Below are 63451 nucleotides of genomic sequence, written 5' to 3'. Positions count from 1 at the left end.
CCTTACGAAACTGAAATCAGTGTCACCTTGTTTAAAGCTCACCCAGGGGTTGGGGTGTGTGGCTTATGCCTATAATCCCAGTGCCTTGAGAGGCCGAGGCAGGGGAATAGCTCGAGGCCAGTTCAAGTTCAAGACCAGCCTGGGCAACATAGTGAGACCCCATCACTAAAAAAAAAAAAAAAAAAATTACAAAAATTGGCCGGGTGCAGTGGCTCACATCTCATCCCAGCACTTTGGGAGACCGAGGCAGGTGGTTCACCTGAGGTCAGGAGTTCGAGACCAGTCTGGGCAATATGGCGAAACCCCATCTTTACTAAAAATACAAAAATTAGCCAGGCATAGTTGCACACGCCTGTAGTTCCAACTACTCAGGAGGCTGAGGCAGGAGAATCGCTTGAACCTGGGAGGCAGAGGTTGCAGTAAGCCAAGGTCGCACCACTGCACTCCAGCCTGGGAGACAGAGCAAGACATCATCTCAAAAAAAAAAAAAAAAAAAAAAAAAACGGTAAGTATGGTGGCATGCACCTTGTAGTCCCAGCTACTCAGGAGGCTGAGGAGGGAGGATCGCTTGAGCCCCGGAGTTGGAGGTTACAGTGAGCTATGACCACACCACTACATTCCAGCCTGGATGACAGAGCAAGACCCTTTCTCAAAAAAAAAAAAAAAAAAAAAAAACCCTCCCCAGGTCTTCCTTGAGCTTAGGGATACAACTTTCGCCCCTCACCGTGGGGCACAAGTGTCTACACACTGCAGCCACGGCCCCGCCCACCCCTTCCTCTTTCTCTGGCCGCCCTCCCTGTCTCACTCCAATGCTCTCCTTCATTACTCCTTCACTCCACACTCATCACTGAGAAGGCCCCAGGGCCTTTGCACTTGTCACACCCTAGTCTTGCAGTCTCCTGAAATGTGCAAAGCCCACTCGTCCATCATGTCATGATTATCCAGGGCTATCTCTGCAGAGGCCTCTCCCAGTCATGCCCTTCTCTCTTCCTAGCTCATCTTCATTGCCAACCCTGTCCCCCCTCAGCCCAGAAGCTCCATGAGGACAGGGACTTCTGTGGTGTGCTTGTGTGTGGCCTGAACCCATTGAATTAATGAAGGATGCCCACATGCCTCTGGGGTGAGCACAAGGGAGCTGACATCCTCTTCCCTTAAGAAACCAGCTTCCAGGGTTGATCCTGCAGCCTCTGCAGCCTAAGGGGCAGCTCCCCAGGCAACCCCCAAATCCCACTGAGGAGAAGGCAGGCATTGCAAACTCAATGGGTTTGGGAACCCCCAGCCACAAACTCCCTTCCCACCTGACCAGGCTAGAGGACTGCCCTGGTTTTCCCTGGCTTAGCTGCCATCAACATCTCTGTCGTCTCTATCCTTGAACTTCTGAGCACCCACTCAGGAGGAGGACCCTGAATCCTGATAGTAAAACTCAAAGTTGCCCCCTGCCAGGGATGCTTGATAAACGGCCGCTTTGGGAAACTTGCATTCTTTCCACGAAACTTTGCAGTTTCTGCCCAAAACTGCAAAATTCGGAAACAGTGACAGTCAATGGCAATGAAGAGCAGATCCTGCCTGGGAACCCATCCTGTGCCTGGCTTTCTTCTGAGCCCTTAATGGGTCACGGATAAGAGGGAGCTGCCTGGGCCCGAACACCAGCACCACTCAAGGCCCACGGTGATACAGGAGCTAGAAAGAAATTATTTAGGCAGATAGTGAGGGCACCAGAGTCCCTGGCGGAATTTCTTTTCTAACAAAAAGCAGCCCAAGAAACTATTTTTTCTAACAAAGAGCAGTCTGAGAAATCGAGCTGCAAACAGATAAGCGAACTGCAAGCTTGCATGGGGGTGATGCCAGCAGTTGCGTCAACAGAAAAGAGCTGCCTGGGAACCAGGCAAGTCCAACGTGGAGGCTCCATCTTCCCTTTATTTTCTGTATTACCATGCATACAGTAAAGGGATGAGCAACATGGCCACAGCTCAAGTAGAGGACCCGCTTGCATGATAAAAGACTAGGGTAGGGGTGGCCAGAAATTCACACTGGATGCAAATGGCACACCTAGTCCTAACCAGGTTTTCGCACCCTATGCAAATGGAACACCTAGTCCAAGCAATCTTTCACACCCTATGTAAATCAAACATCGCCTCCTCACCAGGCATCTATAAAACCCCCTGCATTTCACTGTGCATCCGTCAATGCATTTTTTCAGGACCTCTCTCTGCAGGAGGGAGCGTCTTCTCTTTCTTTCCGTCTGTTAAACTTTTGCTCTTAACCTCATTCTTGTGTGTCCACGTCCTTGTTCTCCGTGGCCATGAGATGACAAATCTCGGGTATCTACCCCAGATGAGGTCATTTCAATGGCACAACCTTGGGCACATACCCTTACCAACTGAACCTCAGTTTCCTCTCTTGCAAAATAGGGGTGATCATAGTTTCTACCTCATAGGATGGCTATGAAGAGCCAGGGAGATGGTGGATCCTAGAGGAGGCATAGGTACATAATGAGTATAGAGACAGAATAGGCTGTATCAGCATCATCCCTATCCTCATCACTGTCATCATCATCATCATTATTATTTTCAAGTTTTTATTATCAAAATTATCATTATTATTTTGAAACAGGGTCTTCCGGCCGGGCACGGTGGCTCATGCCTGATGAGCCTGGCCAACATGGTGAAACCCCGTCTCTACTAAAAATACAAAAATTAGCCAGAAATCACTTGAACCGGGAAGGCGGAGGTTGCAGTGAGCCTAGATTGTGCCACTGCATTCCAGCCTGGGCAACAAGCAAGACTCCATCTCAAAAAAAAAAAAAAAAAAAAAAAAAAAAAAACAGAAAGAAAAAAGGGTCTTGCTCTGTTGCCCAGGCTGGAGTGCAGTGGTGGGATCATGGCTCACTGCAGCCTCAACCTCCCAGGCTCAAGCGATCCTCCTGCCTTAGCCTCCTAAGTAGCTGGTACTATAGGTGCATACCACCACACCCAACTAATTGTTTTACTTTTTTGTAGAGATGGTGTCTCACTACCCAGGCTGGTCTTGAACTGACCTCAAGTGATCCTCCCACCTCAGCCTCCCAAAGTGCTGGGATTACAGGTGTGAGCCACCACACCCACCCTGTTATTACTATGACCAATGACCACCATTGTTCACCTTGTTCCCCAAGAAAAGTGCAGTGGTGCAATCACTGCAACTTCTGCCTCCCGGGTTCAAGCAATTCTCATGCCTCAGCCTCCCGAGTAGTTGGGATTACAGGTCCCGCCACCACGCCTGGCTAATTTTTGTACTTTTAGTAGAGACAGAGTTTCACCATGTTGGCCAGGCTAGTCTCAAACTCCTGACTTAAGTTGATCCTCCCACCTCGGCCTCCCAAAGTGCTAGAATTACAGGTGTGAGCCACCATGTCCAGCCAGTTCTGGACATTTCATATCAATGGAATCATGCACTAGGTGGCCTTTGTGTCTGGCTTCTCTCACTCAGCATCATGTTTTTGGGGCTCATCCACCTTGTAGCATGGAGCAGTGCTTTGTTCCTTTTTGTGACTGAATCATATTTCATGGTGTGGATGATGAACCACGTTTTGTTTATCCGTTCATTCATTGATGGACATTTGGGCTGTTTCCACCATTTGGACACCATAGCTGTCATCCTCTGTGCCTCAGACGTGCCAAGTTCATTCCTACCACAGGGACTTTGCCCTTGCTGTTTTTTCTTTTTTTTTTCTCTCTTTTTTTTTTTTTTGAGACGGAGTCTTGCTCTGTCGCCGGGGCTGGAGTGCAGTGGCCGGATCTCAGCTCACTGCAAGCTCCGCCTCCCGGGTTTATGCCATTCTCCTGCCTCAGCCTCCTGAGTAGCTGGGACTACAGGCGCCCACCACCTCGCCCGGCTAGTTTTTTGTATTTTTAGTAGAGACGGGGTTTCACCGTGTTAGCCAGGATGGTCTCGATCTCCTGACCTCGTGATCTGCCCGTCTCGGCCTCCCAAAGTGCTGGGATTACAGGCTTGAGCCACCGCGCCCGGCCGCCCTTGCTGTTTTTTGTTTGCTCGTTTGTTTGAGATGGAGTCTTGCTCTGTCGCCCAGGCTGGAGTGCAGTGGCAAAATCTCAGCTCACTGCAACCTCTACCTCCTGGGGTCACGCCATTCTCCTGCCTCAGCCTCCTGAGTAGCTGGGACTACAGGCATGTACCACCACGCCCAGTTAATTTTTGTATTTTAGTAGAGACAGGGTTTCACCATGTTGGCCAGGCTGGTCTCGATCCCTTGACCTCATGATCCGCCAGCCTTGGCCTCCCAAAGTGCTGGGATTACAGGTTTGAGCCACTGAACCCAGCCTACTCTTGCTGTTTTCTTTTCTGCCTGACTGTCCTGCATGTGAACTTGTTCAACATCTGTCTCCACAGGGACAGAAGGGTGGGGACCATGCCGATCTTGCCTTTTTTTTTTTTTTTTTTTTTTTTTTGAGACACAGTCTCACTCTGTGGCCCAGGCTGCAGTGCAGTAGCATGATCTCAGCTCACTGCAACCTCCACCTCCCAGTTCAAGCAATTTTCCTGCCTCAGCCTCCCAAGTATCTAGGATTATAGGCATGAGCCACCACGCCCAGCTAATTTTTGTATTTTTAGTAAAGACGGGGTTTCCCCCATGTTGGCCAGGCTGGTCTTGAACTCCTGACCTCAGGTGATTTGCCCACCTTGGCCCCCCAAAGAGCTGGGATTACAGGCATGAGCCACTGCACCCGGCCCGATCTTGCCTTCTGCTTCATTCTCAGCATCTAGCATGGTGCCCATCCAGAGCTGGGGCTCAGTCAGTGTTTGTGAGATCAATGAATGAATAGAATGAAGTCATTGTAGGAAGCTAAAACCATAAAATTACATCAAGCCCAGGGCTGGGCACAGTGGCTCATGCCTGTAATCCCAACACTGGGAGGCCGGGGTGTGAGGATTGCTTGAGCCCAGGTGTTCTAAACCATCCTGGGCAACACAGCAAGACTGTGTCTCTACAAAATAAAAATTGAAAAATTAGCTGGGCATGGTGGTGTGAGCCTGTGATTGCAGCTACTTGGGAGGCTGAGGCGGGAGGATCGCTTGAGCCCAGGAGTTTGAGGTTGTAGTGAGCTATGACAGCACAGTGCACTTCAGCCTGGGCGACAGAGTAAGACCCTGTCTCTAAAAAGAATTGCATCAAGCCTAGTGTTGGCAGAGCCTAAGGGCTTCCCACTCCCTGACATGTATGGGCCCAGCATTTTCCCAGCACTGAGATGGCATTGCAGCCACCTCCCCCAGGAGCCACCCCACGTGAGTCTGTGATTGGCCCACTTACCAGCTGCGGCCTCTGCTGAGAAGCCCAGATCTGTCTCCCTGGAGAACCTGATTATCAGAGAGAGGCTGCCTTGGCATTCTAGCCCCGTTATCTCCCCACCAGAGCACCTCCGTTTTCCCCTCCACACCCTTCCTTCCTCTGGGGGCCGCATGTCCGCTTGCTGGCCGAGGCCCGCGGACACTGAGGGGTGTGGGGGTGATTCTGTTGCGACATCTGAAAGGAAAACGTTAGTTTGTGGGAGACCACATCACCCAAGCAGGTCAGGGGAAGCGAGGTTGGGCCGTTTGTGGTAAGGTCTTACGGGGCTGTGCTGGAGCTAGGCCAACATACCCTCATGTTCCTGGAAACTAAACCCCGATGGTCAGACTTTCCCAGGAGGATCAGAGAAGTGAAGTGAAGTGAAGTGAAGTGAAGGCCAGGCCCGGTGGCTCATGTCTGTAATGCCAGCACTTTGGGAAGTCCAGGCAGGTGGATTGCTTGAGGCCAGGAGTTTGAGGCTGCAGTGAGCTGTAATTGCACCACTGCACTCCAGCTTGGGCAACAGAGCAAGATGCTGTCTCAAAAAAAATAAAAAATAAAAATAAAAATAAATTAAATCAATAAATATTTCAGGCCTATAATCCCAGCACTTTGGGAGGCCAAGGTGGGCAGACCACTTGAGGTCAGGAGTTCAAGACCAACCTGGCCAACCTGGCGAACCCTGTCTCTACTAAAAATATAAAAATTAGCCAGGAGTGTTGGTGCACGCTTATAATCTCAGCTACTCGGGAGACTGAGGCAGGAGAATCACTTGAACCTGGGAGGTGGAGGTTGCAGTGAGCTGAGATCATACCACTGCACTCCAGCCGGGGCTACAGAACAAGACATCATCTCAAAAATAAAAAGGCCAGAGGCAGTGGCTGACGCCTGTAATCCCAACACTTTGAGAGGCTGAGGCGGGAGGATCACATGAACAAGACCAACCTGGCAACATGACAAAATCCCATCTCTTCAAAAATCCAAAAATTAGCCAGGTGGTGGTGCGCCTGTAGTCCCAGCTACCCAGGAGGCTGAGATGGGAGGATCGCTTGAACCCAGGAAGTAGAGGTTGTGGTGAGCTGAGATTGCACCACTGCACTCCAGCCTGAGCAACAGAGTGAGGGGACCCTATCTCAAAAAAAAAAAAAAAAAAAAAAGAAGAAGAAGAAGAGGAAAAAGAGATTAACCACAGAGAGGTGAAGTGAGTTGCCCAAGGCAGCTCAGCCCATGAGGTCTGAGGCCCAAGCCAGAGTCTCACCTAGCCAAACACAAAGGCCTTGCTTGAATTAAGTCACAACAGAGAGTCCTGATTCTCTCACTCCCAACTCATCTCCATGCGCTGTGCTGGAGGGTTGCCTCTCCTATCATCTTCACATGATTAAGGAGGGCTATTATGCCCATTGCACACATGTAGAACTGAGGCTCAGAGAGGCTGAGCAACTCACCTGAGGACACACAGCAGGTGAGTGAGAAGCAGGGCTCCATGTGTCTCCTGCTTAGACCTTGTTGACCACAGAGGGCAGACAAGGTGCTGTTGCTGCCGAGGAAGAGCAGGGGCATGAGAGAGGCACCCAGGGTAACCCTGGGGTTATCTAGCCCCAGCTGGGCCAGGGCAATAGGACCCTGGGGAGGCCCCAGCAGGATCTGGGCCCTTTCTGCCTGAAAGGAGAGGAGGAAGTAGATTTGCTTGTCTGCCTGGGGTGTTAGCACACGGCCAGGGCTGGCCAATCTGTTAGGCACACAGGGCCTGCACCCAGCACCCAAGTGCTATCTAGGACTTCCCAAAGGGCTTCAGCTTATTTAAAATCAGAAGAAAGAAAACTGAACATCCTAGTAATAAATATACAATAAGGAATCCAGCCTGGACCACATCGGTCTTAATGCCCACGCAATTTTTTTTTTTTTTTTTTTTGAGACAGAGTCTCGATCTGTCTCCCGGGCTGGAGTGCAGTGGCCGGATCTCAGCTCACTGCAAGCTCCGCCTCCCGGGTTTACGCCATTCTCCTGCCTCAGCCTCCCGAGTAGCTGGGACTACAGGCGCCTGCCACCTCGCCCGGCTAGTTTTGTGTGTGTGTGTGTGTGTGTGTATTTTTTAGTAGAGACGGGGTTTCACCGTGTTAGCCAGGATGGTCTCGATCTCCTGACCTTGTGATCCGCCCGTCTCGGCCTCCCAAAGTGCTGGGATTACAGGCTTGAGCCACCGCGCCCAGCCATGCCCACACAATTGTAAAATAGAATTTTAAGCTGGCACGGCGGCCCACACCTGTAATCCCAGCACTTAGGGAGGCTGAGGCGGGTGGATCACCTGAGGTCAGGAGTTTGAGACCAGCCTGGCCAACATAGTGAAATCTTGTCTCTACTAAAAATACAAAAATTAGCCAGGTGTGTTGGTGGGCACCTGTAATCCCAGCTACTCGGGAGGCTGAGGCAGGAGAATCGCTTGAACCAAGCTGGGTGGATCACTTGAGCCCCAGGAGTTTGAGACCAGCCTGGGCAACACAGCAAGACCCCATCTCTAAAAAAATATTTTTTTAATTAGCTAGGTGTGGAGGTGCGTGCCTGTAGTCCCAGCTACTTGGGAGGCTGAGGCGGGAGGATCACTTGAGTCCAGTAGTTCAAGGCTGCAGTGACTTATGACCACACCACTGCACTCCAGCCTGGGTGACAGAGTGAAACCCTGTCTCTAAAATAAGTTAATCAATTAATAAAAATATTTTTAAATATTTTGTAATGGAGGAAGTCCTGGTGTGGACCTAAGCGTGCCATGAGACCCCAGGTTGTCCAGGCTCAGTTCAGTTTCTAGGCCTTTGTGCCTGCTCTTCCCTCCCCCAGCCTGGGCAACATAGCAAGACCCCATCTCTACAAAAAATACACTCTTTCTGCACCACACACTCCCCAGATCAAGGTGATTCCTACTTACCCTCAAATTCCCCTTCCTCCAGGTCAGTTAGGCCACCTCTGGGGCTTTGTGCAATTGCTGTTCCCACTTCCTGTTTCCCCTTTGGGTTTTTTTGGTTTGTTTGGGGTTTTTTGTTTCTTGTTTTTGTTTTTGTTTTTTTCGTTTATTTGGTTTGGTTTGGTTTGGTTTGAGACGGAGTTTCACTGTTGTTGCCTGGGCTGGAGTGCAGTGGTGTGATCTTGGCTTACCGCAACCTTGTCTCCCAGGTTTAAGCGATTCTCCTGCCTCAGCCTCCCTAGTAGCTGGGATTACAGGCATGTGCCACCATGCCCGGCTAATTTTGTATTTTTAGTAGAGACGGGGTTTCTCCATGTTGGTCAGGCTGGCCGTGAACTCCTGACCTCAGGTGATCCGCCCGCCTTGGCCTTCCTAAGTGCTGGGATTACAGGCATGAGCCACCACGCCTGGCTGTTTTTTGTTTGTTTGTTTGTTTGTTTGTTTGGCACAGAGTTTCCCTTTGTCACCCAGGCTAAAGTGCAGTGGCATGATCTCGGCGCACTGCAGCCTCTGCCTCCCTGGTCCAAGCGATTCTCTTGCATCAGCCTCCTGATAGCTGGGATTACAGGCACCCGCCACCACGCCTAATTTTTGTATTTTTAGTAGAGACCGGGTTTCACCATGTTGGCCAGGCTGTACTCAAACTCCTGGCCTCAAATGATCCACCCGCCTCGGTCTCCCAAAGTGCTGGGATTATAGGCATGAGCCACCACCCCTGGCCTCTGTTCCCCGTTTGTTGCTTTTGTTTTTGTTTTGAGAAGGAGTCTCGGCCGGGCGCGGTGGCTCAAGCCTGTAATCCCAGCACTTTGGGAGGCCGAGACGGGCGGATCACGAGGTCAGGAGATCGAGACCATCCTGGCTAACACGGTGAAACCCCGTCTCTACTAAAAAGTACAAAAAACTAGCCGGGCGAGGTGGCGGGCGCCTATAGTCCCAGCTACTCGGGAGGCTGAGGCAGGAGAATGGCGTGAACCCGGGAGGCAGAGCTTGCAGTGAGCTGAGATCCGGCCACTGCACTCCAGCTTGGGCGACAGAGCGAGACTCCATCTCAAAAAAAAAAAAAAAAAAAAGAGAAGGAGTCTCACTCTGTTGCCCAGGCTGGAGCGCAATGGCATGATCTCAGCTCACTGCAACCTCTGCCTCCCGGGTTCAAGCGATTCTTTTGCCTCAGCCTCCTGAGTAGCTGGGGTTACAGGCACGCACCACCACACCTGGCTGATTTTTGTATTTTAATAGAGACGGGGTTTTGCCATGTTGGCCAGGCTGGTCTCAAACTCCTGACCTCAAGTGATCTGCCTACCTCAGCCTGTCAAAGTGCTGGGATTGCAGGCGTGAGCCACTGCACCCGTCCTCTGTTCCCCCTTTGTAATGATGTCTCACTCCTCTTCACTGCTTGATAGATTATAGATGCCAGGAGTAGGGGGGGCCTGCACCTGTCTCCGTGTCACCCCTGTGTCGTCCAAAGAGCTGGCACACAGTAGGTGCTCAATAACAACTTGTTGGGGGCAAGGCGGGAGCAAGCTGTCTCTGCACCTGTGGCACCAGATGCTTTGGTGGACTGCAGACAGGGTGACTTGGCCTGTCCTTGTTCCGCCCCCAGGGCTCACCTGCTTGAAGAAACAGGAACTGCCTCGGGGCAGCCAGCCCCGCCCCATTGACGTGCAGACCTTGAATCGAAACCCAGGCTCCTGCAGGCACTGGCACAGCTACAGCGAGGGCCTCGGTCATCCAAGGATTTCCCAGGTACGTGATCCAAGAACCTCAGCCCTCCTCTCAGCCCTTGAGGAGACAGAGCATGGGAGCTGGGCTAGGCCAGAAGGAGGGACAGGGCTGGTGGGGCCCGGGGTGGCAGGAGGGGATTATCTGAGGGCATGGGTGAGAGCTTCATGGAGGAGGGGGTATTTGTGTGGTGACCACTGGAAAATGGAGCTGGAGTTGGGGAAAGGGGTCTTAGCAGGACAACAGCATGAGCACAGCTGTGGAGAGGCGAGAGAGAGAGCAAGGATGTCTTTAGGTCTGGAATGTGGGTAGCGAGGAAGTAGAGGAGGCCCCCAGACGAGGGTCAGGAGTTTGAATATGAGCGTGAGGTCTTTCATCACTAGATATCTGTTCATCAGCAAAGACCCTTGCAGCCTCCTCTGTGCCAGGCCAGCGCAGAGCAAAAAGCAACAACTCAAGAACCTAGCCCTAAGCCCTGATCCCTAGGAGACCCTCAGGCTGGTGGAGACAGAGCAAGATAAAGACACTCTAGCTCCATGGAGTCATGGCTGGACCAGAGAGAGGAACAGCAGGGGAACGCTGGGGACAGAGAGGGGTGCCAGGGCTTTGTCTGGAGGGAGATGCAGGAAAGCTGCCTGGAGGAGGGGACATTTTTACTGGATTTTGAAAGATAAATAGGAGTTCTTCCAAGTAAAAAAAAAAAAAAAGAATAAGCCTATAAACATTACCCCATGTTAGGTCACAACTGGATTCATGAATATTATATCTCTCTCTCTCTCTATATATATATACAGTGCCAGCTAAACTTTCCTAGGTAAATATCATTATCCCCAAATTAAAAACAGAAATACAGGCACAGAGAGCGGTTAAGTGAATTATCTGAGGTCACACAGCGGCTAAGTGGGGGAGCTAGGGTTTGAACCCAGGCCATCTGAGTCGGGTCGAATTCCAGGCTCTTTTTTTTTTTTTTTTTTTTTGAGACGGAGTCTCGCTCTGTCGCCCAGGCTGGAGTGCAGTGGCTCCATCTCGGCTCACTGCAAGCTCCACCTCCTGGGTTCACCCCATTCTCCTGCCTCAGCCTCCCTAATAGCTGGGACTACAGGCACCCGCCACCACGCCTGGCTAGTTTTTTTTATTTTTAGTAGAGACAGGGTTTCACCGTGTTACCCAGGATGATCTTGATCTCCTGACCTCGTGATCTGCCCGCCTCAGCCTCCCAAAGCGCCGGGATTACAGGCATGAGCCACCACGCCCGGCTCAGGCTCTTTTTTTGTTGGTGGTGGTGATGGGGTTTTTTGGGTTTTTATTTTTTTTTTTGTGAGACGGAGTTTTGCTGTGTTGCTCAGGCTGGAGTGCAGTGGTGCGATCTCGGCTCACTGCAACCTCTGCCTCCCGGGTTCAAGTGACTCTCTTGTCTCAGCCTCCCAAGTAGCTGAGACTACAGGCACTTGCCACCGTAATTTTTGTATTTTTATTATTTATTTATTTAGAGATGGAGTCTTGCTCTGTTGCCCAGGCTGGAGTGCAGTGGCTCGATCTCAGCTCACTGCAACCTCCGCCTCCCAGGTTCATGCAATTCTCCTGCCTCAGCCTCCTGAGTAGCTGGGATTACAGGCATGAGCCACCTTGCCCAGATAATGTTTATATTTTTATTAGAGATGGGGTTTCACCATGTTGGCCAGGCTAGTCTCAAACTCCTGGCCTCAGGTGATCCACCTGCCTTAGGCTCCAACAGTGCCGGCATTACAGGTGTGAGTCTCTGCACCCAACCTCCAATTCCAGGCTCTTAATCGCTTTGTCACCCTGCTTTATTAAACATTTCTTAATACAGTTGTTTAATTTTGGTTGCCCCAGAATTCCTCCGGGCCATACCCCAGAGGTTATGCTTGACATCCAGCTGGAGAAAGTCAATATTGACTGCCATTGGTCAACACGCCCTGCCTCCTCATAGAAACAGCCCAGTAAAAAGATCTTTTGAGATATTGAAACATTAGATGGGGCCAGTGGGTGGAGGGAGTGAGCTCCAGTTTAAGGACAGAATTTAGGGTGAGCAGCCGGGCGCAGTGGCTCACGCCTGTAATCCCAGCACTTTGGGAGGCCAAGGGGGGTGGATCACTTGAGGTCAGGAGTTGGAGACCAGCCTGGCCAACATGGTGAAACTCCATCTCTGCTAAAAATACAAAAATGAGCCAGGCGTGGTGGCACATGCCTGTAATCCCAGCTATTCAAGAGGCTAAGGCAGGAGAATCACTTGAACCTGGGAGGCGGAAGTTGCAGTGAGTTGAGATGGCGCCAGCTGCACTCCAGCCTGGGCGACAGAAGGAGACTCCATCTCAAAAAAAAAAAAAAAAAGAATTAAGGGTGAGCAAGAGGGGTCCCAAAGGAACTATCTAGCAAGATACAATCCTTTGGCTTGTTTTATACTCACTTAATACTGTTCTGCAAAACGGTGCTGCTTTCTTTCTCCAGCTCTGTCATTGGTACACAAAGTCCTGTGGTACTGCTTGCTTAACATTGTCAAGAAAGTGTGTGAATTAATGATGTATCTGACATATCGTAGGTGTGCCATGAGTGGCTACAATGTGTGGTGACGTTGGTGGCAGAAGTGACTGTCCGCAGCCACATTTCTCTAGTGTTTAATGAAACCAAGGCAGCCAGGCACAGTGGCTGGTGCCTGTAATCCCAGTATGTTGGGAGGCTGAGGTGTTAGGACTGCTTGAGCCAAGGAGTTCGAGGCCAGCTTGGACAACAGAGCAAGACCCTGTCTCTACAAAAAATTTTTTCAAAATTAGCCAGGCATGGTAATGCATGCCTGTAGTCCCAACTACTTGGGAGGTTGAGGTGGGAGGATTGCTTGAACCTGAGAGGTTGAGGCTGCAATGAGTGTGAGCTGTGATGGCGGCATTGCACACTCTAGCCTAGGAACAGAGGGAAACCCTGTGAGACAGAGAGAGAGAGAGAGAGAGAAAGAGGCACCACCATTGGGTCAGCTGTTTCTTTCATTCACTTGCCATTTTGCCATTTCCTCATTCCTCCGGGGGCATTGATATTTACTTAATATTTAAATACTCTATTCTTTTTTTCTTTTTTGTTGAGACGGTGTCTCACTCTGTCCCTCAGGCTGGAGTGCAGTGGCGTGATCTCGGCTCACTTCAACCTCCGCCTCCTGGGTTCTAGCGATTCTCCTGCCTCAACCTCCTGAGTAGCTGGGATTACAGGCACCCACCACCATGTCTGGCTAATTTTTTGTATTTTTCGTAGAGACAGCTCTCACCATGTTGGCCAGGCTGATCTCAAACTCCTGACCTCAGGTGAGCCACCTGCCTCAGCCTCCCAAAGTGCTGGGATTACAGGCGTGAACCACCACACCCAGCTCTAAATACTCTATTCTTAAATTTTGAAACATTTATTTATAAAAGGAACTTTCTAGTCCTTGCAATAATGGCATAAGAGCCTGGGCACAATGGCTCATGCCTGTAATCCTAGCACTTTGGAAAACTGACACAGGCGGATTGCTTGAGTCCAGGAGTTTGAGACCAATGTGGGCAGCAAGGTGAAAACCCCATCTCTACAAAAATACAAAAATTAGCCAGGCATGGTGGCACATGCCTGTGGTCCCAGCCACTTGAGGGACTGAGGTGGGAGAATCACTTGAGGGAAGAAGGTCGAGGCTGCAGTGAACCAAGATGGAACCACTGCACTCCAGCCTGGGTGACAGAGTGAGACCCTGTCTCAAAAAAAAAGAAAAAAACACAATGGCATAAGAAGAATAAAAGGAAAAGTCCTTGAAGGACTTTGAGGATAAGCCAATGAATGAATGTGTGAAAACTATCAGGCACATAGTAGGTGCCCAAAAAACACAAGCCAGTTTTTTTGTTTTTTTGGTTTTTTTTGAGATGGAGTCTCACTCTGTTGCCCAGGTTGGAGTGCAGTGGTGCAATCTCAGCTCACTGCAGCCTCTGTCTCCCGGGTTCAAGCGATTCTTCCACCTCAACCTCAAGTGATTCTTGTGCCTCAGCCTCCCAAGTAGTTGGGATTATAGGCACGTGCTGCTGTGCCCAGCTAATTTTTGCATTTTTGTGGTGACAGGGTTTCACCACGTGGCCCAGGCTGGTCTTGAACTCCTGACCTCAGGTGATCCATCTGCCTCGGCCTCCCAAAGTGCTAGGATTACAGGTATGAGCCACCACGCCAGGCCACACAAGCCAGTTTTTTTGTTGTTTTTGAAACGTAGTCTGGCTCTGTTCCCCAGACTGGAGTACAGTGGCACAACCACGGCTCACTGCAGCCACATCCTTCCGAGCTCCAGGGATCCTCCCACCTCAGCCTCCCGAGTAGCTGGGACCACAGGCCTGCACCACCACACCCAGCTAATTTTTAAATTTATTTTATTTATTTATTTACTTATTTATGTTTTTGAGAAGGAGTCTCACTCTGTCGCCCAGGCTGGAGTACAGTGGCGCCATCTTGGCTCGCTGCAACCTCTGCCCCACCAGGTTCAAGTGATTCTCCTGCCTCAGCCTTTGGAGTAGCTGGGATTACAGGTGCCCACCACCACGCCTAGCTAATTTTTGTATTGTTAGTAGAGATGGATTTCACCATGTTGGCCAGGCTGGTCTCAAACTCCTGACCTCAGGTGATCCACCCACCTTGGCTTCCCAAAGTGCTGAGATTACAGGCGTGAGCTACTGCACCTGGCCAAATTTTAAAATTTTTTGTAGAGATGGGGGTCTCGGCCGGGCGCGGTGGCTCAAGCCTGTAATCCCAGCACTTTGGGAGGCCGAGACGGGCGGATCACGAGGTCAGGAGATCGAGACCATCCTGGCTAATACGGTGAAACCCCGTCTCTACTAAAAAAAAAAAAATACAAAAAAAACTAGCCGGGCGCGGTGGCGGGCGCCTGTAGTCCCAGCTGCTCGGGAGGCTGAGGCAGGAGAATGGCGTAAACCCGGAAGGCGGAGCTTGCAGTGAGCTGAGATCCGGCCACTGCACTACAGCCCAGGGCGACAGAGCGAGACTCCGTCTCAAAAAAAAAAAAAAAAAAAAAAAAGAGATGGGGGTCTCACTATGTTTCCCAGGCTGATCTAAAACTCCTGGGCTCAAGCAATCCTCCCACCTTGGCCTCCCAAAGTGCTGGGATTACCCATGTGAGCCATGACACCTGGCCACAAGCCAGTTTTAAGTCCGTTGCTCTGTCCACCCTGCAGAACTTCTCAAAGGAGGAGGCACCATAAGCTTCAAGAACAGAGCAGAGATAAGAGGTGCATCAGCTTGATTCTTGTCTTCCCTCCCTTCTCTACCCAGGTGACCTTCCCCCAACCCCAGGAAGCTATGACAGAGGCCAGGAAGCCGCCCCCACTGCTACCCCCACGGCTGGACTGGTTCGTGCACACCCAGGTGGGCCAGCTGGCCCAAGACGGGGTCCCCGAGTGGTTCCATGGTGCAATCTCAAGAGAGTGAGGACACACCCACACCCTCCACCCTGCCCTCCCCACGCTTTCCTTGTCTGTCCCTACCCTGGGCAGCTTTTAACTGCAGAATTCTGGACTTGGCTCAGCTCAGTGTGGCAAGAGTGTAAAATGAGCTCCAGGCTCCCAGGCTTGAATCCTGCCACCTGTGTGGGCTCACTGTGTGACCTGGGGCAAGTTACTCTCTCTCAGCTTTCTCTATACAAGTGGCCAACAGGCCAGCACTGCCAGGGACCTGGCGGCACCCCACAGCTCGCCCAGGCCAGGCAGGATGCAGCCTCAGAATCTTTCTTTCTTTCTTTCTTTTTGAGACACGGTCTCACTCTGTCACCCAGGCTGGAGTGCAGAGGCGCAATCTTGGCTCCCTGCAACCTCTGCCTCCCGGGTTCAAGCGATTCTTCCACCTCAACCTCCCGAGTAGCTGGGATTACAGGCACGTGCCACCAAGCCTGGCTAATTTTTGTGTTTATAGTAGAGATAGGGTTTCACCATGTTGGCCAGGCTGGTCTCAAACTCCTGGCCTCAAGTGATCCACCCGCCTCGGCCTCCCAAAATGCTGGGGTTACAGGCGTGAGCCACCGTGTCCGGCTAGAATCTTTCTGAACACTATACCCCAAGCAGCTGCTCTCAACCCATGAAGGTACAACCAATGTGCCTTTTCTTTTTTTTTTCTTTTTCTTTCTTTCTTTTTTTTTTTTTTTTTTTGATAGAGTTCTGCTCCTGTTGCCCAGGCTGGAGTGCAGTGGCGCGATCTCAGCTCACTGTAGCCTCCACCTCCTGAGTTCAAGCAATCCTCCTGCCTCATGAGTAGCTGGGACTACAGGCATGCACCACCATGCCCGGCTAATATTTGTATTTTTAGTAGAGACGGGGTTTCACCATGGTGGCCAGGCTAGTCTCGAACTCCTGACCTCAAGTGATCCGCCCACCTCGGCCTCCCAAAGTGCTGGGATTACAGGCGTGAGCCACTGTGCCTGGCCCTAATGTGCCCTTTCTACCTCAGACTGTGAGCTCTGAGGATGTGTGCCCAGCTCTAACTAAATGGAGGAACAAATATTTATTGCCACCCTCTGCATGCAGGAACTTGAGAAAATTCTGTGAAGGCCACAGAGAGGAAGTAGTGTTGGTCACGGTTTCTGAGCTCTGGGGCCTTGCTGTCTAACAAAAATATAACATGTGTTGCACACTGCAATTTTAAACAAAATTTAGTAGCTATATTAAAAGAAGCAGCTGGGTGCGGTGGCACTTATCTTTAATCCCAGCTACTCGGAAGGCTGAAGCAGGAGGATCGCTTGAGCCCAGGAGTTCAAGGCTGGTCTGGACAACATAGTGAGACTCCATCTCTAAAAGGAATTTTAGGCCGGGCACGGTGGCTCATACTTGTAATTCCAGCACTTTGGGAGGCTGAGGCAGGCAGATCACCTGAGGTCAGGAGTTCAAGACCAGCCTGGACAACATGGTGAAACTCTGTGTCTACTAAAAATACAAAATTAGCCAAGCATGGTGGTGCATGTCTGTAACCCCAGCTACTCAGGGGGCTGAGGCAGGAGAATCACTTGAATCCAGGAGGCGGAGGTTGCAGTGAGCTGAGATCGTGCCATTGCACTGCAGCCTGAGCAACAAGAGCAAAACTCCGTCTCAAAAAAAAAAAAAAAATTAACCAGGCATAGTGGCGCGTACCTGTAATCCCATCTATTCGGGTGACTGAGGCAGAAGACTTGCTGGAACCCTGGAGGCAGAGGCTGCAGTAAGCCAATATCGTGCCACTGCACTCCAGCCTGGGTGACAGAGCAAGACTCCAACTCAAAAAAAAAAAAAAAACTAAAAAAATTAGCTGGGTGTGTGGCACATGCCTGTGGTTCTGTGTACTGAGGAGGCTGAGGTGAGAGGATCTCTTGAGCCCAGGAAATCAAGGTTTCAGTGAGCTATGATTGCACCTCTGCACTCCAGCCTGAGTGATAGAGCAAGACCCTGTCTCAAAAACAAAAAAACGATTCATCAAACAGCATATATTCCTTTTGTGCTGTTTTGGAAATCAGTACAAAAGGCCAGTGACCTCTGTATTGAATAATGCAGGACCAGCTTGTCCCACGGAAGGCCGCCTTCCTCTCTGTGAACTCCAGATAATAATGGTAATAATCTAGAAAATAGACCAAGAGCAGTGGCTCATGCCTGTAATCCCAGCACTTTGGGAGGCCGAGGCGGGCGGATCACCAGAGGTCACGAGTTCGAGACCAGCCTGGCCAACATGGTGAAACCCCACCTCTACTAAAAATACAAAAAATTAGCTGGGCATGGTTGCGGGTACTTGTAATCCCAGTTACTCGGGAGGCTGAGGCAGGAGAATAGCTTGAACCGGAGAGGCACAGGTTGCAGTGAGCCAAGATCGCATCATTGCACTCCAGCCTAGGCAACAAGAGCAAAACTCCATCTCAAAAAAAAAAAAAAAAAGAGCGAGAGAGAATAATAATAATAATAACAGCAAATATTTTGGGAGTACTTACCAGGTAGCAGCTGTCATGCTTATGTTGCAGGTTCTTTCTCTTCTCACAGCAGCCTTGGAGTGGGGTTTACTTTCCCCTTGAGGAAGCTGACAGAGAGAGACGATTGCCTGAGGTCACACAGCTGATGGACAGTAGAGCTGGGTTTTGCACTCGAATGCATCTGAGTATACGGGTCCTTCTTTGTTACTTGTGACACCTTGATCCACCCAAAGGTGCCTTAATCGGGGCATTCCAGGCATTGGGAAGGGGCTGTGGGAGATGGGAGGAGGTCTGGCCTGAGATCAAGGTCATCAGATGCTTCCTAGCTCCTTGGGGGGAACATCCCTAATCCCTGAATAGCCCAAGGTGTACAACAACTGAAAAACAAACAAACAAACAAAAAAATCCGATGGGTTTGGGGTGTTTGTTCATTTAGAAAACAGGCCAGGCGTGGTGGCTCATGCCTGTAATCCCAGCACTTTGGGAGGCTGAGGCAGGTGGATCACTTGAGGAAAGGAGTTTGAGACCAGCCTGGCCAACATGGTGAAACCCTGTCTCTACTAAAAATAAAAAAAAATAGGCTGGGCGCGGTGGCTCAAGCCTGTAATCCCAGCACTTTGGGAGGCCGAGACGGGCGGATCACGAGGTCAGGAGATCGAGACCATCCTGGCTAACACTGTGAAACCCCGTCTCTACTAAAAAATACAAAAAACTAGCCGGGCGAGGTGGCGGGTGCCTGTAGTCCCAGCTACTCGGGAGGCTGAGGCAGGAGAATGGCGTGAACCCGGGAGGCGGAGCTTGAAGTGAGCTGAGATCCGGCCACTGCACTCCAGCCCCGGCGACAGAGTGAGACTCCGTCTCAAAAAAAAAAAAAAAAAAAAAAAAAAAAAAAAAGAAAAAATAGCTGGGCATGGTGGCGGGTGCCTGTAATCCCAGCTACTTGGGAGGCTGAGGCAAGAAGAATCACTTGAACCCAGGAGGTTGAGGCTGCAGCAAGCCAAGATCGCACCATTGCACTCAGCCTGGGCAACAGAGCGAGACTCTTGTCTCAAAAAATTAAAAAAAAAAAAAAAAAAAGGAAAAAAGAGGCCGGGCACAGTGGCTCACACCTGTAATCCCAGCACTTTGGGAGGCCGAGGTGGGCGGATCACGAGATCAGGAGATCGAGACTGTCCTGGCTAACACGGTGAAACCCCGTCTCTACTAAAATATACAAAAAAACTAGCCAGGCGTGGTGGCGGGCACCTGTAGTCCCAGCTACTTGGGAGGCTGAGGCAGGAGAATGGCGTGAACCTGGGAGGCAGAGCTCGCAGTGAGCCGAGATCGCGCCACGGCACTGCAGCCTGGGCAACAGAGTGAGACTCTGTCTGAAAAAAAAAAAAGGAAAAAAAGAAAATGAAAACTACCAGCCTTCTCCATGAATGACCCCATGGCCCCAGGAGTTTAACTGGTATGTGGGGTGGCTGGACTGTGTCATTTTCTTTCTGTGTATGCCCTTCCAGGGATGCTGAGGACTTGCTGGAGTCACAGCCACTGGGATCCTTTCTCATCAGGGTCAGTCACAGCCACGTGGGCTACACACTCTCCTACAAGTAAGGCCTGGGCCGGGGGTCAGGGCAGGGGCAGGTGGGCTCTGGGGTTTCCTTGGAGGGGGCAAGGGGTGCTTCATGTCATAGCTTCTCAGAAAGCAGCAGTAACTGAGGCTGTGGGTCTGAGAACGGGAGCCGCTAGGGACCCAAGATTGGCAGCTTCTCTCCCTCCACCCCTCACAATCTAATTAGTGATTCCCTGACTGTGTGTTAGGGAAACCCAGGGAAGCCCAGCTCCTTAAGACCTGAAAGCCAAACAAATCCAGAGGATTCCAGGCCAAAGGAAGAAAAACCCAATGGCTCAATTACAGAGTTACCCACAGTGGGAAAAACTTATCCAAGGCTCAGCTCTGCCATTACATGCTGTGTGACCTTAGACAAGTTACTCAACCTCTCTGTGCCTTCAGTAAAGGAGTGTCACACTTTAATTCAGAGTGTTCATGTGAGGATTAACTGAGATACAGTCAGCACATAGCCATTAATATACATTAATTGGTTAACTGAGCATTTATTCAGCACTTGCTGTGTGCCAGGCACACAGCCTTAGGTTGGAGCTTTCTTTTTGCTTTCCTTTTTGAGACAGAGTCTCGCGCTGTCACCCAGGCTGGAGTACAGTGGCATGATCTCAGCTCACTGCAACTTCCACCTCCTGGGTTCAAGCGATTCTCCTGCCTCGGCCTCCCCAGTAGGTGGGATTACAGGCACCTGCCACTGTTGCTCTCGGTTCCTATGGGAGTGAATGAAGGGGGCAGACGTAGAAATTAAGACAAAGACAAAAAATCTGTTTTAAAAGTAGGGGTCAGGGGACTCCTTGCTTCTAGTGAGCAAAGGCAGCTTTGAGCTTCCACAGCCCTTCGTATTTATTAGATAGAAAGAGCAGGAAGGGAGAGGTAACAGTTGGTCAGCTGCTTGATTTTTCACAGGTACACATAATTGCTTTCTTTGTACAACAGGCATCAGACGTGCCTATAGTTAACCACACGGAACACTGTGCTTGGGGCGTGACTGCCCTCAGCACTCCTTCTGGCAGCAAACACAGTTGTCAGTTTTCCAACATCCTGCTTTCATGAGAACAGTTTTCCGTTTACTCAGATAGTCTCCAGTGGTATACTGAGTTGGTCACGACCCCCATTTTCTCCGCCTGTAACATGCCACCACACCTGGCTAATTTTTGTATTTTTAGGAGAGACCAGGTTTCACCATGTTGGCCAGGCTGGTCTGCAACTCCTGGCCTCGAGTAATCCGCCTGCCTCAGCCTCCCAAAGTGTTGGGATTACAGGCGTGAGCCACCATGCCCAGCTTTCATTATCATTTCTATTGATCACTTACCCCTAGCCAGGCAATAAGTTAAGCTTTTGTCTGTAGTAGCATGTTTTATCTGAGGTCAGCCTTTGTACTCCTGTGTTATAAATGGGGGAAACTGAGGCACAGCAAGGTTAGTAACCTGCTGGGTGTTGCATGGCTAGTCAGTGAAGAAGCCTGCATAGGAACCTGGGGTAGTCTGGCTGTAGCAGTGATGCTGCCAGCCCAAGGGCTGGGCGGGGGGACTTGGGGCAGGGATGAGGGGGAGTAGGATGTCCCAGCCCCCTCAGTGTCTCCGCAGAGCCCAAAGCAGCTGCTGCCATTTCATGGTGAAGCTCTTGGATGATGGGACTGTCATAATCCCCGGGCAGAAGGTGGCCCACACCTCACTGGACGCCCTGGTCACCTTCCACCAGCACAATCCAATTGAGCCGCGCAGGGAGCTGCTGACACAGCCCTGCAGGCAGGTGAGGGCGGGGGCCCACAAGGTTCACAGCCATCTCCTTGGGGCCAAGCCCCCCAGACCCCTTTGTTTCCCACGCCCCCATCAGCTTCTCTTGATTCTGTCACTCTCATGGTCCCCAGCCCCTCCGGCCCCACCCCTCATAGTCCCTCTGTCCCCCACAGCCATCTCCCTTGTGGTTCCTGCTTCCCCATGGCTCCGCCCTCCAGACCCATGTCAACAGGCTGATTTTTTATAAGGGTTCATGTGCCAGGTATCATCTTGGCTCATCTGAAGGAATGGCATCTTTCCTTAGAAGGCTCAGTGGGCGTGGTCTGGCTCCCAGTAAACTGCTATGGGTGGAGCATCTTTCCTTAAAAGGCTCAGTGGGTGGCCGGGCTCCCAATAAACTGCTGTGGGCAGGGCATGTTTCCTTAGAGGACCCAGTGGGCGTGGCCTAGCCCCTAAGAAACTGCTGTAGCAGGGGTATCTTTCCTTAGAAGGCTCAGTGGGTGTGGCCCAGCTCCCAATAAACTGTTATGGGCAGGACATCTTTCCTTATAGGGCTCAGTGGGCCTGGCCTAGCTCCCAAGAAAGTGTGGTGGGTGGGGCATCTTTCCTTATAAGGCTCAGTGGGTGTGGCCTAGCTCGCAAGAAACTGCTATGGGCGGGGCATCTTTCTTTAGAAGGCTCAGTGGGTGTGTCCCAACCCCTAAGAAATGGCTGTGGGTGGCGCATATTTTCTCATAAAGCTTAGTGGGCGTGGCCTAGGTACTAAGAAACTGTTATTCAAGGGATGGTCCCTGAGACCTGCCTTCCAGGGTCCGTGCCGGACCTTTCCCCCTCCCTCGTGCTGAGCTACAGGCCCCTTCCGTCCTGCAGAAGGATCCGGCAAATGTGGATTACGAGGATCTCTTCCTCTACTCCAACGCAGTGGCGGAGGAAGCTGCCTGCCCGGTGTCTGCACCTGAGGAGGTATGTATATGACAGGAGGCAGGCACCTCTCACCTGGCTGAGGGGCAGGAGCAGAGGCCATCAACAGCTGCCAGAGGAGGCTCCTTCTAGAATGAGAAGGAGATCCTACAGCTTGGTGCTTTAAACCTTTCCAGTGATTTTCCAACACAGAGATTAAAATTCAAACTAAAATCTCAGTTCGTCTTTCTGCCTACCCAGCGCCAGCCCCGCTGCCATACCGTCTGTTGTTCAGACACACCAAGCTAGCCTCGGGGTCTCTGCATGTGCCAGTCCCACCTCAGGTCCTTTGCACAAACTGTGTGCCCTGCCCCTAGATTTCCCATGTCTTCATTCATTTCTCCTTCAAGTGCCTCCTTCCCCAGGCTCCAGACCTAAAGCAACACCTGCCTTCTCCTTCACATTACCCTGTTTATTCAGTGCAGCGGACTTCCCAAAAATGTTTCCCCAAATCCTATTTACTTATGGGTGTACATGCTCCCTGACTGCTTCCCCCATCAGACTGTTAGCTCTGAGAGACTGGAGACTCCATCTGGCTTGTTTGCCTTTGCTTCTCCCACCCCTCTGAGAGGACCTGCCATATTGAAGGTGCTTAACTAAGGAACCTGTGGAGTGGATGAATGAATGTATCACAGCATCTCGGGGTTTGGGAGACCTTTAGGCACCCCTAGGTGGAAGCCTAAGTGCTCTCCAAGCCCCCTACCCAGCAGGGGAAGTTATGACAGTGGTACAAATGAAACAGGCTGTTGCGATGAACATCAGTGGAAGTGGGGGGTGCAAGTGGGGGAAGGCAGTCAGGGAAGGCTTCCTAGAGGAGGTGGCATATAGCTGATATCTGCAAGGTGAGGAGGAGCCAGTCATACACACAGACACAGGGAGGATATTCCAGGCAGAGGGAATGGCACTTGCAAAAGTCCTGGGGCTTGGTGTGTTTGGAAAACAGAACAACAAAACCCAGCATATAGATGGAGTGGGGTTAGTGAGAGAGTGTCAAAAGTTGAAGCCCCGGGGTCAGCAGGAGCCAATAGTTCAGGGCCTTGGGGCCAAGGTGAGGAGCTGGGATTCTATTCCAGTTGCACCAGGGAGGAGCCATAGGAGAGTGTACGCATGGGAGGACTTTTTTTTTTTGAGACGGAGTCTTGCCTTGTGGACCAGGCTAGAGTGCAATGGGGCACAGTCTAGGCTCGCTGCAACCTCCGCCTCCTGGGTTCAAGCGATTCTCCCGCCTCAGCCTCCCGAGTAGCTGGGACTACAGGTACGTGCTAATTTTGGTATTTTTAGTAGAGACAGGGTTTCACCACGTTGGCCAGACTGGTCTCAAACCCCTGACCTCACGATCTACCCACCTCGGCCTCCCAAAGTGCTGGAATTATAGGCGTGAGCTACCACACCTGGCCGGGACTGGTGGTTTTAAATGTTTCCTGTGGCTACTGGCTGCAGAAGGGGCTATCCGGGGTACTGGTGGAGATGGAAAGAAGGAGGAAGTGAGGTGGGGATGGGGGACAGTGTCAAGGTGGGAGGGATGAAAGTGAGAGCCCAGGTGTGGAGAGAAACATGGATATTTGGTCTGCGGAGTGGCTCACACCTGTAATCCCAGTGCTTTGGGAGGATGAGGCGAGAGGATTGCTTGAGGCCAGGACTTTGAGACCAGCCTGGGCAACATAGCAAGACCCTGTCTCCACAAAATATTAAAAAATTAGCCAGGCATGGTGGCACACGCCTGTAGTCAGCTACTCGAGGGCCTGAGGTGGGAGGATTGCTGGAGCCTGGGAGGTCGAGGCTGCAGTGAGCCATGACTGCACAACTGCACTCCAGCCTGGGTGACAGAGCAAGACCCTGTCAAAAACAAAAAAAAATTTTTAGAGACGGGGTCTCACTACACTGCCCAGGCTGGTCCCAAACTCCTGGCCTCAAGCAATCCTCCTGCCTCAGCCTCCCAAAGCACTAGGATTACAGGCGTGAGCTATCACACCTGGCCCCACATTTTTGTAGAGATAGTTATTTCATAAACTTTGAAAATCAGATAAAATTCACATTTCCATGTTTATAAATAAAGCTATATTAGAAGCCGGACACGCTCATCGGTTGATATGTGGTCTCTGGCATCCCCTATACCAGCAGAGCTAAGTAATTGAGACAGATGGTACAGCCTGCAAAGCTGAAATATTTACTCTCTGACTCTTTGTAAAGGAAGTTTGCCAGGCCAGGCGCGGTGGCTCGCGCCTGTAATCCCAGCACTTTGGGAGGCCGAGGTGGGTGGATCACCTGAGATCAGGAGTTCAAGACCACCGGGGCCAACATAGAGAAACCATGTCTCTACTAAAAATACAAAAATTAGCCAGGCGTGGTGGTGTACTTGTAGTCCCAGCTACTCGGGAGGCAGGAGAATCGCTTGAACCCAGGAGGTGGAGGTTGCAGTGAGCTGAGATTGCACCACTGCACTCCAGACGGGGCGACACAGTGAAACTCCATCTCAAAAAAAAAAAAAAAGGAGAAGAACAAGTTTGCCAACCCCTGGGGAGATAGTGAAGCCATTTACTGAGACAAGAAAGACAGGGCATGGGATCAGGTTTGGGGGTTCACACGGGGACTGTTTCTCAGCCCCAGGGTGTCTGGGTGGAACCCAGGCTCCAATTTCTGGGACAGATGCGGTACGTTGGTGGGCGAGCTGCCCCAGGCCTCACCCAGTCTTGTTTTCAGGCCTCCCCAAAGCCAGTCCTGCGTCACCAATCAAAGGAAAGGAAGCCGCCATCAGAGATGAACAGAGTAAACACCGAGGAAGCCACTTCCTCCTGCCCCCCAAAAGCCCCTCTTGGAGAGACCCGCCAGAAACTCTGGAGGAGCTTGAAAATGCTCCCCCAGAGAGGCCAGAGGGTCCGGCAGCAGCTGAAAAGCCACCTCGCCACTGTGAGCTTGCCGTCACTCTTGGATGTCCGGAGAGCCACGGTGATCTCAGGCCCTGGGACCGGAAAAGGCAGCCAAGATCACTCAGGAGATCCCTCTTCAGGGGACAGAGTCCACCCGGATCCCTGTGTGGTCACATCTCTCAAAAGCCCCTCACAGTCCCAGGCACCAAAAGACAGAAAGATCCCCACCAGGAAGGCCGAGAGGTCCGCCAGCTACAGTGAGGTGACCCCAGGGGACAGGAGTTGGCACCAAATGGTAATGAGAGCTCTATCCTCCCAGGAGTCCACACCAGAGCACCAGGGCTTGGCAGAGCCTGAGAACGACCAGCTCCCGGAGGAGTACCAACAACCGCCACCCTTTGCCCCTGGGTACTGCTAGAGAACAGGTCCACCCCGGCTCTGTACTCTTGCTACCAGGGGCTGCCACACTCCTGAATGTCCTAACATTTCTTCCATGGCCCCACACCATGGCATCCGGGAGTCTTCGGGAACCCGGGAAACGGAATGAAGATGTTTTTGGGGTCTGTTCCTGCAGTCACCCGTGGGGGGAGCTGGTTATTTTAGCAATAATCATCAGAGTGACGCTGATGGTTCGGGGTGCCTCCTGTGCATCAGCCCCCGTGCCAGACCCTCTATTCATTATTTTACACCTGAGAGCAGGCCCCTCAGGTAGCGTCACCCTCCATGTTTTGAAGAAGAGACTGAGGTTCAGAGAGGATAAGAGGTGTGACCAAGGCCACAGAGCTATGGCGGTCAGCACCAGGATTTGAAGCCAGGTGAATCTGAGCCCTTTTTCCACAGCATCTGTTTGTTCCGTTGTCTAAAAGCACACTCCTGGCCGGGCGCAGTGGCTCATGCCTGTAGTCCCAGCACTTTGAGGGGCCAAGACAGGCAGATTGCTTGAGGCCAGGAGTTCGAGACCAGCCTGGCCAACATGGTGAAACCCCATCTATATTAAAAAATTCAAAAATTACCTGGACGTGATGGCACATGCCTATAATCCCAGCTACTTGGGAGCCTGAGGCAGGAGAATCACTTGAACCCAGGAGGCAGTGGTTGCAGTGAGCCAAGATCGCATCACTGCAGTGCAGCCTGGATGACAGGGTGAGACTCCATCTCAATAAATAAATAAATAAATAAATAAATAAATAAATAAATAAATAAATATGAAATACAAAAATAAAAGCACGCTGCAGGGTCTCTCACCAACCGGAGCTGCGTCCAGGCTCAATTCCAAGTGTGTCCCCAGTGGCACCCGTGGCTGTTCATGCCTTCCTCCTGGGGTTTTCATGCAGATGAAGGAGATGAGATGTGTTGAGGGCTTGGTGTGCAGTAGGTGCTTGGACATCATCAGTGTAGGTTTCAGGAGAAGCACATGAGCCTCTTACCTTTAAAAAGGGAAGAGACAGCCAGGCGCGGTGGCTCACACCTTTAATCCCAGCACTTTGGGAGGCCGAGGCGGGTGGATCATGAGGTCAGGAGATCGAGACCATCCTGGCTAACACAGTGAAACCCCGTCTCTACTAAAAATACAAAAAGTTAGCCGGGTGTGGTGGCGGGCGCCTGTAGTCCCAGCTACTAGGGAGGCTGAGGCAGGAGGATGGCGTGAACTCGCGAGGCGGAGCTTGCAGTGAGCCAAGATTGCACCACTGCACTCCAGCCTGGGCGACAGAACGAAGACTCCGTCTCAAAAAAAAATTAAAAAAGGGAAGAGGTAGCCATGTGTGGTGGCTCATGCCTGTAATCCCCCAGCACTTCAGAAGGCTGAGGTGGGAGTATCGCTCAAGCCCAGGATTTCAAGACCAGCCTGGGCAATATGACAAGGCCTCATATCTACAAAAATTCAAAAACTGAGCCAGATGTAGTGGCACACGCCTGTAGTCTCAGCTATTTGGGAGGCTGAGACGGGAGGATCATCTGAGCCCAGGAGTTCAAGGCTGCAGTGAGTCATGATCACCCCACTTCAGCCTGAGCAACAGAGAGAGACCTTGTCTCAAAAAAGAAAAGAAAAGAAAAAAAGCTGACCGGGTGCAGTGGCTCACACCTGTAATCCCAGCACTTTGGGGGGACAAGGCAGGTGGATCACCTGAGGTCAGGAGTTCAAGACCAGCCTGGCCAACATGGTGAAACCCCATCTCTACTAAAAACTACAAAAATTGGCCAGGCGTGGTGGCTCACGCCTGTAATCCCAGCTACTAAGGAGGCTGAGGCAGGAGAATCGCTTGAACCTGGGAGGCAGAGGTTGCAGTGAGCCGAGACCAAGCCACTGCACTCCAGCCTGGGTGACAGAGCAAGACTCTATCTAAAAAAAAAAAAAAAGGCTGGGGACGGAGAAGGCGTCACAGGGCCATGATGGTGGAGGGAATCCTAAGTTGTGGGGCTGTGTGACCTTTGGCAAGTCTAGACATCTCTGGGCCTACTTTCTTACTTGGAGAATGAGAAGAGCAGTCCCTCTTCAGGATGAACCAGCCGAATGCATGTAAAGCCTGGGGCTTTGGTGCACAGTAGGTGCTTTTCTTTTTTTTTTCTTTTTCTTTTTCTTTTTTTTTTTTTTTTTGAGACAGAGTCTTAGTCTGTTGCCCAGGCTGAAGTGCAGTGGTTCGATCTCGGTTCACTGCAACCTCTGCCTCCTGGTTCAATCGATTCTCCTGCCTCAGCCTCCTGAGTAGTTGGGACTACAGGCATGCACCACCACATCCAGTTAATTTTTGTATTTTTGGTAGAGACAGGGTTTCGCCATGCTGCCCATGCTGGTCTCGAATTCCGAGCTCAGGGGATCTGCCTGTCTCAGCCTCCTGAAGTGCTGGGATTACAGGCATGAGCCACTGTGCCTGGCTTTTTTTTTTTTTTTTTTTTTTTTTGGCAGAGTCTCGCTCTGTTGCCCAGGCTGGAGTACAGTAGCATGATCTCCAGTCACTACAACTTCCCTCTCCTGGGCTCAAGCAATCCTCCCACCTCAGCCTCCCAAATAGCTGGGACTACAGGCGTGCACCACCACACCCAGCTAATTTTTGTATTTTTGCTAGAGATGGGACTTCGCCATGTTACCAAGGCTGGTCTCGAATTCCTGAGCTCAGACAATCTGCCCGCCTCGGCCTCCCAAAATGCTGGGGTTACAGGCTTGAGTCATCGTGCCCGGCCCAGTAGCTGCTTAATTTATTAGGGTTTTAGGATGGGAGTGAGCTCTCTAGACATGACATACCGTACAATGGAGGTGTCTGGGAAGGTCCCTAGGGGCTGGTCTTGGCTGCAGGAGTGACTACTCCTTGGACTGACTGGGGCATAGATGGAGGCCCTGGGGCAACCCGAGGTGGAGGGGGTGTGGGGCTCCCCAAATGTACAAGGTTCAGACATCTGGGATCCGGTATGAGGTGCACCTGAGTTCAAGCCTGCCCCTGCAAATGACTTGTGGGGTGGCCTTAGGCAAGTCACTCTGCTCCCTCCAAATGAGGGCATGATCCTCAGCCTACCCTGCAGGGATGTCATGGGGGGGGGGTCAAAGTCACGCTAGGGGCCAGATGCATCATAAACTGTAAAGTGCAGTAGCCACCTCAGTGAATGACATTCCCATCCCTCCCAGTCAGAGGACTTCTCTTGGCAGCTCTAATGAATCAGCCCGGGAGTAAAAGTTTCAGTCCCTTTGATGACTCAGGGCAGTCAAAGGTAAGGTTTGGCCTTCGGGGTGGGAACCCTGGGGCAGGACAGCATGGGCCCGATCTCCCCACCTCATCCCCGCCACAGACACCCACAACAAGGCATTTCCAGCCTTCACAGTGAGGACGATCTAGGAGTCACCCCTTCCTTGCACAAACAGGGAGATCGTGGCTCAGAGAGGGTGTGGCCACACTCAGGGTCACACAGCAAAGTCAAAGATAAGATTCTAGACTGCCTCCCTCCTGTCTTCCAGTTTTAAGGTGGAAAAATGTGTCCTCCCAGCAGGTGTGACTCAGCAACTCGTGTTTATTCTCAGAAACCAGAGTCCACAGCGGGTGAGGGGTCACCCCGCTCTCCTATAGCCCAGCTTCTCTGTGGTGCCATCAGATTCGGATGTGGAAGGTGCTGTGTGCAGAGAGAAAAGGAGTCAATGCCTTCAAGAAGTGGACAACCCCTTTTCCTCCTCCCCTTCAACACGCTCACGGCAATTCCCTGGGCCAGGCAGGAAGGATGCCGTGTGGACCCCTCAAACAACCCTAGGCCGGGGGACCCCCACAGAGGTTGAGAGCACGTGCGTTTACTTTTTTAATTTTTTGTTGTTTTTGAGACGGAGTCTGGCTCTGTTGCCCAGGCTGGAGTGCAGTGGTGTGATCTCGGCTCACTGCCACCTCTGCCTCCTGGATTCAAGTGATTCTCATGCCTCAGCCTCCCGGGTAGCTGGGATTACAGGTGCATGCCACCACGCCCAGTTAATTTTTCTATTTTCAGTAGAGACGGGGTTTCACCATGTTGGCCAGGCTGGTCTTGAACTCCTGATCTCAAGTGATCTGCCCACCTCGGCCTCCCAAAGTGTTGGGATTACAGGTGTGAGCCACTGTGCCCAGCCTTTTTTCTTTTTCTTTTTATTTTCCTTTTTTTTTTTTAAATTTTTTTTGGGGGGATGGGGGGGGAGACAGAGTCTCACTGTGTCGCCCAGGCTGGAGTACGGTGGTGCGATCTCGGCTCACTGCAGCCTCCAATCCCCAGGGTTCAAGCGATTCTCCTGCCTCAGCCTCCCAAGTAGCTGGGATTATAGGCGCCGGCCACCACGCCTGGCTAATTTTTTGTATTTTTAGTAGAAACGGGGTTTCACCACGTTGGCCAGGCTGGCCTCGAACTCCTGACCTCAGGTGATCCGCCCGTTTTGGCCTCCCAAAGTGCTGGAATTACATGAGTCACCATGCCCGGCCTTTTTTTTTTATTTTTTGAGACAGGATCTCACTCTGTCACCCAGGCTGGAGTGCAGCGCCTCAATCACTGCTCACTGCAGCCTCCACCTCCTTGGGCTCAGGCGATTCTCCCACTTCAGCCTCCCGAGTAGTTGGGACCACAGGCGTGCACCACCATTGACAGCTAATTTTTGTTGTTGTTGTTGCTTTTTGTAGAGATGGGGTTTCACCATGTTGTCCAGGCTGGTCTTGAACTCCTGTGCTCAAGCGATCCACCCACCTTAGCCTCCCAAAGTGCTAGGATTACAGGCATGAACCACCACACCCTGCCATATGATATAAAGTTTCAAATAGCTAGAAGGAGGATACTGAATGTTCTCAACACAAAGAAATAATACACATTTGAGATGATGGATATGCTAATGACCCTGATCTGTTCATCATACATTATATGTATTGAAACCACTAAGTGGCCTGGTGCAGTGACTCACCCCTGTCATCTCAGGACTTTGGGAGGCCAAGGCAGGAGGATCAGTTGAGGCCAGGAGTTTGAGAACAGCCTGGGCAACAAAGCAAGACCTTGTCTCCACAAAAAAAAAAAAAAAAGTTTTTAATTAGCTAGGCATGGTGGTGTGTGCCTGTAGTCCCAGCTCCTCCAGAGGCTGAGTTGGGAGGATTACTCTTGAGCCCAAGAGGTAGAGGCTGCAGTGAGCTGTGATTGTGCCACTGCACTCCAGCCTGGGCAACAGAGTGAGACCCTATCTCAACATTTTCAGCACTGTCTCAGGTTATAGATAAAAACAAAAACAGGCCAGGCATGATGGCTCACACCTGTAATCCCAGCACTTTGGGAGGCCGAGGTGGGCAGATCACCTGAGGTCAGGAGTTCAAGACCAGCCTGACCAACATGGCAAAACCCCATCTCTACTAAAAAACACAAAAATTAACCGGGCTGGTGGTGGGCGCCTGTAATCCCAGATACTCGGGAGGCTGAGGCAGGGAGAATTGCTTGAACCTGGGAGGTGGAGGTTGCTGTGAGCCAAGATAGCACCACTGCACTCCATCCTGGGTGACAGAGCGAGACTCTGTCTCAAAAAAAAAAATAATAATTAATTAATTATTTTATTTTTTTTTTTTTGAGACAGAGTCTCGCTCTGTCTCCCAGGCTGGAGTGCAGTGGCCGGATCTCAGCTCACCGCAAGCTCCGCCTCCCGGGTTCACGCCATTCTCCTGCCTCAGCCTCCGGAGTAGCTGGGACTACAGGCGCCCGCCACCTCGCCCGGCTAGATTTTTGTATTTTTTTAGTAGAGACGGGGTTTCACCGTGTTAGCCAGGATGGTCTCGATCTCCTGACCTCGTGATCCGCCCGTCTCGGCCTCCCAAAGTGCTGGGATTACAGGCTTGAGCCACCGCGCCCGGCCAATTAATTAATTAATTAATTAAAATAAACAAAATTAGCCAGGCACAGTGGCACGTACGTGTAGTCCCAGCTACTTTTTTTTTTTTTTTTTTTTTTTTTGAGACAGAGTCTCACTCAAGCTGGAGTACAGTGGCGCAATCTTGGCTCACTGCAACCTCCACCTGCCAGGTTTGGGTTCAAGTGATTCTCCTGCCTCAGCCTCCCAAGTAGCTGGGACTAGAGGTGTGCCCCAGCATGCCCAGGCTAATTTTTGTATTTTTAGTAGAGACTACTACCTCAGCCCCCTAAAATGCTGGGATTACAGATGTGAGCCACTGGGCTCGGCCCTGTAGTCCCAGCTACTTGGGAAGTTGAGGCGGGAGGATCTCTTGAGCCTAGGAGTTGGAGTCTGCAGTGAGCTGACTGCACCATGCATTGCAGTCTGGGTCACAGAGTGAGACCCTGTCTCAAAACAAACAGGCCGGGCAAGGTGGCTCATGTTTGTACTCCCAGCAGTCTGGGAGGCCAGAGTGGGTGGATCACTTGAGGTCAGGAGTTCAAGACCAGCCTGGCCAACATGTCAAAACCCTGTCTTCACTAAAAATTCAAAAATTAGCTGGGTGTGGTGTCACATGCCTGTAATCCCAGCTACTCGGGAGGCTGAGGCAGGAGAATCACTTGAACCCAGGAGGCGGAGGTTGCAGTGAGCTGAGATCGCACCACTGCACTCCAGCCTGGGCAACAGAGCAAGACTCCATCTCAAAACAAACAAAAAATCAAACAAAAAGAAACATCACTGTGTACCCTATGAATATGTACAATCATTATTTGTCAATTCAAAAAATAAAAAATGAAGTGAAATTCAAAAATTATAAAATAGTAATAGCAGCAACAGCAATTTATTAAACACCCATTGTATGCCAGGAGCTGTGCTGAATTTTCTCCATATATTAATTTGGGGTTCAGCAAACCTTTTTCTGTAAATGGCCAAATAGTTGATGTTTTCAACTTTACACCATGACGCAACTCTGTTGTTGAAGCACACAAGCAGCCATAGACAAAATGTACACAAACAGGTGTGGCTGTGTCCCAGTGAAACTTTATTGATGGGCCAGGCGCGGTGGTTCACGCCTATAATCCCAGCACTTTAGGAGGTGGAGGCAGGCAGATCACGAGGTCAGGAGATTGAGGCCATCCTGGCTAACACGATGAAACCCCGTCTCTACTAAAAATACAAAAATAAATTAACTGGGCGTGGTGGCAGGTGCCTGTAGTCCCAGTTACTTGGGAGGCTGAGGCGGCAGAATGGCGTGAACCCGGGAGGTGGAGCTTGCAGTGAGCCGAGAGGGCGCCACTGCACTCCAGCCTGGGCTACAAAGCGAGCCTCCGTCTCAAAAAAAAAAAAAAAAAAACTTTATTGATGGACACAGAAATTTGAATTTCGTACCACTGTCATGTGTCATGGAATTATCTTTTTAAAAATTTTTCTTAAAAAAATTAAATGTATTTATTTATTTTTGAGACAGAATCTCACTCTGTGACCCAGGCTGGAGTGCATGGCACAATTAGAGTTCACTGCAGCCTTGACCTCCTTGGCTCAAGCAATCCTCCAGCCTCAGCCTCCCAAGTAGCTGGGACTACAGGCATGCACCACCACACCTGGCTATTTATTTATTTATTTATTTGTAGATATGGGCTCTCCTTATGTTCCCCAGGTTGACCTCAAGCTCCTGGGCTCAAGAGGTCCTCCCCACTTAGCCTCCCAAAGTGCTGGGATTAAAGGCATGAACCACCCCACCTGGTTGGAATATTATTATTCTTTTATTGTTTTTCAATCTTTTGAAAATATAAAAGCCATCCTTAGCTCACAAGAGGTACAAAACCAGGCTTTGGGTCACAGTGGCCTATTGGCCATACTTTGCCCTGCAGTGGGGGCTGATTTTCCCCAAAGGCTGCCAAGTACAGTTGCACAGTCTGTTCACTGCAAACTCTTCAGGCAATAAGGGCTGAAGTCCAGCCACATTCTGGTTGCTGAAAGAGGTGTATCCACCCGCAGGAGGTGCCCAGGGAGTCCCTAATTATCCCCATTTTATAGATGCAAGGACTGAGATCAGGGAAATCGACAAAGTTCCCCAAGGTCACAAAAGAATGCATAGAGGAATTTTCGGAAACAGAGTCTGTGAACTGCCTCCGTAACAGCCCCTTCAGATGTGCAAGTGGACTGTGGGCGGTGGTGGAGAGCATCACCTGAGGAAGTCTGGTGCCCGGAGGATCATGTTCTGGAAGTCTTCCAGGGACAGCCGACCATCATGGTCTCCATCAGCCTCATCCAGCACCTTCTCACACACCAGGCTCACCTCCTCGGCGCTCAGCTCCCCCCGAGTCAGTTTGGTCACCGTCTGCTCCAGGTCCCACGCACAAATGTAGTCGTCGTCGTTAAAATCTGCAGAGCAGGATGGATGGGGAGTGACAGCAGGTGGCAGGCGGGCTGGGCCGGCTGTGGGCACATACTGTGCCCATGTTACAAGGTTGGGCACGGTGGCTCACACCTGTAATCCCAGCACTTAGAGAGGCTGAGGCGAGTGGAACACCTGAGGTCAGGAGTTTGAGACCAGCCTGGCCAACATGGTGAAACCCTGTCTCTACTAAAAATACAAAAATTACCCAGGTGTGGTGGCATGCACCTGTAATCCCAGCTACTCAGGAGGCTGAGGCAGAAGAATCACTTGAGCCCGGGAGGTGGAGGTTGCAGTGAGGTGAGACCTCACCACTGCATTCCAGCCTGGGCAGCAAGAGCGAAACTCCGTCTCAAAAAAAAAAAAAAAAAAAAAAAAAAAAAAAAAAAAAAAAAGAGGAACTGAGGCCCTGGGAGGGCACCCAAGACCCTGGTGTAAAATCTGGAACTTGCCTTAAAATTGGGCAGGGACTTGCTGGGAGTTCATTCATTCATTCAACAAGTACTTATGTAATGACTTTTTCATTCATACTTTTTTTTTTTCTTTGAGATGGAGTCTCACTGTCGCCCACGCTGGAGTGCAGTGGCACAATCTTGGCTCAGCAACCTCCACCTCCCGGGTTCAAGTGATTCTCTTGCCTCAGCCTCCCAAATAACTGGGATTACAGGTGCCTGCCACCACACCTGGCTAAATTTTGTATTTTTAGTAGAGAGGGGATTCCCCATGTTGGCCAGGCTGGTCTCAAATTCCTGACCTCAGGTAATCCACCCACCTCAGCCTCCCAAAGTGCTGGGGTTACAGGTGGGAGCCACCGCACCCCACCTGATTCATTCATTTTTACAAGTATTGAGTGCCTGCTGGGTGCTAGGCACTGTAATAACTTTTTTATTCACTCATACAAGTATTTATTGAGCATCCGCTATGTGTCAGGCATCACAGTAACTGACTTTCATTCATTCACTCACTCAACAAGTATTTATTGAGTGCAATTTTCATTCATTCACTCACTTAACAAGTATTGATTGAGTACCTACTGTGTCCTGGCACTGTGATAATAATTTTTCATTTGCTCATTCAAAAAATAGTTATTGGCCCGGCGCAGTTGCTCATGCCTGTAATCCCAGCACTTTGGGAGGTTGAGATGGGTGGATCACCTGAGGTCAGGAGTTCCAGGCCAGCCTGGCCAACATGGTGAAACCCCATCTCTACTAAAAGTACAAAAATTAGCAGGGGGTGGTGCGGGTGCCTGTAATCCCAGCTACTAGGTAGGCTGAGGCAGGAGAATCGCTTGAACCTGGGAGGCAGAGGTCGCAGTGATCTGAGATTGCGCCATTGCACTCCAGCCTGGGCGACAAAAGCAAGACTGTCTCGGTAAAAAAATAAAAAAATAAATAAAAATAGTTATTGAGTGCCTACTGTGTGCCAGACACTGTGATAGCTCTTTCATTCATTTATTCAAGTATTTATTGAACACCTACTATGTATCGAGCACCATGATAACTGTTTTTCATTCATTCACTCACTCAACAAGTATTTATTGAGTGTCTGTTGTGTGCCAGGCACTCTGATAACTTTTTCATTCATTCATTCATTCATGCAACAAGTATTTATTGAGCACCTACTATGTGTTGGGCAACATGATAACTATTTTTCATGTACTCACTCAAAAAGTATTATGGTGGCAGGGCACGGTGGCTCATGCCTGTAAGCCCGCCACTTTGGGAAGCTGGGGTGGGTGGATCACTTGAGATCAAGAGTTCAAGACCAGCCTGGCCAACATGGTAAACCCCATCTCTACTAAAAATATAAAAAATTTGGCTGGGTGCAGTGGCTCATGCCTGTAATCTCAGCATTTTGGGAGGCCGAGGTGGGTGGATCACCTGAGGTCAGGAGTTCGAGACCAGTCTGGCCAACATGGTGAAACCCCATCTCTACTAAAAATACAAAAAATGAGTCAGGCGTGGTGGCAGGCGCCTGTAATCAATCTCAGCTACTCAGGAGACTGAGGTAGGAGAATTGCTTGAACCTGGAAGACGGAGGTTGCAGTGAGCTGAGATCGCGTCACTGCACTCCAGTCTGGGGGATAGAGCAAGACTTTGTCTCAAAAAAACAAAAGCAAAAAACAAAACAAAACAAAACAAAAAACCAAGTATTTATTGAGTGCACACAAGGTGCCAGGCACTAAGATTCTTTCATTCAGTCATTCAACAAATATTTACTGAGCCAGGCTCAGAAGACAGATGGTGAGCAAAACAGATACTGTCAGTACCTTTGAGTCTTCTCAGGGACAAAGTCAATAAGAAGTGAACAGGTCAAGGAACAAGAAATTAAGCAGCATTGCCTGGTGCTAGAAGAGAAATAGGATGGTGGGATGGGGGGATGAATGGGGAGAGGCCTACTTTCGACCTAGACTTCAAGGAAAGAAGGAGCCAGGGGATCTGGACGCGGTGGCTCATGCCTGTAATCCCAGCACTTTAGGAGGCCGAGGCGGGCGGATCACCCAAGGTCAAGAGTTCAAGACCAGCCTGGCCAACACAGCAAAACCCCATCTCTGCTAAAAATACAAAAATTAGCCGGGTGTGATGGCATGTGCCTGTAATCCCAGCTACTCAGAAGGCTGAGGCATGAGAATCACTCGAACCTCGGAGGCAGAGGTTGCAGTGAGTCAAGATTGAGTCACTGCACTCTAGCCTGGGCAAAAAAAGCGAAATTCCATCTCAAAAAAATAAAAAATAAAAATAACTAAGTAAATAAGGAACCAGGTGAAAGGTGTTCTAGGCAGAGGGTTCAGCAGAGGCAAAGGCCCAGAGGCCGAAGACTGTGTTTCAGGAACAACAAGGCCCGTGTGGGCTGGAATAGAGTTAGCAAATACATGAGCTGGGGAGGCATTGGAGTGGGGTGGAGGACAGGGTCACGCAGGGCCTCAAAACCTCTGGGGAGACATTTGTGATGTGGGTGCCACTCACCCAGTTCGCACTCCCCATCCCATCTCCATGCTCCCCAACCTCAGGGCCATGCACGCACCGTAAATTTTAAAAGCATAGTAAGCCTTGAGGTCTCGGGGAGCCATTTCGCTCATCACAGAAAACATGTCCAAAAAGTTATCCAGGGTCATGTGGCCATCCCCATCCTCCGAGAAGACCTGGGCGATCCTCTGGCGGAATGGGTTGTCCTGGGGAGAGAAAGGAAGCTGGGAGGCCGTCCTCCGACCCCCAGGGTCTCTGGGGTTCCATGTGGTCTCACTCTCAGCACCCACTTTCCGGGAGTCTCCAAGCACTCTCCATCAAGACCCACTCCCTCCCATGGTCCCTGGACAGGACTTTGGACAACTCCACTCTCTGCCCCTGTGGTCTGAGCAACCTTGACCCCACTTCCAGCTCTTGGAGCAGCCATGTGACCCAGGCAGGGCCAATCAGAGAGTTCCATTCTCCTGGCAACAGTGATTGGCTCTAGGATGGGCATGTGACTCAAGCTAGCCAATCAGAGACTGCCCTGGGACATTTTTCTGAAAAATTGGGAGGGAGAGGACCTCGTTACTGCTGCTTGCAAAGTTCACAGAAGCTAAAGCTGAGTGGCTGAGAGGTCCTTTCACAACCTCAAGAGGAGAGGCTGCCTTAGACTGAAACCTCTTCCTGGAAGGAGCCAAGAGATGGGGGGAGATTCCTGAGCACATCATCAGAGGCCCTGGTTCCAGCCATACCTGACACTGTCCCTGCCTCTGGATTTTTTTGTTGTTGTTCAGGGGCAATCCATTCTGATCCAATCCATTCTGTCCCTCTCAAATAAGGTTTTTGTCACTTGCAATAAAATCAGCCCTACTCACAGTCAGTTACTCAACCCACAAGTTCCCCTTGGATGCACAAACCATGTGTCAAACATCCTGGTGAAAAAAACCTGCATGTAGCAGCTCCTGTTACAAGAAGAACTAACGTTCTCTGAGTACTTGACACAAAACACACCCTGTACTGAGTTTGTAACCTGTATTATCTCGTTTCATCCTCCCAATTCTGAGTTTTTTGAGACAGAGTCACACTCTGTCGCCCAGGCTGGAGTACTGTGGCTAGATCTCTGCTCACTACAACCTCCACCTCCTGAGTTCAAGCAATTCTCCCGCCTCAGTCTCTCTAGTAGCTGAGATTACAGGCATGTGCTACCACATCCAGCTAATTTTTGTATTTTTAGTAGAGACAGGGTTTCACCATGTTGGCCAGGCTGGTCTCGAACTCCTGACCTCAGGTGATCCACTTGCCTCAGCCTCCCAAAGTGCTGGGATTACAGGCTTGAGCCACCACGCCAGTCAACTCTGGGTTTTAACCCTGTCTCTGTGACATTGTAGCTGTGTGACCATGAACAAGTGTCTTAACCTCTCTGAGCCTCAGTTTTCTTATCTGTAAAATGGGGATAACTGCAGCACCGACCTCAGAGGAATGCAATGAGAGACATCTCTACTATTTTTTCCCCTGTCTGTCCCATGGCCTGGGCGTACCTTCAGCTCAGGCATGCTGCCAATGAGCTCATAGGGCACCTTCACGTCGGGGCAGGTGGTATAGTCGAGGGGCACGAGCTGCGGGGCCAGGTCCTGGTAGCGATAGAAGAGCCTGATGTGGGGAGGAAAAAGCTGGGAAAGGCTGGGAGCAGGGAGCAGGCAAGAGGCTTGTCTCTTCTTTGTTTTTTGAGACGGAGTCTCGGTCTGTCGCCCAGTCTGGAGTGCAGTGGCGCAATCTCAGCTCACTGTAACCCCTGTCTCCCAGGTTCAAGCAATTCTCCTGCCTCAGCCTCCCGAGTAGCTGGGACTACAGGCACACCCCACCACGCCCGGCTAATTCTTTTGTATTTTTAGTAGAAGCAGGGTTTCAGCATGTTGGTCAGGCTGGTCTCAAACTCCTGACCTCAGATGATCCACCTGCTTCGGCCTCCCAAAGTGCTGGGATTACAGGCGTGAGCCACTGCGCCCGGCCGAGTCCCTTCTCTTTCACATTCACAGCTGCTCACTGCACACCGAGGGATACTGTGTCCCCAAGAACCCTCAGCCCTGGGCCTGGACCTCAAGCATACAGAGCCCGACACAGGCACCCCTACCTCCCTGGGGGCAGGGCCAAGGTGCAGAGAGGGCCACAGGACAAAGGGAGACTGGACTGGGGGAAAGCAAGCTAGGGAGAAGGGGGTTCCTGGAAAAGGGGACATTGGTGCTGGGCTTTGAAGCATGAGTAGGAGTTTATAAGGCAGATGGAGCTGGGAGAAGGGAGGGTGCTTATGACCAGATCACAGCAAGCATTCAGAGAATCCTATATAATCCACACATCTCTGGATATTGTCATGCTATCAGCAAGACCCTGCCTCCAAAGATACCTTCACTTTCATACCTCCCCTTCCTCTCTTCATAATGGGAGGAAGGGGCCGGGTGCAGCGGTTCACACCTATAATCCCAGCACTTTGGGAGGCTGAGGTGGGCGGATCACCAGAGGTCAGGAATTCGAGACCAGCCTGGCCAATATGGTGAAGCTCCATCTCTACTAAAAATACAAAAAAGTAGCTGGGCATGGCGGCAGGCACCTGTAATCCCAGTTACTTGGGAGGCTGAGGCAGGAGAATCATTTGAACCCAGGAGGAGGAGGTTGCAGTGAGCCGAGATCATGCCACTGCACTCCAGCCTGGGCAACAAGAATGAGACTCCATTTCAAAAAAAAAAAAAGGGGGGGACGGTTTCCTCAAATGGGTCAGAGCAGAGACAAACAGCTAATATTCACATTTTTCTAAAGGGCAGACAAAAGGCATTTTGCAAATAACTGAATACCACACACACTATCTAGATTGTAAGGCCAGTTCTCCACTCAGATGCCCTCACCTGGTGACACCATACCTTCATTAGGGCATGCTGAGCAGCAGCCTTGCAGAGACCATCCTTGGTGGGTCTGAGGTTCCCAAGCTGCTAGGGACTCTCGCTGAGAGAGACATGAGTCCCTGGGTCATATGATGACTAGGAACTCAATGAAGGTAGGGTGGGGAGACCTAGAACTTCCCTCCTGACCACTCAGTTCCCTGTCGGGGTCCCCTCAGGGAATACCCTGGGTTTAGGTTTCCATATGGCTCTGAGCAAGTTCCTCTCCCGCTCTGTGCCTTGGTTATTCTATCTGTTAAGCAAGAAGCTTGGGACAGATGAAAAATGTCAGGCTTCAACCGCCTTGGGGACTCCGTGCACCTACCCTTCAGCCTGGGGTCAGCCCCGCCCTGTCTGAGCCTCAGTTTCCCCATCGGTAATTTGATCGTGATGGCCAAGGTGACCCTGCAAGCTGTCCTCACCCAGACAATGGGACTCACGAGTAAAAGGTGTGGCCATCAATAATGGATGTCCTGTTACTACACAATTGGGGCCTTGGCCCCGATCACACTGCAGCCGAACCCTGCCCAGCTTGGGTTTCACAGCTCCAAGTTCGTGGGCCGGGGCCCCTGGACAACGGCCCCACAGGCCGAGTGATGATGTGGGATTCTCATCTGTGCCCATCGTGCTCGGTCACGCCAGGGACCTGCAGCAGCCTTGGGCCACCTCCCCACACCCTCACCGTAATGCCAAGCCCGCAACCCAGAGTGGGCTCTGGACTTTGCACCTGGCTCCCAGCCTCAAGTCCCAGTCTCAGGAGAATCTTTATCTTTCATTTTGTTTTTTTGAGACAGAGTCTCGCTCTGTCACCCAGGCTGGAGTGCAGTGGCGTGATCTCGGCTCACTGCAACCTCTGTCTCCCAGGTTCAAGCGATTCTCCTGCCTCAGCCTCCTGAGTAGCGGGGATTACAGGCGTCCGCCACCTCGCCCAGCTGATTTTTGTATTATTAGTAGAGACGGGGTTTCGCCATGTTGGCCAGGCTGATCTTAAACTCCTGACCTCAGGTGATCCACCTGCCTTGTCTTCCCAAAGTACTGTGATTACAGGCATGAGCCACCGTGTCCAGCCTCAGGAGAATCTTTCTAACAAGCTGATGCTCTCTGCCCTGCTCTTGCATGCTCCATGGCTCCCTGCCACCCTTGGGAGAAAGCCCAAGCTCATCAGCCTACAGACTGGGACAATATGACAAGATGTGACTTCTCAGCTTTTCCATCTCTGCCTCCGTCCACTGACCACACCTGCTCTCCTTCCCCATTTGAGTCCCATCAAATTGGAAATACCAGTTGGGCATGGTGGCTCACACCTGTAATCCAAGCACTTTGGAAGGCTGAGGCAGCTGGATTGCTTGAGCCTAGGGGTTTAAGACCAGCCTGGGCAACATAGTGAGACTCCCATCTCTACGAAAAAATACAAAAATGAGGTGCACATGGCGGCTCGCACCAGTGGTCCCAGCTACTCGAGAGGCTGAGGTGGCGGGATCACCTGATCTTCGCAGATTGAGGCTGCAATGAGCCGCGATTGCACTACTGCACTCCAGCCTAGGCAATAGAGACCTATCTCAAACAAAAAAGAAAAGAAGGGAGGGAGCGGAGGGAAGGGGGAGGGGAAAGAAAGAGGAAAAGAAAGAGAGGAGAGAGAGAAGAAAAAGAAAGAAGAAAGAAAGGAAGGAAGGAAGGAAGGAAGGAAGAAAAGAAGAAAGAAAGAAAGAAAGAAGGAGAAAAAGAAAGAAAGAAAGAAAGAAAGAAAGAAAGAGAAAGAAAGAAAGAAAGAAAGGAAGGAAGGAAAGAGGAAGGAAAAGGAAGGAAGGAAGGAAGGAAGGAGGAAGAAAAAGAAAGAGAGAAAGAAGAGAAGAAAGAAGGAGGGAGAAAAAGAAAGAAAAGAAAGGAAAGGAGGAAGGAAAGGAAGGAAGGAGGAAGAAGGAAGGAGTTCCTGTCCATCCCTTCCCTCCACTCCTCATCCCGTGACTGCCTTTCTTTTGCCATTCTTAGTCCTTTCTCTTCGTAGGGGGAGGGAAGGATGAGGAAGGAGGGAAGGAGGGAAGGAGGGAAGAAGGACCCCCCCCCACACACACACCCCAAATTGCAAATATCCTCCAGCAATGAACAGAAAGTTGTTTTTCCACATCTTTTCTCTCTACCTCCCTGGACTGACCTCATGATCTCCTTCCTTGTGAAAAACGTGCAGTCCTGTGGAGAGAGGTGTTGTCTTAACCCAAACCCTGCCTCTGGGGCCTCCTCCCACGGCCTCCTCCCTCCACCCCACACTCACACAGATGGCCCAATGCTGCCACACACAGAGCCGAACCAGGAACCCAGGCAGACGGTACACCCAGATGAAGGGATTCTGTTCCCACTTCCCAGACCACGGAACCAAAGCTGTCAAACCCACTGAGGACCCCTCCTGTCCCCTCTACCTGATACGCTTCCAGCTGCTCGTGTGTGAAGACTGTCTGCTTGTTGCCCATGGTGTGAACCACAGTCCAGACTCGGGGACGCACCCTGAAGGCTCCCAGCTTCCTCGGGGCCACACGGGTTGCCAGGCTGTTGTGTACCAGTGTCTGGGCAAATCTCCCTGCCCTGGCTGTCACCCGCCCACCCACGCCATCACCCCCTGCTTGGTGAGACTCAAATTACAGCCAGGCTCTCTGGACAACAGCCTGAATGTGTCCATGGGTGAGGATAAGGGCTGTGGGACATCACAGAGAAGCCCTCAGTGGGGAGACCACATCTGCCACCACCAGGTGAGGCTGGGGTTACGGGGCACGCTCAAGAGACAGGCAGGGTATATGGAAGGGCTATGGGCACACTCCAGCTCAAATTCCAGCTCTCTGCCCACTAGCTGTGTGGCCCTGGGCAAGTCACCTGACTTCTCTGAATCTCATTCATGAGATGAAAATTACATTATACCGACCTCATACAGTCATTCTCAGGATCTGAGATTTAAAAAATATATATATATTTTGGCTGGGTGAATTGGCTCATACCTGTAATCCCAGCCCTTTGGGAGGCCGAGGCAGGTGGATCACCTGAGGTCAGGAATGCAAGACCAGCCTGGCCAACACAGGTGAAACCCCGTCTCTACTAAAAATACAAAAATTAACCTGCTGTTGTGGTGCATGCCTGTAATCCCAGCTACTCCAGAGGCTGAGGCAGGAGAATTGCTTGAACCTAGGAGGCGGAGGTTGCAGTGAGCCGACATCACACCATTGCGCTCCAGACTGGGCGACGGAGTGAGACTCCATCTCCAAAAAAAATAAGGTTTTGGTTGGGTGAGGTGGCTCATACCTGCAATCCCAGCACTTTTGAGGCAAAGCATGAGGTTCGCTTGAGGCCAGGAGTTCAAGATCAGCTTGAGCAGCATGGCAAGGCCTTGTCTCTACTAAAAATACAAAAATTAGCTGGATGTGGTGGTTCATGCCTGTGGTCCCAGCTACTCGGGAGGCTGAGGTGGGAGGATTGCTTGAGCCCAGGAGTTTGAGGCTGTAGTGAGCCATGATTGCATCACTGCACTGGCAACATGAACAAGCTAGATGAAGTTCTGGGGTGTGCATTGACGTTATTATTACTATTTTATGATGTTTTATTTTTTGAGACAGAGTCTCACTCTGTTGCCCAGGTTGGAGTGCAGTGGCATGATCTTGGCTCCCTGTAATCTCTGCCTCCTGGGCTCAAGTGATTCTCCTGCCTCAGCATCCCAGGTACCTGGGACCACAGATGTGCACCACCATGCCAAGCTAATTTTTTGTTTGTTTTGTTTTTGTGTTTTTTTTGTTTTGTTTTGTTTTGTTTTGTTTTGTTTTTGAGACCGAGTTTTGCTCTGTCGCCCAGGCTGGAGTGCAGTGGCACAATCTCAGCTTACTGCAAGCTCCACCTCCCGGGTTCATGCCATTCTCCTGCCTCAGCCTCCCAAGTAGCTGGGACTACAGGCACCTGCCACCAAGCCTGGCTAATTTTTTTGTATTTTTAGTAGAGATGGGGTTGCACCGTGTTAGCCAGGATGGTCTTGATCTCCTGACCTCGTGATCCTCCCACCTCGGCCTCCCAAAGTGCTGGGATTACAGGCTTGAGCCACCGCGCCCGGCCTTTTTTTTTGTATTTTTTTGTAGACATGGGGTTTCACCATGTTTCCCAGGCTGGTCTCAAACTCCTGGGCTGAAGCAAATCTTGTGCCTCAGCCTCGCAAAGTGCTGGGATGACAATTGTTAGCCACCATGCCCACCCTATTATTATTATCATGTTATGCTATGATTTGAAAAAAGTGATCCAAGGTTTAAGGTTGATAAACAGTGGATTAAATAACACCAGATAGAGTTCTTTGTTGCAGGAATTGTCAGAGCCTTTAATATTCTGCCAGGCACAGTGGTGCACACGTGTAATCCCAGCTACTCCAGAGGCTGCAGCAGGAGGATCCAGGAGTTCTGGGCGATGGTGCACCATGCTGACTAGATGTCCACACTCAGTTTGACATCAGTATGGTGGCCTCCCGGGAGCTGGGGACCACTGGGTTACCTAGGATGGGTGAACTGGCTCAGGTAAAAAATGGAGCAGGTTAAAACTCCTGTGCTGATCCGTAGTGGGATTGCACCTGTGAATAGCTACTGCACTCCAGCCCGGGCAACATAGTGAGATTCCATCTCAAAAACACACACACACAATTGACCGGGTGCAGTGGCTCACGCCTGTGATCCCAGCACTTTGGGAGGCCATGGCAGGAGAATTATCTGAGGTCAGGAGTTAGAGACCAGCCTGGTCAATGTGGCGAAAACTGTCTCTACTAAAATTCAAGAATTAGCCAGGCATGGTGGCAGGTGCCTGTAATCCCAGCTACTTGGAAGGCTGAGGCAAAGAGAATTGTTTGAACCCAGAAGGTGGAGATTGCAGTGAGCCGAGATCACACCACTGCACTCCAGCCTGGGTGACAGAGTGAGACTCAGTCTCAAAAGAAAAAAAGATCGAGATCTAGACTTTTTTTTTTTTTTTTTTTTTGAGACTGAGTCTCACTCTGTCACTGAGGCTGGAGTGCAGTGGCTCACTGCAGCCTCCACCTCCCAGGTTCAAATGATTCTCCTTGCCTCAGCCTCTGGAGTAGCTGGGATTATTACAGGCGCCTACTACCACGTCTGGCTAAATTTTGTATTTTTAGTAGAGAAAGAGTTTCATTATGTTGGCCAGGCTGGTCTCAAACTCCTGACCTCAGGTGATCCGCCCACCTCAGCCTCCCGAAGTGCTGGGTTTACAAGCATGAACCACTATGCCCAGCCATTCAAGATTGACTTTTAAAAAATAAACAATATCAAGTGTTGGTGAGGGTACGGAGCAACTGGAACGCTCATACATTGCTGGTGGTGATGCAAAATGGTATAGACACTCTGGAAAATAGGTTGGTTGGGCTTTTTAAATAGAATTAAACTTAACCTTACCACAAGACTCAGGGCCTGGTATGGTGGCTCATGCCTGTAATCCCAGCACTTTGGGAGGACAAGGCAAAAGCATCACTTTAGCCCAGAAGCTGGACTAGCCTAGGCAACATTGTGAAGCCCCATCTCTACAAAAAATACAAAAATTAGCCAGGCGTGGTGGCATCCAGCTACTTGGGAGGATTGCTTGAGCTAGGGAGGTTGAGGATGCAGGGGGCTATGATCGATCCACTGCACTTGCTCTCCAGGCTGGGAAACAGAGTGAGATCCTGTCTCAAAAAAAAGACTCCTGGGTGTTTACCCAAAGGAAATAAAAACCTATGTTCAACTGAGAGTGACCCCTAATGTAAACTATCCACTATCCACTGTGGGTGATAATGATGTATCAGTGTCAGTTCATCAATTGTAACAGACTAGCTACTGTCACGCACTTGCGCCTGGGGGATGTTGATTGTAGGGGAAGCTATACAAGTATGAAAGCAGCAGGTGTACGGGAAATCTCTGTACCTTCTGATCAATTTTGCTGTGAACCTAAGACTGCTCTAAAAAATAAAGTATAGGCTGGGTGCAGTGGCTCGCACCTGTAATCCTAGCACTTTGGGAGGCCAAGGCGGGTGGATCACTTGAGGTAAGGAGTTCGAGACCAGTCTGGCCAACATGGTGAAACCCCGTCTCTACTGAAAATACAAAAAAAATTATCCGGGCATGGTGGCTCATGCCTGTAATCCCAGCTACTCAGGAGCCTGAGGCAGGAAAATGGCTTGAACCTGGGAGGCAGAGGTTGCAGTGAGCTGTGATCGTGCTGTTGCACTCCAGCCTCCAGCCTGGGCAACAGAGCAAGACTCCGTCTCAAAAAATAATAATAAATTAATTAATAAAGTATAATGTAAAAAAAAAAATTTAAACTAGGTTCACACAAAACCTGTCATGCCCACAGAATGGGAGAAATGCTCAGATGCTCAAGTCATTTATATAAAATGGCATAATATTTGCATATAGCCTATGCACATCCTCCATGCACTTTATTTATTTATTTATTTATTTATATTTTTTTGAGATGGGGTCTCGCTCTGTCACCCAGGCTGGAGTGCAGTGGTGCAATCTTGGCTCACTGCAACCTCCACCTCCTGGGTTCAAGCAATTCTCCTGCCTCACCCTCCGTAGTAGCTGGGATTACAGGTGCACACCACCATGTCTGCTAATTTTTGTATTTTTAGTAGAAATGGGGTTTTGCCATGTTGGCCAGGCTGGTCACGAACTCCTGACCTCAAGTAATCTGCCTACCTTGGCCTCTCAAAGTGTTGGGATTACATGAGCCACCATGCCCGGCCCTCCATACACTTTAAATTATCTCTAAATTACTTATAATATCTAATGAAATATAAACGCTATATAAATAGTTGTTATACATTTTTATTCATATTCTTTTTATTGTTGTATTCTTTTTATTTGATTCTTTCCAGGTATTTTCACTCCGTGGTTTATTGAATCCATGGATAAGGAAACTGGATATGAAGAGCTAACTGTATCTGCAAATCATATATCTCATAAGGAACTACTATTCAGAATGTATAAAGAACTCTTGGGGCCAGGCACGGTGGCTCAAGCCTGTAATCCCAGCACTTCGGGAGAACGAGGTGGGTGGATCACCTGAGGTCAGGAGTTCGAGACCAGCCTGGCCAACCTAGTGAAACCCTGTCTCTACTAAAAATACAAAAAATTAGCTGGACGTGGTGGTGGGCGCCTGTAATCCCAGCTACTCGGGAGGCTGAGACAGGAGAATCACTTGAATCCGGGATGGGGAGGTTGCAGTGAGCTGAGATCATGCCATTGCACTCCAGCCTGGGCAATAAGAGCGAGACTATCTCGAAAAAAAAAAAAAAAACCCAAAAAACAAAAAACAAAACCCACAATAAAAACTAAGAACTCTTACATCTCAAAAATAGAAAGACAAATAACCCAAATAAAAACATTATGCTGATCAAGGTAACTTTTGCAAAAAAGAGAAAAGAAGAAAACAAAACCGTTACGTTGAGTGAAAGAAGCTATATAATCACATATAGTGTGATTCTATTTACATGAAATGTGCACACCACCACACCTGGCTAATTTTTTACTTTTTTGTAGAGATGGGGTCTCACCATGTTGTTCAGACTCATCTCAAACGACTGGGCTCAACTGATCCTCCCACCTCACCCTCCCGAGTAGCTGGGACCACAGGTATGTGCCACCACACCGGCTAATTTTTGGTATTTTTTGTAGAGATGAGTTCTCAATATATTGCTGAAGCTGTTCCCAAACTTTTGGGCTCAAGTGATCCTCTTGCCTCAGCCTCCCAAAGTGCTCGGATTGCACACCAGGCCAGGTGTGAGTCGGCACACCCAGCCTGGCATAGAAAAATTAATTTTGGCCAGGTGAGGTGGCTCATGCCTGTAATCCCAGCATTTTGGGAGGCCAAGGTGGGTGGATCACCTGAGGTCAGGAGTTCGAGACCAGCCTGTCCAACATGGAGAACTCCTGTCTCTACTAAAAATATATAAACGAGCCAGGCGTGGTGGTGGGTGCCTGTAGTCCCAGCTGCTTGGGAGGCTGAGGCAGGAGAATTGCTTGAACCCGTGAGGCAGAGGTTGCAGGGAGCTGAGATAGTGCCACTGAACTCCAGCCTGGGCCACAAAGCAAAAATCTGTCTCAAAAAAAAGAAAAGAAAAGAAAAGAAAAATTAATTTTATCTTTATATGGATCAATTCTACCTTCATTACAATAAACCATCAGCAACAATATCCCTTGCAATATAGGATATAGAACATAGAATTGTAATAATAAGAATACTGCACATCACTAACCATCAGGGAAATGCAAATCAAGCCCACAATGATATATCACCTGACAACTGTCAGGATGGTGATTAAAAACAACAACAGACCGGGCACAGTGGCTCACGCCTGTAATCCCAGCACTCTGGGAGGCCAAGGCAGGCGGATCACGAGGTCAGGAGTTCAAGACCATCCTGGCTAACACCGTGAAACCCCATCTCTACTAAAAATACAAAAGATTAGCCGGGCCTGGTGGCAGGTGCCTGTAGTCCTAGCTACTCGGGAGGCTGAGGCAGGAGAATGGTGTGAACCCGGGAGGCAGAGGTTGCGGTGAGCCAAATCGCGCCTGAAAGGGGGCTAGCCCCTCCACAACCTGTGGGTGTTTCTCGTCAGGTGGGACGAGAGACTGAGAAAAGAAATAAGAGACAGAAACAAAGTATAATGAAAGAACAGTGGGCCCAGGGGACCGGCGCTCAGCATACAGAGGACCTGCGCCAGCACTGGTCCCTGAGTTCTCTCAGTATTTATTGATCACTATCTCTACCATCTCGGAGAGGAGGTTGTGGCAGGACTATAGGGTAATGGTGGGGAGAGGGTCAGCAGGAAAACATGTGAGCAAAGATCTCTGTGTCATAAATAGGTTTAAGGAAAGGTGCCATGCCTTGATGTGCACGTAGGCCACATTTATGTTTGACTTTACACAAACATCTCGGTGCATTAAAGAGCAGTATTGCCACCAGCATGTCTCACCTCCAGCCATAAGGCGGTTTTCTCCTATCTCAGTAAATCGAACATACAATCGGGTTTTACACGGAGACGTTCTATTCCCAGGGATGAGCAGGAGACAGATCCCTTCCTGTTATCTCAACTGCAGAGAGGCCTTCCTCTTTCGCTAATCCTCCTCAGCACAGACCCTTTACAGATGTCGGGCTGGGGGACTGTCAGGTCTTTCCCTTCCCGTGAGGCTGTATCTCAGGCTATCACATGGGAAGAAACCTTGGACAATACCTGGCTTTCCTAGGCAGAGGTCCCTGCGGCCCTCCACAGTGCATTGTGTCCCTGGGTACTCGAGATTAGAGAATGGCGATGACTTTTACCAAGCATACTGCCTTTAAGCACCTTTTTAACAAAGCACATCCTGCATAACCCTAAATCCATTAAACCTTGAGTCAACACAGCACAGGTCTCTGCAAGCACAGGGTTGGGGCTAGGGTTACAGATTAACAGCATCTCAAGGCAGAAGACTTTCTCTTAGTACAGAACAAAATGGAGTCTCTTATGTCTACTTCGTTCTACGTAGACACAGTAACAGTCTGATCTCTCTTTCTTTTCCCCACAGCGCCACTGCACTCCAGCCTGGGCGACGGAGTGAGACTCTGTCTCAAAAAAAACCCAAAACAACAACAACAACAAAAAGACAACAAGTGTTGTCAGGGGTGTGGAGAAATTGGAACCCTTGCATACCGTTGGTGGGAATGCAAAGCGGTGTAGCTGCTATGGAAAACGGTATGAAGGTTCAAAAAAAAAATTAAAATGATCGGCCGGGCACAGTGGCTCACGCCTGTATTCCTAGCACTTTGGGAAGCCAAGGCAGGTGGATCGCTTGACCTCAGGAGTTCAAGACCAGGCTGGGCAACATGATGAAACTTCGTCTCTACAAAAAATACAAAACCTAGCTGGATGTGGCAGCATGCTCTGTGGTACCAGCTATCAGGAGGCTGAGGTGGGAGGATTGCTTGAGCCCAGGAGGTTGAGGTTTCAGTGGGTCGTGATTGTGCCCGTGTACTCCAACCTGGGCAACAGACCCTGTCTCTAAAAAAAAAGAAGAGGAAGAAGAAGGCAAATCACATGTTGTGTTCTTACCACAAGGTCTTTGGGGTTTTTTGTTTGTTGGTTTGAGATGGAGTTTCGCTCTTGTTGCCCAGGCTAGAGTGTAATAGCGTGATCTCAGCTCACTGCAACCTCCCTCTCCCGGGTTCAAGGGATTCTCCTGCCTTGGCCTCCTGAGTAGCTGAGATTACAGGTGCCTGCCACCACACTTGGCTAATTTTTATAATTTTAGTAGAGACGGGGTTTCACCATGTTGATCAGGCTGGTCTTGAACTTCTGACCTCAGGTGATCCACCCGCCTCGGCTTCCCAAAGTGCTGGGATTGCAGGCATGAGCCACCTGGCCCAGCCTTTACCATTATTTTTTTGTTCAGCTTCCCAAAGTGTTGGGATTACAGGCATGAGCCTCCACACCCAGACTTTACTACAATTTTTTTTTGTTAATGTAGTTTAAATATGCAGCTACCATATCATCCAGTAATTACACTTTTGGGCAATTCCAAAGGAATGGAAACTTATGTTCACATACAAATCTGTAACAGATGTTTTATCATAATAACCCCAAACTGGAAACACCCACATGTGAATGGTTAAGCGAATGAATACGTCCATACCATAGAAAACTACTGGGGAATAGAAAAGATAAATATTCATGACTTGGATGAACCTCTAGGGAATTATGCTGAGTGGAAAACAAACCAATCCTAGCAGGTTACATATTGTATGATTCCATTTATATCACATTCTTTTTTCTTTTTTCTTTTCTTTGAGGTGGAGTCTCGCTGTGTCGCCCAGGCTGGAGTGCAGTGGCGCTATCTCCGCTCACAGCAAGCTCCGCCTCCCGGGCTCATGCCATTCTCCTGCCTAAGCCTCCCGAGTAGCTGGGACTACGGGCGCCCGCCACCTCGCCCGGCTATTTTGTGTGTGTGTGTGTATTTTTCTTAGTAGAGACGGGGTTTCAGTGTGTTAGCCAGGATAGTCTCGATTTGCTGACCTCGTCATCTGCCCACCTTGGCCTCCCAAAGTGCTGGGATTACAGGCGTGAGCCACTGCGCCCGGCTATATCACATTTTTTTTTTTTTTTTTTTTTTTTTTTTTTTTTTTTTTTGAGACGGAGTCTCGCTCTGCCACCCAGGCTGGAGTGCAGTGGCCGGGTCTCAGCTCACTGCAAGCTCCGCCTCCCGGGTTTATGCCATTCTCCTGCCTCAGCCTCCGGAGTAGCTGGGACTACAGGCGCCTGCCACGTCACCCGGCTAGCTTTTTGTATTTTTTAGTAGAGACGGGGTTTCACCATGTTAGCCAGGATGGTCTCCATCTCCTGACCTCGTGATCCGCCTGTCTCGGCCTCCCAAAGTGCTGGGATTACAGGCTTGAGCCACTGCGCCCGGCTATATCACATTCTTAAAATGAATGACAACATCAGAGAAATAGAGACCAGATCCCTGGTTGCCAGCTGTGCAGGAATGGGGGTGAGGGGACAAGTGCATATGGCTACAAAAGAGCAACAAGAGGAATTTTTTTTTTAGAGACACAGTCTCACTCTGTTGCCCAGCCTGGAGTGCAGTGGTGCAATCATAGCTCACTGCAACCTCAAACTCCCTGGCTGAAGCAATCCTCCTACCTCAGCCTCTTGAGTAGCTAGGACTACAAGCACCTGCCACCACACCTGGCTAATTTTTATATTTTGTATTTTGGGAGGTGGCAGGGTTTCAACATGTTGCCCAGGCTGGTGTTGAACTCCTTGGCTCAAGTGATCTGCCTGCTTCGGTCTTCCAAAGTGCTGGGATTACAGGCGTGAGCCACCATGTCTGGCCTCTGTTTATTTTTTCTTTTTCTTTTTTTTTTTTTTTTTTTTTGAGATGGAGTCTTGCTCTGTAGCCCAGGTTGGAGTGCAGTGGTGCGATCTCGGCTCACTACAAGCTCTGCCTCCCGGGTTCACACCATTTTCCTGCCTCAGCCTCCCGAGTAGCTGGGACTACAGGCACCCGCCACCTCGCCCAGCTAATTGTTTCTATTTTTAGTAGAGACCAGGTTTCACCATATTAGCCAGGATGGTCTCCATCTTCTGACCTTGTGATCCGCCCCCCTCGGCCTCCCAAAGTGCTGGGATGACAGGCGTGAGCCACCGCCCCGGCCTCTGTTTATGTCTTAAAACTGCATGTGAGCCTTCAGTTATTTCAAATTAAAAGTATAATTTAAAAAAAAAACTTCCTCTCCATTTAGACATACACATTTTTTTCCACATTTTAATACCCTCAAAATCAAGATGCATCTCGAAAGTGCTGTTGGAGCATTATCATTGCCTGTACATGCACAGTCATTAAAAGCATCCGCTTCAAAACTCACAGAATGGAGGCGGTGGCTAGGAAGAAATTCCCCTAGGACGTGAGGAATGGGAGTGTGGAATCCCATGCGCTTAGCTACATTCCTGAAGTGGGAGCTCACTCAGTGAGCCTGACATTATTGCAAAGCTGGCTAGAAAGTCAAGCCCCACCCTCACTTAATTCCTGTACAGATTCTTTCTCTTCCTTTTTTTTTTTTTTTTTGGAGATGGAGTCTTGCTCTGTCACCCATGCTAGAGTACAGTCATAAGACCTGGGCTCACTGCAATCTCCGCCTACCGGGTTCCAGTGATTCTCCTGCCTCAGCCTCCCAAGTAGCTGGGAATACAGGCGCCCACCATCACGCCTGGCTAATTTTTGTATTTTCAGTAGACAAGGAGTTTTGCCATGTTGGCCAGGCTGTTCTCAAACTCCTGACCTCAGGGGAACCACTCGCCTCAGCCTCCCAAGGTGCTGGGATTACAAGCATGAGCCACCACGCCCAGCCTCTTCCTTTTCCTAATAAACTTTCAGTTTTGAAATAATTTTAAATTTACATTAAAATTGCAAAGATGGGCCAGGCTCAGTGGCTCACGCCTGTAATCCAGGCACTTTGGGAGGCGAAGGTGGGCAGATCACTTGAGGTCAGGAGTTTGAGACCAGCCTGGTCAACATGGAGAAACTCTGTTTCTACTAAAAATACAAACAATTAGCCAGGCGTGGTGGCATCTGCCTGTAATCCCAGCTACTCAGGAGGCTGAGGCAGGAGAATCGCTTGAACCTGGGAAGCAGAGGTTGTAGTGAGTCGAGATCAGGCCACTGCACTCCAGCCTGGACGACAGAGCAAGACTCCGTCTCAAAAAAAAAAAAAAAATTAGCCGGGTGTGGTGGCACACACCTGTAATCCCAGCTACTGGAGAGGCTGAGGCAGGAGAATTGCTTGAACCTGGAAGGTGGAGGTTGCAGTGAGCCAAGATCGCGCCACTGCACTCCAGCCTGGGTGACAGTGAGTCTCTGTCTCAACAAATTAATTAAATTAAATTGAATTAAATTAAATTAAATTGCAAGGATGATACAGACAGCTCCCATAACCCTTGTGACCTGCTTCCTCCAATGGTTTTTTTATTGTTGTTTGGTTTGTTTGTTTGTTTGTTTGTCTTTGGAGATGGAGTCTCACTGTGTCACCCACGCTGGAGTGAAATGGCAAATGGCAAAATCTCGGCTCACTGTAACCTCTGCCTCCTGGGTTCAAGCGATTCTCCTGCCTCAGCCTCCTCAGTAGCTAGGGCTACAGGTGTGCACCACCACGCCCAGCTAATTTCTGCATTTGCAGTAGAGACGCAGTTTCACCATGTTGGCCAGGCTAGTCTCGAACTCCTGACTTCAGATGATCCACCTGCCTCGGCCTCCCAAAGTGCTGGGATTACAGGTGTGAGCCACTGAGCCTGGCTCTCATGTTAACATCTTACATAACTGCAGCACATTTAGCACTACTAGGAATTTAACACTGTCACATTACTCTATTTCTTTTTCTTTTTTTATAGTTATTTTTAAAATTTGTATTCAAGACTCAACATAATCATTTTATTTTCCTTTTTTTTCTTTTTGAGCTAGGGTCTTGCCCTAATTGCCCAAGCTAGAGTGCATCCATCAGGATCCTAGATCACCGCACCCTCAAACACCCACACCCAGGCTCAAGTGATCCTCCTGCCTTAGCCTCCCGAGGAGCTGAGACCACAAGTGTGCCCCACCACATCCAGCTAATTTTTTTTCTTTTTCTTTTTCTTTCTTTCTTTCTTTCTTTTTTTTTTTTTTTTTTTTTTTTTTTTTTTTGAGATGGAATCTTGCTCTGGCGCCAGGCCGGAGTGCAGAGGCACAATCTCCGCTCACTGCAACCTCCGCCTCCTGGGTTCAAGTGACTCCGCCTCAGCCTCCTGAGTAGCTGGGACTACAGGCTCAACCCACCACGCCCAGCTAATTTTTTTATTTTTAGTAGAGACAGAGTTTCACCATGTTGGCCAGGATGGTCTCTATCTCCTGACCTCGTGATCCGCCCGCCTCGGCCTCCCAAAGTGCTGGGATTGCAGGTGTGAGCCACCGCGCCCGGCCAAAAGATCGTCTTTCTTTTGACACAAAAGTGCTGGCAGCCCCCATCCTCTGGTACCAGAAGCCCCTCAGCACAGTCTTTTCCAGTTGTGGACGGAGAATTAGGCAGTGGATTGCTGTCCCCTGCAGGCAGGACTGAGAAAGGCAGCCCCTGTGCCCTCCTTTTTCTTGAATCCGGTAGATTTGGGGACGTTTGCTTCTTTCTTCTCCACCTCCTTCGCCTCTTCCCCCTCCCCAACCCCAGTTAAAACAAAACAAACAAACAAACAAAACAAAACACCACCCTGGCACAATTTCGACAAAATCTATGAGAAATAAAACGTGCAAATGTGCATAACCTTGGATCTAGCAATTCCATTGGTTGCAAAAGTCAGCCGAGATTTGTGGGCACGGATCGTGTTCATTTATCTAGGGCAGTATTAGGGCTGTTTCTAATTTGTTGGCTATTACAAATAAATCTTCAGTGAACATTCATGTACACAATTGTATATATGTCTATACTTTCATTTCATTTGGGTTAAAACCTAGGAATCTAATTCTTTTGTCATAGTATAAGTGAATGCTTAATCTTTTAAAGAACTGTCAGACTGATTTCTAAACTGTTTATGCCGTTTAACATTCACAACAGCAGCACGTTTGAGTTCTAGTTTCAACACGTCTTCACAGACACTTGGTAGGCACAGTCTTTTAATATTTTTCTCATAACCATTTTTTTTTACTAGGTTTTTGATACAGAGGGAAATAGAGAAGAAACCAAAAATTCCCATAGTCCTCTGCTGACATTAAAAAGATATATGCAAGGGTCGGGAGCGGTGGCTCACGCCTGTAATCCCAGCACTTTAGGAGGCTGAGGCAGGGGGATCACGTGAGGTCAGGAGTTTGAAACCAGCCTGGACAACATGGCAAAACCCCATCTCTACTAAAAATACAAAAATTAGTGAGGCATGGTGGTGGGCGCCTGTAATCCCAGCTACTTAGGAGGCTGAATCAGGAGAATCTCTTGAACCTGGGAGGTGGAAGTTGCAGTGAGCCGAAATCGTGCCACTGCATTCCAGCCTGGGCAACAGAGCGAGACTCTGTCTCAAAAAACAAACAAACAAACAAAAAGATATAGGCATGTACACATCCTATGTAAGAAAACTGCACAGTGCTGAAAGGATGAAAAGAAAGAAAGGAAGGGGCAGGGGTGGTGGCTCACACCTGTAATTCTCGTGCTTCAGGAGGACTGCTTGAGGACAGGAGTTTGAGACCAACCTGGACAACACAGCAATACCCTATTCTCTATTGATTTGTTGTTTTGTGGATTTTTTCATTTGTTTGTTTTTTGTTTTCTGAAATGGAGTCTTTGTCTGTTGACCAGGCTGGAGTGCAGTGGTGCGATTCTGGCTCACTGCAACCTCTGCCTCCTGGGTTCAAGTGATTCTCCTGCGTCAGCCTACCAAGTAGCTGGGACTACAGGCCCCTGTTACCATGCCTAGCTAATTTTGGGTTTTTGTTTGTTTTTGTTTTTTTAGTAGAGACAGGATTTCGCCATGTTGGCCAAGCTGGTCTCAAACTCCTGACCTCATGTGAACCACCTACCTTGGTCTCCCAAAGTGCTGATTTAAATATATATAATTTGTGTTTGTTTTGTTGTTGTTTTGTTTTGTTTTGTTTTTGAGATGGAGTCTGTTGCCCAGGCTGGAGTGCAGTGGTGTGATTTCAGCTCACTGCAACCTCTGCCTGCCGGGTTCAAGCGATTCTCCTGCCTCAGCCTCCCAAGTAGCTGGGACTACAGGCGCATGCCACCACGCCCAGCCAATTTTTTGTATTTTTAATAGAGACGGGGTTTCACGCTGTTAGCCAGAATGGTCTCGATCTCCTGACCTCGTGATCCGCCCACCTCGGCCTCACAAAGTGCTGGGATTACAGGCGTGAGCCACTGCGCCTGGCATAAAATAGATTTTTAATTGTTTTAACATACCACCAACCTTGTCACATAATATTGTCATTTACCTAAAGCTGAAAAATTAATGGATACTGATTAGGTTTACAAAATTAGGCCCAGCTATCCATTGAACGCTCAGAATATGGCAATAAAAGAGAACGGGGGCGGCGCACGTGGCTCAGGCCTGTGATCCCTGCGCTTTGGAAGGCTGAAGCCGGAGGATCGCTTGAACCCAGAAGTTCGAGACCAGCCTGGACAATATAGCGAGATCCCATCTCGGCAAAAAAAAAAATTAAATGAAAATATTAGCCGCGCTCAGTGGCGTCCGTCTGTAGTCCCAGCTACTGGGGAGGCCGAGGCGGGAGGATCTAGAGCCCAGGAGTTCAAGACTGCAGTAAGCTACGATCGCGCCACTCCACTCCAGCCTAGGCAACCGACCAAGACCATGTCTCTAAAAAGAAAAAAAAAAATCAAGGAGAGAGAATAGTTCACCCAAAAGTGTGCAAAACCCTCAAAAAGGGGTTGTTTCCATCACCCTGTCTGAAGAACTGAAGACCGGAAGTGGGCGCCAATTTCGGAAGTGTGGCAGGAGACAGGATGCGAACGGCACTCCCTCGCTTGGCTCTCTGTCCCGCCCACTACCCCGAAGTGTGGCCCAGCTCCAGAACTAAGAGCGCATGCTCACCTTGTAGCTCAGCCAATCAAAGAGAAGTGAGGCGGGCATTCAGGAGGAAATAGTGTTTGCAAACAGGAAGTGTGGCAGTACATCTGCCGAACCACCGGAGAGTGTTATGGAGGCCTACGAGCAGGTCCAAAAGGGACCCCTGAAGCTGAAAGGCGTCGCAGAGCTGGGAGTGACCAAGCGGTGAGGCCCGAGGGCCCGCGGGATTCCATCTTCACTCCCCTTAGACCTTTTCTCTGGACCCCTGACCCTGACCCTCCGACCCGCCCCCTCCTCATGTCTTTTTCCAGGAAGAAGAAAAAGAAGGACAAAGACAAAGCGAAACTCCTGGAAGCAATGGGAACGAGCAAAAAGAACGAGGAGGAGAAGCGGCGCGGCCTGGACAAGCGGACCCCGGCCCAGGCGGCCTTCGAGAAAATGCAGGAGAAGCGGGTGAGCAAAAGCAGAAGGCGACGAGGAGGGCGGGGACACCTGGCGCCGGGAGACTCGAAATTGGGGTCAGGGCTGGGCGCTCGGAGGGCAGGGAAGCGGTCAGAGGAGACCTTAATTACGGGGAGATGATGCTGTGCGTGAGTGAGAGAAGAGTCGCCCTCTGCCGGGGGAGCGCCAAGGATGAGAAGACCCCGCTGGCCCTAGTGGGCAGCAGAGGGGAGAGCTGGAACTGGCGTTGAAAGGAGGCCAGAGCTGGAGACCTGGGTTTGGATTCCAGTGCTGTGGCTTATTTGCCCTGCGACACTAGGCCAGTGACTTTCTTATTTCTGTGCCTCAGTTTACTTCTCTGTATGAGTCAGGATAGTGATTTATTCTAAGAGGGTTGGAAACTCGGGAGGAAGTCATGAAAGTAAAAGGCAGTGCGTAAATGCTCAGTGGATGCCAGCTCTTGATATTAAATGGCCATGCTCACCGCTCGAAGTCACCACAAAGTTTGTTTCCAAGACAACTTTGGCAGATTCAAACATGTTGTTTATATTTTTTATTTATTTATTTTTGGTGGGGTCGGAGCACTGCAGCCTCTGCCTCCCGGGTTCAAGCAATTCTCCTGCCTCAGCTTCCCGAGTAGCTGGGATTGCAGGCGCCCACCACCACACCCGGCTAATTTTGGTATTTTTAGTAGTGTCGCAGTTTCAGCATGTTGGCCAGGCTGATCTCGAACTTATGATCTCAAGTGATCCGCCCGCCTCAGCCTCCCAAAGTGCTGGGATTACAGGCGTGAGCCACCGCACCCAGTCTCAGCTGTTGATGTTGAATGGCCATGCCCGTGACAACTTTGTTTGTATTGTATTTAAGGCTCCAATAAATTATTGCTTCTTGATATTAAACACAATAAATGTGTGCAGTGGAGAACAGAAGAGTTCATAGTAAGATAGATAAACTGGGTCCATTATGCTAGGGAGACAGAATAATCAGTGCGGGTCAGTGATTCTTAACTGGGGATAGTCTCCACCCCACAAACCCCCACCCCTAAGCACATGCGGCACCATGCCTGGCCAAGTGAATGCATTTCTGTCCCTTCTAACCCTGAGGCAGTAGTCAGAGGCAGGACTGAGATTTTATTGCTGGAGCCAGAATGAGAGACTTACGCAGCTATCAAGAGACTAATAATGAGAGTTGAGAGTAGAGCAGTCGTGATGGAGCCAGTGGAAGGTAACAGGTTTAGAATATGTTTTCAAGGATGAATTCAGGGTTATCCGTTGGGCTAACCTGGGTAACCCCTAAGCTGGGAAAGAAAGAAGAGTCAAGGATGACCAAGACTTTGGGCTGGGCAGTTTGATGAATGAAGGTGCTGTTTACTGGGGTGGGAAGGATTGCAGATAAAGCAAGTTTTCTGGAGTGGGAGTCGAGGGAGGGGAAACCAAAGCTATAGTTTTAAAGAAGGTAAATGCAGTGCCCCAGTAGAAATCCAAGTGGAATCAGCCAGGCATGGTGGCTCATGCCTGTAATCCCAACATTTTGGGAGGCCGATGTGGGAAGGTCACTTGAGCCCAGGAGTTCGAGACTAGCCTGGGCAACATAGCGATACCCTGTATCTGCAAAAACTAAAATATTAGCTGGGTGTCACGCCTGTGGGCAGAGTCCAGCCAGGTGCCTGGCATTGTGTGGCTGCTGGACAAGTCAGTGTGGCTTCTCACGAGGAGACACAGGCTTCGGCTGGGCTCGCAGCAGCAGGAAGAGGGACAGAGATGGGCAGGGTGCTCGCCTTAGAGGGAGAATCAGCCAGGTGAGGGCTGACTGGACACAGAAGGAGGTGAGGAGGGAATGAAGGAGAAGAGGGGAGACAGAGAGGAGCAGCCAGGTGGCCCCTACCAATAATATCTCATGATGCTCTGGGTTGACTGGGCTCAGCAGGGTCTGACCTCACTTGGAGTCTGGTGCGGTCAGATGGCAGCTGGGCCTGGAGTCTCTGAAGGTGCATCTGGGCTGGAGCATCTAAGATGGCTTTGCCGCCATATAGCTGGTGCCTCAGTGCTTTTTATTTTTTTAGAAAGAGTCTTGTTCTGTCGCCCAGGCTCCAGGCTGGAGTGCGATGGCACTATCTCAGCTCACTGCAACCTCCACATCCCAGGTTCAAGCTATTCTCCTGACTCAGCCTCCCAAGTAGCCAGGACTACAGGGACGCACCACCAAACCCAGCTAATTTCTGTATTTTAGTAGAGATGGGGTTTCACCATGTTGGCCAGGCTGGTCTAGAACTCCTGACCTCAAGTGATCCTCCCGCCTCGGCCTCCCAAAGGGCTGGCATTACAGACATGAGCCGCCATACCCCACCTGTCAGTGCTTCTTTCGTGGCCTCTTCCTTCATGTCATCTCATCCTCCAGGTCCTTTCTTTCCAGCAGGGCCATCAGACTTCCTACATAGCAACTGGCTTCCAAGGGCACAAAGCTAACACTGCCAGGTCTTATGCATGGACCCAGAACTGGTACTGCGTTCCTTTGAGTTAACTGAGTCCACGGCCGGGTCAGAGTCAGAGACTGCACGAGGGATGAATCATAGGCAGCACGGTTCATAGGTGCCACCAGAGAGTGGGCCACAGTCACCCAGCCAGAAGCATAGAGCCAGGTGTGGCCTCAGATCTGTCTGGCTTTATATCCCACACTCCCAACTCTTTTTTTTTTTTTTTGGACAGGGTTTCTCTCACTCTGTCGCCCAGGCTGGAGTGCATTGGTGTGATCATAGCTCACTGCAGCCTCAACCTCCTGGGTCAAGCAATCCTCTCACCCCAGCCTTTGGAGTAGCTGGGACCATAGGCGCGTACCACCACAATCAGCTAATTTTTTTGTAGAGTTGGGGTCTCCTTACGTTGCCCAGGCTAGTCTTAAACTCCTAAGCTCAAGCGGTCTTCCTTCCTTAGCCTCCCAGAGTGCTGGGATTACAGGCATGAGCCACTGCGCCCAGCCCACACTCCCAGCTGCTACCAAATACTGACCTTTGCAGCTGTCATTGAGTGTTTGAAGTGAGGATCAGAGCAGGTCATGGTGCAGGAGGCATATTTCAGAATAACCCTAGGGATGGTGATCCTGGTCTTGTAGCCCTAACATCAGGATGGGAAGTGTCACTTGAGTACCTCCTCTGTGTCGGGCCCTTTACCTCTCTCTTTCTCATCATTCCTCAAACCCGCTCTGGGACTTTGTTTTCCTCCAAACTGGGAGTGCTAACAGCCACCTCGGGATGCAGGAAGCATGCCAACAGCTCCCAGCAGAGGCTGCTCATGGGTACACACTCAGGCATTGCTGGTTCATTTCCTTCCACTCACGAAGCTGGCAACTGACCTGGGTTCCCTGTTGGACCAGCCTGGTTGGAGTTGAGGGAGGCGGACAAGGCACACAGCCTGAAACCTCCAGCTGTTCTAAACGTGGGAGCCAGGCTGGCTGGGGCTCCATCTTCCATCCCATGTCAGCCTGGGCTGTGTTGAGCCTGTAAACTCACCTCCATGTCTTTTCTCTCTCCAGCAAATGGAAAGGATCCTAAAGAAAGCATCCAAAACCCACAAGCAGAGAGTGGAGGTGAGTTGCTGTGTCCAGTCGGGGAGATTGAGCCATTCAGGGTCCCATCTGGGCCCAGAGGGTAACAGCCTGGCAGAGGGAGCCATTGGCACGTTGACGAGAAGGGAAGTTTACCTAACAGAAGTGACATTTCCCCAGGGTTCTTCAAAGGGGAGCCCAGGGTTCAGGAGTCTGTAAAACCTGGCAGGGTGAGTTTGAGAGGACGGGGCTCAGGAGAGATAGGATGTGGGAGAGGTGGGGCTTGGCAGTGCCGTTTCTCCCCAGCACCCAACTTGGGTCTGCGCTGACACCAGCCTTCTACTCCACCTTCCCAGGACTTCAACAGACACCTGGACACACTCACGGAGCATTATGACATTCCCAAAGTCAGCTGGACGAAGTAGCCACCTGCCCTGGTATGGAGTAGCATCGAGGATTCGCGAAAGACCACCATGGGGTTGTGTGTGTTTCCTTTGGTATATTCTAGAAACGTGGCCTTACGCACACCCTTGCATCTTCTGCTACAGACTGCTTTTTGAAGCTGTGTACCCTCATTCTGGAACTTGATTAAAGTAAGATTGTCCTTGTACTCAGTTTACGCTTCTTGGCAACGTACAGAAGATACACCCTTTTTGTTTGGATGGAAGGTTTCTCAGTTTATCCAGAGGTAAAGCCCATTGTGTGTCCGTGCCATGTAAAAATGTTTTCACCCCTGAGTTGCATCTAACGCTGTGAGGCCAGCCAGCTGTCTTCTTCTGGATGAGACAGACTCCAGAGGATAAGGAGCTAGCGCCATGGTGGCCTGCAGTGTGCAGAGCCCCACAGGACCCAGCGTGGGCGCCCTTCTGAACTTCGTCTAGCTTCGGGCCTATGCTGTCCCCCACAGGCCCCAGGAAAGTCACTTGCAACTCTGTGGCCTTCAGACTTCCTCCTCAGCCACCTGGCCACTGAGACAGTGCAGCCTGGGTAGCAGAACAGCCACATAAGGCAAGAATGGAACGGACACACCTTGTTCCTGAGTCCGTTCCCCAAAACCCTCCTTCCAGGTACTTGTAATGGGTGTTTCCATAGCAGACGTTGCTAATGCATCACAGTGTTCTTTGAAATGAAACCCAGACACAGCCTGCCTCTCAGTCCTCAGCTGGGGGCTCCTAGCAGCCTCTTGTATTTACTCAGAGTAAATCACATGGATCCTGTTTGGCATTCCTGCCCTACGGATGCCTCAGGGGTGACAGGACCAGGGCAGAGCCCCAGTACAAACAGGCAAGGCTGCAGTCAAATGGGAGGGCCCAGGTGTTCCTGTTGGAGGGCTGGGATCTTGTAGGGCCTGTGCGTCCTGGTTGAGGATCAAACCACATATACTATTGGGAGAAAAGATCTCTGTCAACATAGATACTGAAAGAATAATGAAGGCAGAAGAGAAAAACCAAGTGTGGAGTTTGGGGTTGTCCTGTGTAAATTACACAATAAAGCAAAAGCCAGTTATAAGTCTGAGTGTCGTCTTTTTTTTTTTCAGACAGAGTCTCACTCTTGCCCAGGCTGGAGTGCAGTGGCGTAATCTCGGTTCACTGCAACCTCCACTTACCAGGTTCAAGTGATTCTGCCTCAAGCTCCCGAGTAGCTGGGACTACAGGCGACCGCGACCATGCCTGGCTAATTATTGTATTTTTAGTAGAAATGAGGTTTCTTCATGTTGGCCAGGTTGGTCTCGAACTCCTGACCTCAAGTGATCTGCCCGCCTCAGCCTCCCAAAGTGCTGAATATCCTGTTATAGGCTGTTTAATTGTTACCAAAATGTCTTGGATTTGCGGCACAGAAAAATATGCATACTGGAAAACGGCGACTCAGTTGGAAAAATTTCGATGGCACATCTGTTCCTGTGTGTGGTTCACACCTAAGAGAGATGACACACTTTCATTAGTAGCGGCTTTTGCCAGTGATTCTTGCATGGCCTGGTGGAAAGACAGTTTCAGACCTTTTCCATCCACAAGCCAGCAGCAGGAGTCTGCATTATGTACTACTGTGGTGGAAACCCTTTATTAGTATAGTGGAAAGGTAGTTATTTCAGTTCTTTCCCTGCAGAACAAATGGCTCCAAAAGGCAGTGGCTTAAAACAACAAAAATTTATTATTTTATTTTATTTTATTTTTTTGAGATGGAGTCTGGCTCTGTCGCCCAGGCTGCAGTGCAATGATGCAATCTTGGCTCACTGCAACCTCCACCTCGCGGGTTCAAGCGATTCTCCTGCCTCAGCCTCCCAAGCAGCTGAGATTACAGGTGCACGCCACCTAATTTTTGTATTTTTTTTTTTTTGAGGTGGAGTCTCGCTCTATCGCCCAGACTGGAGTGCAGTGGCCGGATCTCAGCTCACTGCAAGCTCCGCCTCCCGTGTTTACACCATTCTCCTGCCTCAGCCTCCCGAGTAGCTGGGACTACAGGCGCCCGCCACCGCGCCCGGCTAGTTTTTTGCATTTTTTAGTAGAGACGGGGTTTCACCATGTTAGCCAGGATGGTCTCGATCTCCTGACCTGGTGATCCGCCCGTCTCGGCCTCCCAAAGTGCTGGGATTACAGGCTTGAGCCACCGAGCCCGGCCAATTTTTGGATTTTTAATAGCA

The 63451-nt window shown here is 50.2% G+C and overlaps 3 protein-coding genes across 7 annotated transcripts; 2 read left to right on the top strand and 1 right to left on the bottom strand.

Moving 5' to 3' along the window:
- Positions 1-9888: 9888 nt before the first annotated feature.
- HSH2D (hematopoietic SH2 domain containing) lies at positions 9889-26313 on the top strand. 4 transcript variants are annotated; one of them, XM_030936538.1, is made up of 6 exons: positions 9889-10025; positions 15306-15457; positions 19455-19544; positions 21145-21310; positions 22168-22260; positions 24958-26313. In XM_030936538.1, exons 2-6 carry the CDS (start codon positions 15333-15335, stop codon positions 25540-25542), a joined length of 1059 nt encoding a protein of 352 aa, XP_030792398.1. In that variant the 5' UTR covers positions 9889-10025; positions 15306-15332; the 3' UTR covers positions 25543-26313. The 4 variants fall into 4 exon arrangements, with proteins under 4 accessions (XP_030792398.1, XP_030792399.1, XP_030792401.1 ...); XM_030936539.1 differs by having other exon boundaries at positions 9903-10025; positions 15306-15382; XM_030936541.1 differs by having other exon boundaries at positions 9903-10025; positions 21145-21306.
- A 2790-nt stretch (positions 26314-29103) lies between these two features.
- CIB3 (calcium and integrin binding family member 3) lies at positions 29104-42267 on the bottom strand. Of its 2 annotated transcripts, XM_010361497.1 has the most exons (6): positions 42173-42267; positions 41911-41945; positions 38367-38478; positions 36905-37052; positions 33672-33867; positions 29104-29222 (listed from the first exon to the last, which is right to left on the bottom strand). In XM_010361497.1, the coding sequence occupies exons 1-6, from the start codon at positions 42221-42223 to the stop codon at positions 29201-29203; spliced, it is 564 nt and encodes a 187-aa protein (XP_010359799.1). In that variant the 5' UTR covers positions 42224-42267; the 3' UTR covers positions 29104-29200. The 2 variants fall into 2 exon arrangements, with proteins under 2 accessions (XP_010359799.1, XP_010359800.1); XM_010361498.1 differs by lacking the exons at positions 38367-38478; positions 41911-41945.
- Positions 42268-56908: 14641 nt separating this feature from the next.
- Positions 56909-62322, top strand: FAM32A (family with sequence similarity 32 member A). The gene is made up of 4 exons (XM_010361496.2): positions 56909-57036; positions 57144-57285; positions 60802-60855; positions 61170-62322. The coding sequence occupies exons 1-4, from the start codon at positions 56963-56965 to the stop codon at positions 61236-61238; spliced, it is 339 nt and encodes a 112-aa protein (XP_010359798.1). The 5' UTR covers positions 56909-56962; the 3' UTR covers positions 61239-62322.
- The last annotated feature ends 1129 nt before the right edge of the window (positions 62323-63451 follow it).

The sequence above is a fragment of the Rhinopithecus roxellana genome, chromosome 8 (assembly GCF_007565055.1).
Source record: "Rhinopithecus roxellana isolate Shanxi Qingling chromosome 8, ASM756505v1, whole genome shotgun sequence".
In the NCBI taxonomy this organism is placed as follows: domain Eukaryota; kingdom Metazoa; phylum Chordata; class Mammalia; order Primates; family Cercopithecidae; genus Rhinopithecus; species Rhinopithecus roxellana.
Note: the sequence above shows the minus strand (reverse complement) of the source record. Positions and strands in the feature narration are given on the sequence as shown.

What these genes read in the sequence shown, in the direction of transcription:
- HSH2D (XM_030936538.1), top strand. Translation starts at nt 15,333, where the DNA reads ATGACAGAGGCCAGGAAGCCGCCCCCACTGCTACCCCCACGGCTGGAC. An exon ending in GGCTACACACTCTCCTACAA is followed by an intron (nt 19,545 to 21,144) that starts GTAAGGCCTGGG and finishes GTGTCTCCGCAG; the next exon opens with AGCCCAAAGCAGCTGCTGCC. An exon ending in TGACACAGCCCTGCAGGCAG is followed by an intron (nt 21,311 to 22,167) that starts GTGAGGGCGGGG and finishes TCCGTCCTGCAG; the next exon opens with AAGGATCCGGCAAATGTGGA.
- CIB3 (XM_010361497.1), bottom strand. Translation starts at nt 42,223, where the DNA reads ATGGGCAACAAGCAGACAGTCTTCACACACGAGCAGCTGGAAGCGTAT. An exon ending in AGCAGCTGGAAGCGTATCAG is followed by an intron (nt 41,946 to 42,172) that starts GTAGAGGGGACA and finishes CTCTCTCCACAG; the next exon opens with GACTGCACGTTTTTCACAAG. An exon ending in ACAAGGAAGGAGATCATGAG is followed by an intron (nt 38,479 to 41,910) that starts GTCAGTCCAGGG and finishes TCCCCACATCAG; the next exon opens with GCTCTTCTATCGCTACCAGG.
- FAM32A (XM_010361496.2), top strand. Translation starts at nt 56,963, where the DNA reads ATGGAGGCCTACGAGCAGGTCCAAAAGGGACCCCTGAAGCTGAAAGGC. An exon ending in AGAAAATGCAGGAGAAGCGG is followed by an intron (nt 57,286 to 60,801) that starts GTGAGCAAAAGC and finishes TTCTCTCTCCAG; the next exon opens with CAAATGGAAAGGATCCTAAA. An exon ending in CCCACAAGCAGAGAGTGGAG is followed by an intron (nt 60,856 to 61,169) that starts GTGAGTTGCTGT and finishes CCACCTTCCCAG; the next exon opens with GACTTCAACAGACACCTGGA.